This window comes from Ambystoma mexicanum, chromosome 1q (assembly GCF_040938575.1).
Source record: "Ambystoma mexicanum isolate Mex_15411 chromosome 1q, UKY_AmexF1_1, whole genome shotgun sequence".
NCBI lineage: Eukaryota > Metazoa > Chordata > Amphibia > Caudata > Ambystomatidae > Ambystoma > Ambystoma mexicanum.
In genome coordinates, this window is record NC_090922.1 from 300,629,824 (window position 1) to 300,701,912 (window position 72,089).

At 46.4% G+C, this 72,089-nt stretch overlaps 1 long non-coding RNA gene across 1 annotated transcript; it reads right to left on the bottom strand.

The window, feature by feature from the left end:
- Window positions 1–1,812: 1,812 nt before the first annotated feature.
- LOC138527547 (uncharacterized) lies at window positions 1,813–20,461 on the bottom strand. The gene is made up of 2 exons (XR_011283948.1): window positions 20,333–20,461; window positions 1,813–2,425 (listed from the first exon to the last, which is right to left on the bottom strand). It is a non-coding gene; the product is annotated as an uncharacterized lncRNA (long non-coding RNA).
- Window positions 20,462–72,089: the final 51,628 nt, after the last annotated feature.

Consider the following 72,089-nt stretch of genomic DNA (forward strand, 5'->3'; position numbering starts at 1 on the left):
GCCGTAGTGCTGCCGCTGTTCTCAGTGGGAGAGGCTTGCAAAGCTGCAGCACATGCTATGCCATCCATGTGAGATGGGAACGTGCACTTCTGTGTCCCGTGTTGTTTCTGTTTCTGAAGGCCACATGTAATGCCACTCTGGTGTTGTAGACGTTGATGCCTGAGGGAGGCTTAACACTGTTGCCTATTCTCTGCCTTTTTTGGGAGGGGGAAGCTGCAGTGCTCCTAGCCAGGCTGTACTGTCTGGGCATGTGGGGCGGGGATGGCCATGCTGGACTGATGTTCTTTGTTTTCATTCGATTTGTTATGGCAAATGATGTTTCTGCCGGAGAGAGATGTTATGTATGGTTTACTTTTACGATTATATAAAGTGCACCTCTGTGTTTTAAAAAAAAAAAAGCACAAAAAAACACAGGATCTTGCAGACCTTTAATAGGATAAATCATATTATTGTCTGCAAAACCTCCAGGACCACTGTCAGAAGAGGACACAAATATGAGTTAGCCTAATAAAGGCATCATCGCCACAAGATCCTGTGTTGGTTCTTGCGTCTGGTAAAAAGTAAAACGCTTCACGTTAGTCCAGCACTGTGTCAAAAGAAAGTTTTAAACAGTAGGAGCAAAGGGAATGTTGTAGGTCATTCACACTATGCGAGGGCACTGCATTTATCTGAAGGTGCTGAGGGGGGCGGGGGGGGGGGCAGACAAATTACCTTTTGCCTTGAGCAGCAAAGTTCCTTGCACCAGCCCTGCTACTATGCTTTAAAGAATTGAAAACACCCAACACAAGATTGTTTGATGGGGTTATCTGCTCATACAGAGACATGCTGCTTGCTTTAATGGTGTGGGGGACCCTTAACGTTCTACAAAAAGAAGCAAACGGGGCAGTTTACACAATGGGGTTTATATTGTGCTTCAGGTTTCTGGTTGCGTCGACAGACTCGCAGAACTGTGTGGGCGGTTTTAGAGGCAGATACGCCTGGCGTAGTTGAGTACTCACATCAAAAAACTCGCAGCAGACGATGGGCACTCAGATGGCCCATCCCAGACATGTTAGAAAGAATTAAGTAAGGCAGAGCAAAAGAGCTGCCGGAAATTTATTTCGCACAAACCGGCCTACGGCTATATAGGTTGGGCCCAGGCAAGCAGGAGTTTTTCGAGAGTTTTCCCCAATTACTGATGTGCTAGTCTTACACTGTTTTCAATGCATGTACTTATAACAGGCTAGGACTGGGATGCACTGTACAGTTCAAAATCATACATTTGAAAAATACTTTTAGTTACAGATTTCTAGCATATGCCTTTCAAACTTCCACTGAAAAGAAAAACATAAACAGCTGAGACCTTTTAGGCTTTCGTGTACTGAAAAAGGCTGTGAGGACCAGTGTTAACCAACGAGGGAACCTGCAGTGGGAGGCCCTGGGGTTCATCAGGTTTTCCCACTGGGTTGTTTATGGGCTTTGGGGATTCTAGTATTGAAGAGGTGGCCCCTCTCATACGTGACGATGCCATGTTATGTGTGTGACCTTCACTCTGCTGACCAAGCTCATTAGAGTGAACATAGCAATTCTGCCAAGCAACTTCTATCAGCCATGGTCCTTTTCTCGAATAGAGTGGATCAACAGAACACTACTGCTTGGGAAATGCATTGTAAGAATAAACATTTTAACATGAATTTGATCATATTATTCTCCATCGTTTATTACACCAGCAGGTAAAGTAACATTTTGCCTTCCCAAATTATGGGGAGATTGGTAGTATGTAGGAGAGGGGTTATGTTGCCAGATGAGACACAAAATCACACATCAGAGAAATTTGTATTGTTTCTCCATTTATTGTAGATGGTAAGATAGAAAGGAAGAAGATGAACTTGGTCTGGGGAGCCAACCGTTTAGCTGTATCGATTTCCAAATTCATCCTCCCATAGACTTCCGCCGTACTTCTGGAGCTTCACATTGCGATTTTTTGTTATGATGATGGACCGATCACTGGGGATAAAGAAGTTGTGACAGATGAACTCTCCTTTCCCTGCAGTGTCTTCGAAAAATACAGAAATGTAGATTTGACCCTCTCCGGGAATCTTGTTAAAATCATGTGCTGGAAGGGTGAGGTACCGGATCCTTGTATCTCGACGCATGGTCACTTGGACACCTACTCCCATTGAGACGTGAGCCTCTACCTCTTCATTTTTAATGCCTCCTCCACCTTCTATTTTGGCAGTCGTAATTATTTCATCGACAACCAACTTATCCGTGCTGTAAAAAATACGGAGATTCCTTCCAGTTGCATTGGCCACGTGGGTGTTTGAGCGCCCAACCTCGTTGCCCATTCTCTCTTCTCGGCGCGTTCAGTAGAGCTGCTGGTAGACCGTAGCCAAGCAGTATCGAGCTCTGAGCGTTCAGGGTCCCTCCACTTGTTCCACTCCTGCTGTAAAAGTAGATAAAAACATTTAAAATCTGATGATATGTGGCAGCCATTGAAATACAAGTACATGTGGCAACTGTGATACAGAGGCTTGATATATGGATACTGAAGAGAACCCATAAAGAATCATTGAAAAATATTGATAAGCTCTTAAGAAGCGCCATCTTTTCTGAGAAGCATGTGTTCAATCATCCGTTGTTGGACATACATGCATGGGCATTTATAAAGAAGCAACTGGTCTGGATGACTATTAAATATTGTGAACTTGAATGGGTTATTAGTTGCACGGAATTTCATACACATGTGATCTGTTAATTTGAGATATTAGTTGCGCATGCATGATATAATAGGTTATTTATAACGCGCTAAGCGCGGGCCCAGGATTCAAACCTGTGTTGCTCCGTGTCATGTCGTCTTGCTGCCAAGGCTAGCACGTTGCCCCTGAGTTATCCTCCCGAGACTAACAATATATATAACCATTAATAGCGCCCATAGCCAAGTTAGCATCCTATCTATAATGATTTGTTGAATAGTATATATTGTTAGTTTCACCCACTAACCATAGGAGGAACTTTCAGGGCAGCACCCTGCTGGTTAACTATATTGATATATTGTCTACAGATCAGAGGAAACGGTCAAATTTGCAAACGCAATTGCCCTTATTTTTAAAGAGCCCGTTTCCCCTTAATCCTCAGATGCAATCTCTAAGAACATTTAGCAACGTATAATGCAAAATGGCTGGCACATGCCACCAGGTGGTAGGCTTAGCTACTGCTGCGCTGTACGGGCTGGCCACTACAGAAAGCCTAGTAGTGAAAGATGGTGATTTCTGCTGCCAGGTAGTCTCTGATGGCAGCAGTCCATGCCTTTCATCACCAGCAGAAGGCGCTGTGGCCTCTGATGGCTCTGAAAAGTAAGGTGGCTGCTAGAGACTCCTATAATGTTTTGTGCTGGGTTTAACTTGGGCGCTGTTTGTATTTGGCAGCTGGTGGTCTGCTCTGCAAGCCGTGGCTACGAGGTGTCCCTAGGGTGCCATTCTACCTCTGGGCAAGGTGGGCAGAGGGGTACCACGCAAGCCTCCTCTGACCAGCAAAGAGCTTTCTGTTTGGCTGTCTGACAGACAACCAGGAGGAACTAGTCAGAAGTTTAGTAAAAGTGAGTGGTTGGCCCTTTTTTAATTCAAACTCGAATTGAGTGGGGTCCACTCTGCATTACTGTCCATGATTATAGGAAAGCGACCCCATTACCCCCCCCCCCCACACTTTGATCTTCTTCATGTTACGTTGGAACCATTGCAGTTAAACTTCTTACACCTAACCCTCTTACTATTAGCCTTATCTGCCACCCACTTGATACTGGATCTTGGCCTTCTGTTGCAATCTCCACCCTCTAAAGTCCAAATGGCAATCTCCTGAACCTATCCAACTCGTAATGTCTTCAACTTGACTGCATCCTTTGCAACCGCTCCCTGGCTGGCCTCCACAACCTGCTTACTCACACTCTTCGAAACTCTCTTAATCTGTAATTGCCCTCTTCCACCCCCCAAACTTTCTACACACTCATGGATCCCTCCTCCTCTGACCACTCCTTTATTTTCCATCTGCTTCACTATCACATCCTCTGCTCCACTTTCACTCCTTCATAAAACCGCGTCACCGAATACACATTCAAATGGCTCGCTTGCTCCAGATGTTGAGGGTGCCATGGGCTCCCTGCATGGGCTTGTGGAGGTCATCATGGCACTGGGCTCTCTTTTTTAGCGCCACTATGCTGCCTGCTCTCTCACAACCTGGCCACTTTGCGATGGATCATCCCACAGACCTGCCAGCTGAGCAAAACAAAGCATGCGCCCTTAATATGACAGGTACGTATCATATCCAATTGTGTTAGATGGATGGCGATTCGGGCACTGCCAAAAGAGATGTCGGTGAGAGGATTCCAAATAGATACTGTGATAACAAATACAAATAGGGTAATTCCACACATATTTTCAGAATCTGATTAAACATATTTGGGGAATTACCATATTTGTATATGCGCGAGTCACCATCCTTCTAACACAGTTGGACATTTTCACTAAATCAGAGCCCTTTTTGGGTGGGCTTTGTAGAAGGGTGAACGCAGCAGGCCATCACCTTAGTTAGTTTATAGGTGAATATTTAAGCGCACGGGTACATGTGTCGAACCCTCTGCCCTAACTTAGGTACATATCATACCTATAAAGTGCAAGCCTAGCTGGGAAGCAATGAAGTGCAGGATGCACCCAGGAAGGTGCATGTAGAGTAGCGGGGCGTGAGAGGCTGCTGGGAATCGGAGGGCGAGCAGGTGCAGCAGGGGGCTAGAGAGGGCAGATGGGAAGTAGGGTTGAGTGGCGAGCTCTGGGGTTGGAGAGATTCTCTTTTGAAAAGTAGGATCTATAGTTCCTTCCAGTCTCATGTTTATGGTTAACGTGCCCCAGGGATAGGGGTGTGTAGCTGTATGCTGTGTTGCCACGCACTCCCCTTACACTCAGCCTCCCACACGTATTACCGTCTTGCACTCAGAACTTCTCTAGGCTCCGTTAAAAATAACTACTGCACCAGCCTCGGCTAAACTCTTCTCGCTCGCCCTCACAAGCTATCCTCAACCCTTCTGGCCATACTGCCCTCTAACCCCCCACCTCACGCCTTAGCTTCATCTCCTCCTCTCTCGCTGATGACAACTTTGCCCACTACTTCTTTTGTGAGATCATGAAAGTTAGAGTGTCAGAGCGCTCTCTCCTTCTTTCTCCCTGCCACCCCTGTCCTTTCGCTCGGTGCATGTTTTCCACCACCACACCATCTGCACTGGCACCCATACCCAGGTCTGAACACCTATCCGGAGCTTCTTTGAAGGTGTTCTCAGGAACAGACAATTAAAGCTCTGGGCCCCTTCCCACGCGCATTCCTTTCTCCTCACTTCAGCCTACTTCTTGCCTCGCTGCTCTTCCCAGCATACTTCATGCTGGCTACCACCTCACCCATCCAGAAACATAACACCTGCTGACACCAATATCCAAGTAAGCGGTCGCCAGCCCCTTTCCCTTCTCCCCCACTACTCTAAAGTTCGAGGCCAAGTAGAGAGTAACCGTATCACAGCCTCCTTGGAAGACCGCTGACTCTTCAACTCTCTCCAGTCCAGATTGGAGCGCATCCAGTACACTGCAATGGCTTCTACTCATGCCTCCATCTTCCTCGCTATGGCTGACCACTCTCAACGCTCTTCCATTCTCATCCTCCTCGTTCTCTCTACTACCTTCTAGACTGTTGATCCTCCCTCCCACCTCTGTACGCTCTCCCGCCTTGGCTTCCAGGACATATGGGAAACTCCTGTCTGTCAATGCCCGGGGCCATGGAAGACTCATACATCCTCTTAATGGGAGGAATCTGTCCAGCCCTTGTGTCCAGTACCTGGCGAGGTCCGTCACCAAGCTGAGCAATCTTTATTGCTCGTGCATGTCCTTTGGTCACCTAGGACAGTTGTGATTAAGCAACTCGTTCATAAGTAACTCTTGGGAGGTTATGTGGGGTGTCAGAAACACAATAGGACATTTTATCATCCTGAACCGACCCTCTCTGTTACCGAGAATCGAATGCTGTCTTCGTATTTAGCTAAGTTAAATAAATATCTACAAGGGAAGGCAAGTCATTCATATTTAATAAGGAAAACATTATTTGTGGGAACAATTTTAAGATTAAGACAGGCAAGTTAACCCCAGCTGCCAGGAAATATAGGGACTAAAGAAAAGCATAGGAAGCCAGAGACCTCCAATGTGTGCTTATTGTCAAAGACTGGGGGAATCAGATGACAGAGAACCTTTTGTTCGCCCTTCAGTCTTCTAACAGTCGCGTTATTGCTGCAGCGGTCACCAGGTGTTAACAACCGTTGAACTACTTCCTGTTTCAGTCTTTTAAAGGTGGTGCTACTGGTGGTTGCTTTGTAGGGGCAATATTCAATTATGGAGGCGGACACCACCTTCAAAAATACAAAAGGTAAAAAATACCACAAGGACTTAGCTAAATACGTTCACAATTATTTATATGGATGGAGCGGCGTAAGCTACTCTCGCCTGTAAGTGACAGAGAACCCCAATATGGCACGGACCAGGGGGACGCCCACGTGGTGCCCCTCTATCCCTAGCAGTAAAACTGCTCAAATATGACTGCTATATCAATGTATATTCATTCACATATGTGATGCACTCTCATGTGACAATATTCCTAAAGGCGTCCAAAGTCACTTGAGATCTAAAGAATATATATATATATATATATATGTATTGGTAAGGCAGAGAAGAGTGAATAGTTGTTTGTCCTTCTTCAGGGACCACACAAGCACGTGCAACAAGCTGCCATAAATGCATCACGCCAAAAGAAATGGTTAATTGTGTTCTCCTCGGCCTCGCTCGGGCAGATATAACCAGGCACGGCCCAGTCGGCTTGATACAGTGGATGGGGTATCCCACCAGTGAGGGGATCCAGTCTGACATCTGTGCAAGAGAGCAGGGGAGAGTAACGTGTGTTGCGCAAATGGTGCACAGTAGCTATGCACCAATGTATCTCAGAACTATGTGAATAGTGCATTGCTAGCCACCCAATAGGGACTCAAGTCTCCCATAGATTTAATGTAGACTTTATGGTTTGCAGAGAGACTTGAAACGTGTTAGTTACTGATAAACTGGAAACATGTGTTTAGTACGTGAAGTATAAGCGCACCAGGACTAATGCTAATGAGAGTGAAACGATCCAAGAGTGGTATTGTTCTATTCCAAGGCTAAACGCCCTTTCACCAACAGGGGGCCCTCTCGAGGTGGTCAGGCTTAAGATTTCCCACAGGCCACCAGATGAATACAAACACAGGAGCAGCTTCAAAAGCGGGGGAAAACAGACGGTCCGATCAGTAATTGTGCGACAGAAAACAGATGGTCTGATCAGTAATTGTGCGACATGTGGAGACTGGGTGGACTGCAAATTGATGACGCAACTTGACAATAAAAGTTGGTTGTAGTGTTTATCAGCCCTTGAAGGGCAGGGGAAGTACGCTGCTCCCTGATGCTCAATTGCTGCAATACGCAGGTGGTCTTCCTGGGGGCTTGTTTCTGCAGGTCCACCTTTGCTAAAGAAGAGCTCTCTGGCATTGTGCCAGCATAGGTCGCTCTCATTGTGCCAGTATTGTGATCGCACACTTCAGTGAGGGAAGATCTATTTCTTTTTGCAAAGATGTGGTCTGGTCACAGTCGTACCCTCTCTCATTGCCCACATGCTACAAGCTCACCCATGTAAAAGCAGACCTTTTGCTTGCTTTGCTGATGTCGTGGGTGTATGTCTATGACGTGGAAGCCCTTTATCGTACCACAAGGGGGGCGCCAGGGGGAACGCAAAGCGTTTCCCCCCGGGGTTGTTTTGGGCGCTGCACAGTAGAGCGCCGTCAGGGTATTTAAGGGGGGGGGGGCAGGGAGGCTCGAGAGTCTGTAAGGCCAAGGGCCAGGTTAGCATTTATTTGTGAGCTTTGACCTGTCACATTAAAGCGACCTTTTCCACTACAAGCGAGTCTGGGTGTTTGGTGCAGTAAGCCCAAATGGGCTTGAGGCCCATACCTGTGACAGTGGACATAGCTCTCTCTTCGTTTCCAAGGAGGGCTTTGCCTCCTCTGTTGCTATCATATTGGAGTCTCATGTCAATAACAAAGCACATGTCTTTATCTTACAGCCTTATAAGTGCAATAGGATATGACTTGTTACGCATATTATAGTCATGTTTAGCACCCATGACTTTAGGGCTAGGAAAGAACAACGGGTTTGTAGGTGACAAGTGACTATTTAATGGTGAATTGTATTCAGGCAAATCTGCCCAATAGTGTTTTTCCTGCAGTTATGTGGCATGGGGGTTGGGGGATAACTGTGACAGGACTGGAGAAGATTCACTGCAAGCCTGCGAAAGGTAGGCGGCATGTCTGTGCGTGAGTTGCAATTCTTCTGGGTACGGGCTAAGCAAGGCATAAACCGGTGGGAGAGTACATAAGGAAAAACATGTTGAGAGCATGTGCTACAAGAGAAGATGGAAACAGAAGAGAGAGAAAGGGAGACTGGGAGAAGGAGAAGACGGATACCTCCATTAAGGATAAGAGCGGAAGTGTTGTGCTGGGCAATCCACGTGCCAGGCTGGACGAGCCTAGGTAGGAAGGAAAGCTGAGAATGCTGGTCAATGCACAAGAAAGTTCAATATCCAAAGCTGGCATGATACAAATGTATGGGGCGGGCAGTGCCTGCACACCTAGAAATAGGCCCAGAGGATTCAAGTTCAACCCCTCCTTAAGTCCAATTCCTTTTACTCAGGCTTCATGCCAGTATCCATGCAAAGCTTTGGGGATCCCACTGAACCCAACCTGGGGAGTGAGGGTAGTAGGTAGCCTGGTGCAGAGTCTCGGGCAGTCGGCTGGGGTGCAGAGAAACATGGCGGTCTAGTGGGAAGAGGACATGGAGGGTAAGGCACGTCAATCTTGCACAGCCTCTTAGAATGGGACTCTGTAGCATAGCCTGAAGAGCGTCCGGGCTATACATGAGCCTACCAGAATGTAGAGAATATTACTTAATAAGGAACATTGAGCTGCTCTTTCATAATGTGGAATTCAGCCCAGGTTAAGGTTTACTTATGAGTAAAGAGTATTTGTAGCTCTGTTCTTGTGAAGGCATTTGGGTAGTCCCCTTGACAATTATTCAGTCATTTGTGGTGTCGCCAGTCTCATTGCGTTTGGAGGACGAGTCCTCTGTCTGTTGCCATTGATTAGTGGGCTGTGACCCACGGGAAGTTAAGGGGCGGGGTTACCGCCCGACCGTTAGTTCGAGATACGCAGTTGATGAATAAAGACGTGTTGCACCCCCACTCTGTGTCGGCTCATCTTTAGTGATGTGTTGCATGAGTGACATGATGGCATGAGGTGGTCCACATAGCAGAACATCACATCATTGTGTCCAGGCTGTGTCGGAAGCGGCTGTGTGTGAGCGTTACAGCGCAGTTTGACACGTCTGTTATGTGTTGCAAGGTCCTTTCCTCTGATCCTTACTTCGGCCGTTCCAGAGGTCGGAACCCTGCTGGAATGCGGGGGGCGGTGGACGATGTTTGGACATCTGGGCTTTTAACAACCCTATACTTAAGCAATGGCAGAGGTGGTTACGGCATGGAGAGGGGGGCTGTGTGCCCGTTGCGTGCCTGCCATGCACGCAGTACACAGTGGCACTGACGAAGCCGTGAGTTGTAAGTTGTGAGGGATGAGAGGGGCAGGCGTGAGAGCTCTCACTGGAAGTGCTGTGCAGTTGTATGTGCGCTAAGTGCAAATTTTTCCTACTGTACTACTGCTGGAATTAAACTGTTTTTGTTGTCCGTTTTAGTTGTAGCTGGCATTGATAACAGACACCAGCATATGTCCATTTACAGTAGACATTGTTACGGCTTACGTAGCTTAACGCATAACATGGTGAAACGTGCCTGCAGCCCTTCCCACAACCAGCGCAATAAAACCCAACTACCACAAACACAAAAAGAGACGAAGGAAAAAGGTGTCAAGGGGTTCAGGGCACAGCCAGAAATGACTCGTTTTTTTCAATCCCCAGCAAGAACTAAGACAGGCAGAGTCCTCTTGCCTTTGTCTCCGGTGACCGATGGAGCTATATCTTGTAATGGTGGGCATTCCTTGGTAACCACAATAAACTCGCCAAAGTCTCCCTCCATTGATAACAATGGCTCATTATTGGAACTATGCGTGAACCTTGAGCGTAACTCGTTGGGCCCCATCAGTACGGTGGGGAATCCTGACATGGGTACTCACCTCTCTGCCTCCCCGGATCTGGAGAAATACGTGCCAATGACCGACTTACCTCCAGCGAGAGCGACCTAGAGAGGGAGGTACCCAGGTCCAGCTTCAATAGCCCCCCTGGGATCCGGAATCAATCGGACAAGTCTTTGGCCGTAATCCATTCTATAAGAGTCAAAGCAGGAAACTCTGCTGCTTATATGTGCAAAGCTTGCCTCCGGCCAAACTGACCTAGAGATTATTATGGGGAAGGCTGTAGATATTATACTTGAGAAGAGTGTGCACCATGGCATGGCTGTAAACAAAGTTATTGATCTGAACCCGTTTGAGGTGGTTACCCGGGGACTAGAACAGCTAAATGGTAAAGAGCAAACAATAAAAGAAAAGGAAAAAATTCAATGTCGTACAGGGAAACCGGGGAGGATCATGGGTTATCTAACCTACTCCCATTAGATACCGAACCAGAGGTACAAAACACTGTCAGCATTATTGCTGCTACAGAGGAGCAGGCAATTGATGCCATATGCACGGATTTTTCTATGCTTAACAGTCCTCCCTCTTCATGTGCAAAACCCAAACAGAAAAGATGCAGCAGTGCCAGCTCGTCTCGACCAGTTTTAAGCCTTGCAAAGAACAATAAATGCCTGTAGAAAAAGGACAGCGACGATTAATGTTGGTAGTGTGTCGGCATCTACCACCGGCTATTATACCATAACAAACCAGATGGGGGACGGCTTGGACCCATAGATAAATGGTTGGGAGTATGGGGTCCTCCGCCTGTTGAGAACCGGGTGCTAGATGGGACTGCTCCTGTGAGGCCTCAGGTCTCTTCACATAACCCGGTCTGGACAGGTAATTATGCTAATAGACAATGGGGGACTCATTCCAAAGAGCCCTGTGGGCCGAAGTCGGTGGTGCCGCAGGGCCAGAAAGTCTTATGCCCCCCTAATAATCTAACTCAGGAGGCACATAGACGCCCTCTACCTGCGGCCTTGGGGTCAAGTAATGAAAATCAGAGCTGGGCTCTGGAGGAATTGAATAAACTGGAATTCCAACAAACTGGGAAAGGACGAACATCACAGTTGAGAGAAGTAGAAACCTCTGATAATTATTACCAAGATTACTGGATGACTCATGCGGAAGCAGCACAAATGGCAATGATGGATCAGCGTTTACTTCCATCTGACCCTTCCTGGTACATTGATCTGAAATACATAAAGTTCATTGGGAGGAACCCCATTAAAAATAGCCCATTCCTCAACCATACATGGCTCACTCCACATAATCCCTGACCTATGCACCATCACAATGAAAGACATCCAGGGATTGGAATTACCCAAATACTATAGTGTAACAAACTGGGTTTAGCTGCATTTATATCACCAACGGCGGTGGAACTAATATGTAAACACTCCAGGGCTTTGTCAAATTTGTTTTTTGACATCTCAGTATTCTTCCCAACTAGACAACCAGAGTACGTCAATGAATCTAGGCCAAAGAATCAGTCAAAAAATAAAAGGGTAAGGAGTAGCGGGGGCGGCCTTGGAGCTGGGTGGAAAGCTCCTAGGATTGCTGGCTCCTGGTCAACCCCATTACAAATATCATGTTGAAATAAAGGCCTTATTGTTGATTCTTTCCAAGCTATATCTTGGATTACGAGAGGCCATCAATCATTTTTGAACAATAGATCTGTCTTGGCTCAACTGTTGACCATTGACTTGTTCTTTTTCCAAGAGACTTGGCTCACCACCAAATTCGATTTGGGTGGCTACTCACTAACTGTCTCTCTATCCCCTGTACCTAAGTCAGGCCGGCCTGTGGGTGGCCTTTGTATTGGAGACAAAGCGGCATACTGTATGAAAGAAATTACCAACGTTTGGTTGAATGAGTACTTACTGTATGCAGTCCTGACTAAGTCTCCCCTGGAGAAATACGCTATTAATAACGTCATATTACCTGCCAGGAGGTCATTTCACACGCGACCTTAAAAAGACATCGATAATCTTAGAAATTGGCAATCACAATTCCTGAGAGGTGGTATCATGGTGACCAGGGACTTCAAGGTTGACCGTCATGATTATAGTTTGAATCTACCACAGGAATTAGCTAAACTCAAAAAACACTATTCTCAAGGTAAATTGTGGAGAGACACAATGGAGGAGTTTTATCTTCATTTAGTAAATCCTACTAAAGAACCTTTGTACACTTGGTCTCATGGCAAATATAGTAGTTACATCGACTATATGTTAACAGAGCTGTTTCAAAATAACTACCTACCCTTGAAATAACCCTGTTCCCCAGGAGTGACCAGTCCCTTTTAGAATTAGAATTACAAATTAGCCAAACTGTGATCTCGGAAACATTAGTCTATAATCCAATGGTTAATTTGCAGGGGAACAGATTGCAATTGACGAATGGGAATATAATCAAATGAAATGCCAAATTAGTATCAATAGGCAAAGCAGGGGTCTCTGTCCTGAAAGCATGTAACTGGGAACTGGGTAACTTGCTTGAGCTGTACGGTCCACCAAGTTAGAGACACGTACTTAACAGTAAATATTCAGGCAAGCCTGGTGTTGACCTAAGATTCAGAAATAGCATAAAGGAAAAGAGAACTGCAGGCTGCTCTGCGTAAAATTAAAAGGAATCACAGACTGCAAGAACTGGGGAAAAGGGAACTTATAGGCAAAGTTAATACAGCGTACAAGCAATGGCTGAGGAACTAACATCATAACGAAGCCAGTGCTGGCTGTAAGTTCGTCAATCAATTAATAAAAACACGAGATTCCCAAAAATGTTGGCACATGATTCGTGTCCACTGTGCAGGTTTCTTCTACAGTTGAAATCTGTGGCCTTTCTGGATCTGACTGGGTCGTATTCCTTAGGGCCAATTATTGGCATGCACCGGGGAATAGTAGGCTGCTGCACAGGAAATCCATGGTTAATAGTGCAGTTAGGTGGCAAGTGAAGAGGGCGACCTGGTAGAGCTCATAGGTAATTTAAAACCCTCTAGATCAGCTGGGCCTGATGGACTGATTAACATCGTGATCAATAGTGATTCCTGCTACTGGGCCTCAGTACTGCAACATCTATTCTTGCATATCTGTGAGAACGGACTGGATCCTGGAACCTGGCAGCAGTCGGTTTTAATCCCGGCGCATAAGAAGGGCTCTAGGCATACCCCGGGAGACGACCGGTTATTGGCCATGTTAGACAGCAGCTCCAAGATATTTCCCAAACTACTTTTGGAGCTGCTGTGGACATGGGTGGCAAGCAAGCACCTTATGAACCTGAGTCAGACAAGTTTCAGTAAAAACCATGGAACGACCCATTCCATCTGGGTGCTGCTTACGTTAATATCAGATACCTATCAAAACCCTGACTTTGCATTACACATCTGGTATGTGGATTATGGCTCTGCTTTTGATAGTGTGCCCTGCCCCAAGCTTTGGTCCAAACTGGAAAAATGGGGGATTGAAGATTCCCTATTGTACTTTCTTAAGGAGTTGCACAGTAATACACAGGTCAAAATGCGTCTTTCGCAAGAAGGCAACCTCTCTGACTCTATGCCTACCAACAGAGTAGTGTTAGCCCCTCTATTATATAATCTCTATATGTCTGATTTTCTGTTGTATCTCAAGTCTGTGAATAACCATACACCTCGCTTCTGCAACGAGGATATATATTGCCTCACATATGCTAATGATACAGTGATATTCGACGGCACAGCAGTAGGGCTTCAACGTTCCCTCGGCCAGTTATATCTCTATGCTGAGGAAAACAGACTTCAGGTCAACGTGGCCAAAACCAAGATCATGACCATAGGGCAGCAAGCTTATGGGGGCCCGTTTTTTTTTTGTTGGAATATGGATGGTACACAATTTGAACAGGTCAAGGAGTAAAGTACTTGGGAATGTGCATTAAGGCTGCCAATACGCAAACATATCTTGGCGAGGTGGTCTCCTCTAAAGCATGGAAAAAAGTGGCTTACCATCAGGAAGATTGTGGATAGACTGGGGGGGCTCTATTGAGGCCAAGATTAAGGTATACAAGCACGCCATAACACCAGGCCTCCTGTATGCGCTGCAGGTCTTGCCGGAGAGTGCGGTTGCCTGGCTACCTGGTCTGGAGGCTAAAATACTGCGCTCTTTCCTGGGCCTACTCAGCGCAGTCCCATTACAGGCGATAAGACTGGAGCTGGGACTGCAGTCGTCGTTATTCTTATGAAGGGTCTCAGTATGTAGGCTGTCGGCTAAGATTAATTTTGGGACACAGGATAAGCCAATTCTTCTAAACCACACAACAGTGCACGCACAAAGATGTTCTCAGAGTGTCTGGTATGGGAATTTGAAATCTTTCGTTTTTAAACACTTGATGATATTGGACTGAGTTGTATTCCTGAGTCCATTGTCGACTTTCATCTGACAGGGCTTGAGAAGAAATCAAGGTATCTTGATCGCATAGCATCTTTGAATCATCTAGCTATGCGACCGAGATATGCCTTGGATGCCCAACAAAGACTGTTTGAAGAAGTCGCGCGTAGCTATATAATTAAGCTGCGAATGCCTGCTTTAATTTGATTTGTTCAATATCTAAGATAAGATATACTATCCGTCTTGGGGTACACTGGAGCCTGGAAGGGAATTCCCAGGGAAAAGAGACTCTGTAGATACTGTGGGGGATATGTGGAAACCAGACGACATATACTTACACAATGTCCTAGATTACTACCCAAATACGTTAAAGGCTCTGACAAAGTTCGGGATTTTCACCACAACCAATTCTGGAGCATGCTCTTTGGAGCAGAATCTCTAGTCTTGGCATCAGCAGAACATCATATATGGGAAACTGTGAAAAAAAGATTGACTGATACAGTTTCTGCTTAAACTGCAACTATTACCTTTAAATCATGTCATGTTTTTCCTTTTACCATGTCATTTTAAAGTATCTTAAGCTAGGAAGTGTTTTCAATATTGTCGATCTATTGTATTGTTAGTACGATATGATGTCTTTTTGTAACGTTTTTTGTGCGAAATGTTAATACAGAATCCCGGTGAGCAGGTGAAAGAGGGGACTCGGCAAAGGTCTAGACTTTGCACATGCTTGAGGGGTCATGCCGTAGAAGGTTGTCCCCAACTTAAAAGAAGGGGCAGACAGCTTGTTCTTGAAGTAGGAATCGCCTTTCAAGCTATATGTCAGCAGGCTAAGTACCTCAAGTAAGGGAAAAGAAAGACTGAAAAAGATCTAGTTCAATTGCTGCTGTAAAACGCAGGAAATTCGTTTACGGTATTTCGCCATGAACGACATAATTAAATTCTTTAACATCCTTGAGAGAAATTAAACTGCGTAGTTGCAGCCCAGCACTGTTTGGACAGCATTCTGACATGTGGAAGGTGAAATGAATTGTCTTCCATATGACCTTCTGGACGTGGCCTTCCCATGTGTAACCGGTGGCATTGCTCATAGTTATACCAAGCAATTTTGTGGGAACATCAACAACATTAGGACAGGTAAGTGCGTCAATAGGAGCTGTGGCGCGGAAAGTGAGTGTAAACAATACCAGGTGGCACGGTCATCTAACACCCCTGTATCTTTGCCTAAATGGATTGTATATATGTATCATTAGAAGTCGATCAACAAATGTATAGAACCTTAACATAGTCTGTCAACTTTGCATCTTGTATATTTATCGTCTGTGACCATTTGCCTACACCTGTATCAGTGTAAGTATGTAAACTGTACATTGCTGCACCATTGTAAATTGTGTAACATTGTAAATTCCAGATTCTTGTAACATTGTAAGCTTTGCACATTCTTTTCTGCTGCGCCCGGTTACCTCTGGGTCTGGCACGCATTATAAATTAGTAAACAAACAAACAATATTTAACTTAAGGGTTAGACACATCTACAGTGTCACAGGAGATAGGACCTGCTCAGCAGTTTCCTCAGTGCTTTGCGCGCATTATTTAAGCGCTGCCCGTGCGTGTACTTACATTGAGAAGTAGAAATATAGGTGACTATATAGTAGACTGTGTCTTATGACAAAGAAGTTCATGACACACCAAATAAGGCAAGCACACTAATACTGCAATGGGCTTGAATGTAGGCCACAGTAATACGCTGTCCATCTTTCTACCCCTAGCATATTTCTCATTGCCATAACCCTTCTCAGTAACCCCCTTGCTACTCCACCCCCACGGTGGTCTTGTCTCCCTCCCAAGTCTGCCCCTTCTTAGTCCTGGTTTGACAAAGCCAGAAAGTGTCATCACTGTAACCGTGGGCTCCATCTTAGATGCAGAGGACATCCTGATAAGGTGTGACCACCATCTATTTCACTGTTTCCATGTGGCATTTGGTGAAATGGTTAATGGCTTTTGGGCACAGTTTACTAATTTTGGCTGCCTGCATTCGGTAGTTCCTATCCCCTTGCCCCACACCAGCACCCCTTCTTCCACCCAACTGGTAACCAACATCCCACCAAGCCATTATCCCTCATCTTCCCCCTTTACCTCTCCACCCTCCTTCTCCCACTCCCCATGCCACTACTGCGAGCTGCTGAATACTCAACCGGGCCCAACTGGTACATTCCAGGCAGCAGTCGCTTAATTTTCCCACTCCTCCTTCACACACATCTCACGTGGATTCCACAGAATCCTCAATGGACCCCTGGAAAGAATCTGCGGTCCCTTGTTAATTGAAAGTCACCAAGATTTGTGAAACTAGAAGTAACTTTTCCCCGGTGTTGCACAGCAATTCTGACATTAGTTGAATGAAATCCATGATACAAGTTTATCTTCCAAGGAATGTTTTAAAGTGCTCGGTAAAGCAGATGATTTGACGTTACCAGGACCCGTGCCAATCAATCACTAGTACAATCTTAAATCCCATGGTTAATGGAAGGACTATGAGTGATTAACAATCTGTCACCGACAATAGAGGATAAATGTGAAACCATCTTGAGACGTGCTGTGGTACTTCAATGATTTAAGAAGGTTTCTACTGATCCCACGGATCTAAGAAAGTCCTGAGTTGCTTCTTGTCTTGCATGTAGTGTGAGAGTTGCTAACTGATGCAGGACTATGACATGGATGAGTGATTTCATGTTGAAAAGTTAATGAGTGCTCTGAATGCACTAGCTGGTGCTGGAACTTCCTGGTAGATGCAACGGGGGTGTTTCATCTTCTGTGTTAATTATCAGTGATTCATGAAGCTAATAAGAAATAAAGACTTCAGGCTGTCTAATCTTGCACCGCAGCGACTGAAGTGCACTTCTTTGGACATCATGGCTACTTTGCAATGTGCAGTGACATGTAAACAAGAATAGGCATCCCCAACCACGTAGACCCAGGGGAGTAACAGAACCATTAACAAGAGAGAAGAAGGGGTCACGTGAATCCAACCGCTGAAGGATCAAGCGGGATACATAGCTCTCAAAGTAGGAGCGCAATGAGGGGATAGGCCAGGCCAAGGATCATATAAAATCAGTCAATCTGTATTATATATATATATCTAATAACATTAAACATAATGCTGGAATCATGATAAAATAGCATAAAATCGGACAATCAATCTTGGATCTCTCCAGTTAAAGTGTATTTTGATCTAGTAAACATACTATAAGATAAAGTGAACATAAAGTGCATAATACAATTATAAATCACGAACATATTGCACAAAACCAAATTCCAATCTCAAAAGTAATAGAAATTATTATAAATTCCAACAGACTTATACAACCAAGAAAAAGGAAAAAGGAAAACCAAAGGAAAATAAAGAAAAATGGAAAAAAGGATTAAGAAAAAGGTAGGAGACACAACATCACAGGAATAAAGACAGTCAATATTTCCTGTGAAATTAAATTGTTGTCCCCAATTGCAAATTAAATTTACAATGATATAACAAGCTAAAAGTGCATCAATGAAAACCAAATTAAATGCACTATTTGTTTCCAATCCAACCTAAATAGTCGAATGTGTAGTCAGATCTCCAAGCTCTCATTTTCAGGGAAACTTATAGAAGGAGCTGTTGGTAAAATCCAGCAGCCTTCAGGGAAGTCTCCAAAACACATTGACTCAAACCAGACTAGTGTTCACCCTGGTACGAGTACAGAGTCTGTAGTGAGTGCAGTTGTGGATGATATCATGAGGACAGCCCATAAAGAGAAGACTCGCAAGTGGCCCTTCTCCTGCCATGCCTGACCATCTGGATGTAAATCCCAGCAGAGGCTCAAAATGTCCCCACCATCCTCCGGGTTCTGCAAAAAACTAAATACATGGCTCTTTCAACAATACCTGCTGGACGAATGAAAATCGCCCACTCCCTCCATCAACAGTACTGCGCTCCTGTGTAAAAAGCGAAGCCTAATGTTGGCAACCTCCTGTTCTAAAGTGTTCCACCGCTCTTGAGCTATGCACGTTTAAAAAAAAAAATAGATGGCAGATTACGATGATGTTGGTGTACTGATTTTTTAAAATTTAAGGGCGATCTTTAATACCACCAATCATGCCGTTTTCCTGGCATGAATATGGAATAGAGCCAGAATAGGTGATGAGGCTTTGGAGTGGACCAAATCCTTCTTACCTGAGACAATGCTGCTTCCACTATGTACAACAACCATGTGGCGTCCCCCAGGTGTGTATGCTTTTTCATACTATTTATAAACTGGTATCTTGGTCCCCTGGTAGAGTGTGTGTATTTGGATTTCAATAATTTATGTATCTGGGAGATCCCCAGAACCTCCTCAGGCTTGTGAAGGATCCGATAAATGGAATCTATAATTGTGATTGAAATGTTACTCTTCCAAAAACGAGATGCAAGTTTTAATCTCAAATAATCCACATGCGACACATCCATTGACCTGGGGTTCTTGCTCATTATCAATACTCGCCTCTATGTTTTGAAATTTTGGGATACAGATCGATGCAGATCTCTCTTTTCAAATCACAGATTTGTAATATTACCAAAACTGCTTATTGAAAGTCAGAACAATTCACAACACCATGAGTTTTTTCAGGATCGAAAGAGGGTCCCGCATGGGAATGCCTTGGTTTCCTCCAGGATTCCCTAGTGTGGTGGCATTTTCTTAGACCTCCACTTGAGCAAGCCGCGCATCCTCAGAGTATTGAAAAGCCATCTGCTGGCACTGTTTGCCTTGAGATGGAGAGATCATAGTTGGGCTAAATTGCAGTGTCATGCATCATGCATGCGAAGTGGCATAGTGCTTGTATTGATATGATAGGTTATTTATACCACACTTGATACCCAGAGGATTCTAAGCGCGGACCCGGGGATCGAACCTGTCTTGTTCCGTGTCGTCTTGCTTCCAGGGCGAGCACGTTGCCACTGAGCTATCTCCCGAAACATTTATGGCTCTTTTCTTGGCACTTAGATCCATACTTGATACAGTTCCCAGTTTTTATTTAAAATTTTAAGCATTTTTCTATACAAAATATACTTTGCGAAGACTTGCGTCTTTTGATAGTTTTATGCTTGCGCCGCCAAGAAAGTTGCATCCCCTTCTTTTGGCATCTTGCCGCTCAATTGTGTTAGAATTCGGGATGACCATGGGGGTTCGTGCAGGCCTATTCTTCACCCAAAGGCCCTCTGGCTTCATCAAATGCAGGGGGCACAGTACCCAGCTCCAAGGTTACTTGGGGAATGGGGGGGGGGCAAAGAGCGTGCTTTACAAGCATAAAACAGACATGTCCACAGCATGGAACAAGGATAGTGAAATAAATCCTTTGCAATAATGCATAGTGGGATTGCCTCTTCACTTTCATTGTATTGTTGTAGCTGTCTGTGTGTCAAACGTATTTGTGATCAACATATGTAAGTAAAAGATTATATTGTCATGAATCTGCATACATTCTAGATTTTGAGGGTTACCTTCATCACGCCAAAGATTTTCCAATGATAAAAAAACAGACCCAGTGTTTATGGCTTCACACCAAGGATGTCTTGGCTTCGCCCTGCCTTGACATACAGGACGTTCAGGTGACACACCAGAGACACATAAAGAGTAATTGAATTTCTTCAATGAAGACAGACATTAGAATAATTAGGTAAAAGGAAACCGGTGCATACCTTTCTCACTGTCGAGCTTCAGATCACGTGTGGGGCAGACGATAGCAATTCAGACCGGCAACACAGCCTTATATCAGAAATGATCGCCATTAGGCGCGAGGGCGCAGCCAATCAGAGCTGAAGAATATTATCTGATGACCTTGCTTAAAAGAGAAAACAAACATCCTTTTCTTGGTAACCATGTTTTATGGAATTATGTAAAGCTAGCTCAAACGGTGCCCCAAACCTCCCGCCACAAGCGCGCCTCGGGCTGAAGAAACGAGCCAACGCCCTTCCATGGAAAAGTGCACCTCCGCCGTGAGCTGGCAGTGGAATTGCACAAGTTGCTGATGTCTGAGGGAACGAAGCCCCAGGGGAACGCTTCCGGGAAGGAATTGCACGGTACCATTTTCTCACAGCGCCTGGCGTTTTCTGCCCTCTATACCCCTTTCATGGAGCTGTACTCCTAGTCAGCCATTGACACCCTTCTTTCCTGTCAGCCAGTGTTGTTCTCCACTACCAAGATTCACTCCAAACGATTCCCGCCCTTCGACTCGTGCCACCACAGTAGCACGCCTCGGCCCACGCAGACCAACACAACAGACCGAGCCCTCAGGCATGCCAACAGTCAAACCCACTTCATTGTTAGTACAATATCTCCACCACAGCCCCACCACTGTAGGCACACATTCCCTCAAGCTTTCTTGCCCCAGGAATGCTGCTACCACAACCTGAAAACCCATCGACTTCGATGCTTGAAATGGAAATAAACAAGTGCAGGGTAGGTCACCCAGGGGTCAAGCTGAGGGGACACGCGACTGGACGGGTTCCGCCCACTCTTTTCAGAGAGTCGCCGCCGTCACAACTAGGGTGTTTTAGGAATTTTGTAAAAGTGGCCTTCTTCAATTAGTTCGGTGCGCAAACAGTGACGTGCCAGGATGACCCGAAGTCGCCAGGTTTAGGGGCAGCGAGACACCCACAAGAGCAGACAAAGGGTCCAGCTTTTTTGGTCCAAAAAGTTTGGCACCTTTAAACTTTTGCAGCAACATTTCAGGAAACGCTTGTCTTTTGGGTAATTTTTCGGGTGTTCACGACTGATCTGGTGAGAGGCAAATGCGTATTTGCTCTGTGCACTTTCTTCAATTGAGAAAGACCAAGGGAGTGAAATGTGCATATTTCACTTGAACATCTGTTCACTTCCTGTGACATGACAAATGCCAACGAGTCACCCCAACTTTTTTCAATACTGGTGCCATGTAGCCCCCCTCTTCCAGGTTGACATTATGAAAGGTTGGCGCAGTGCACACACCTGCAGTCCGTAGGCCTCAGCGCGACCTTTGCCATTTCCATCGCCTCTCTACCCTTCCTCTCCTTGTCTCTCTCGCTAGGGCTCGCTCTTGCCTTTACGCTCTCGTTCTGGCTGACTGCCTGACACCCCCCACCCACACAGGCTTTTTCATCTTCCCTCGTGTTCCCTTTCTGTCTCTCGCAGTGTGTTTTTCATGCTTTCTCTCTTTTGAAATGGTTCTCTCTGCCAGCCACCCTCTCCCCCACTGTGTCTGAGTTTTTATGTTCTCTTTAGCTGTGGAAACTCGTTCTCAGTGAAGGTCTCGCGGAAGGGCGCTCTCTTTCTTCTTTTCCTCCACTTCTTTCATGCCTTTTCTCTTTTGGTTTTCACGTCTCGATTGTCTTATATTTTTTTCAAGCACAAGCGACCCTTCACCTCTTTCATTTAACGTCTCCTAGACTTTCTTTCGTTCTCTTTGTCTCCAAGTGGCCCAGTCACTCCATGACTCTCTTGGGCTCTTTGTGCCCTCACTCTGCAGGTGCCTCGCCTCTTTCTTTCCCTTCACTCTCGTTTTACGTCTCCTGCTGTCTTTCATTCTGGGTCTCTCCCTCCCGCCTACCTTCTTTCCCCTCCTTTTGAAATCTCTCTTGTCTCCACTTTCAAAGACCCCCCCTCCATCTCTTCTCCGTCAAACACTGTTATCTTTCTGCCTCTCTTTCCACCCCCCCTCTCCCTCAAACTCCCATTCTCCATCCGTGTCTCCAATTTGCCTCCCACTCGAAGTGTGTTGTTGTGCTCCTCTTTTTTCCCCATCTCTCTCTCCCCCTCTGTCTCTCTCAATGTGTCTCACCCTCTGGCTCTCTCTAGTGGTGCCCACCCTTCCCACTCTATCCGGTCCCCACTTGACTCCCTCTATCTCCTCTCTGCTTGTGGCCCTTTCTATTTTCGCTCGATATGTTGCTTTGTCTCTCTTTTCATTTTCATTCTCTTTGCCCTTCTCTGCCCTGTCATTTCCTCTCTCTCTTCCACCCCAATCATCATCTCATCTGTTGTTTATCTCTGCAGTTCCCTCTTGTAGGCGGCGGTGTGCGGCCTATCGCGATACAGGCAGATACTTGACACAGTGGCGAGCAGAGAGAGGTGGGTATACCTTGGATACGAAACTGCTCCTTCTAACCAGTCGCTCTGGAGATTATGGAGCGCACATTCTTCTGGGGAAAGTGCTGGAAAAGCCTCACTCTAGTCCTCTGCTTTCAAAGGAGGCGTGACGTGGGAGGCTGGTCAGCACGAAGGAGCTCTAAGAGGCGCAGGCTCTCCTTGATTCGCAGGGTTGGGTAGAGAAGGAACAAGGATGAGACACAGAGAGGGGAAAAGACAAGCGGCTATATTACCAAACATTTTAAAATATCTGGGGGGGGCGTGGCCTGGAGCGCCAGCGATGTGGACGCTCCTTTAATGGCCTCCGCTTGAGTCCTGCGACATCCAGCGAAATGCAGCCCTTGCAGCGGGCATCCAACAATAATCTGCTATTCCAGGGAAGCATGAGAGTCTGAGGCACCCCTTGGAACCTTCGGTGACGGCTGGCGGACACGGAGCTGCTAAAATAGCTCCTTTAAAGATTCCCCCCTGGGCCCAGGATCTCGCCTCCAAGATGGCCGCCGAGTGCGACAACCCCAGTCCGGGGAAGTAAGTGTCGGGCGGAGCGACTGTGAGGCGGCCTAATCGAGGCATAAACAAATAATCGACCCAGATGAAGTCGGAGCGGAGTTGAGGGATCGACGAAGAGCCCCAAGCAACAGTCAATACAACTGCGGCATCCCAGAGGAGGGTGGCGGTGAGGGTGGGGCGGACCCGCGGATTCCGGGCAATCGGCCTCGGCTCGGCCTGCGCGGGGCCGTCGCACCATCTGCAGAGGGTCCCGGAGCCTTGCGATCCTCCACGAGGTGGGACACGACCTACATCAGTAGCGGAGCTGCCGGAGCCCGAGAGCGCTGGATCGTGCGTAGTGGTGGTCCGGCCTCTACACGTGCCCGGGGAACGTGGCTGAAAGCGAGCAGCGGTACAGCCGCAGTGGGGAAGCGACGAGAAGCTCTGGAATCCAGGTAGGCGCCCCGGCAGCGTTATACAGCCTGCACCTGTTGCGGTCCCCCCGCTCCTGATCTGCGAGTGGCGTGATCCTGGCAGGCCTTGCCCCTAGCCCCGATAAGGCCCCGCAGCCGGAACAAAATAAAAGCACACAAGCAGGATCGATCCGGAGGAGGCCTCGGTCTGTCTCTCCCTGAAGGTGGCGCAGAGCATTCCCCCTAGAGACCTGAGACCAGTGCCACGGCGAGGAAGTGCCTTCCCTACCAGACAAACCCCGAACCCTGTGCGATTCCTGGGGGCGAACTGCGGACAGGCCCGGCCTCTCAGCCGTGGAGGACTGATCCTGAGCTACCCCCCCTCATCGGTGTGCCCAAGCCCACCACACAGAGCCCAATCTTCCCCTCCGACCCAACCTCTTCCTGGGGCGCCCCGGCCCACCATCCCTGCCACTGGCCAGCTTGCTCCTGGGGGCAACCTAGGCAAAGCTTCAGACCCCCACCTGAGCAGAGGACCTACTGATCAACCTATTGCAACATCCTATCTGGACTCCCAAAAGCGTTGAAACCACTGCAATGACGAAGGCCATAAAGGGATCCAAAAACTCTGATATCTCCACAATGTTGTTAACTACAGATAAAGCCAAGAAAACAGACCCTCAGAAACTTACCCCACAAAAGCCCTCAGAAGAACAGGGAAAGTTTGCAACGAAAGGGGATATACAGGCCTTTATGCTGGAGATTAAGGAAGAATTTAGATCATGCATCTCCGAATTCACCACGAAACTACAACGCACGGACCAACGGGTTACAGAAGATGAACAGAGACTAGGTCAAGTCGAGGACCTGACTCAGAGCCACAATGAAGCCATAATAGAGATGCAACGATCGATTCGGACCCTTCAGGATAAAAGCGAGCTCCTGGAATTTAAGCAGGAAGACCTGGAAAACAGGGCCCGAAGAAATAATCTGCGCATTCGCGGAGTGCCCTCATCCATCCTAGATAAAGACCTCTCAGAATACATTGGAAACTTCTTTCAAACCAATCCCACATTTGGACCAGATCAAACTGATCCTTGACCGAACCCACAGGCTATGCCCGAGACGAGGGGTACCCACAGATCCCCCTCCAGACGTGATCACTCGAGTCCATTTCTACTCCACTAAAGAAGCTCTGGCAGCGATTAGTCGCACTAAAGATGAACTATCCTTCATGAGCACCCACCTACAGATCTACCAAGACCTCTCCCTGATGACCCTCCAAAAAAGGAGAGCTCTCAAGCCCCTGACCCAATTTCTACAGAGCCAGAAGATCAGATACCGGTGGCTATTCCCAACAGCCCTCTCATTCACCTACCAAGGGACCCAGCGCTCGATAAGTCACCTGGAGGATGCCGAATCGATCCTACACTCAGCTTCTCCAAGATCTTCACCTCCTCGCAGTCCAACCTCAACTCCCGATGACCTAGACCAGCCTCCTCGAAAGCAGGCCCATCAGCCCTGGTCAAAAACGCAGAGACGCCGAAAATAAGACACTTCTACGAGAACCTCGGCTCAGAGCCTCTTGCCCGCTGAAGTATGTTAGCTGATAAGTTTGCCGCGGCACCTTCGCGGTCCATACCCCCCACTCCAAGGTGTATGCCACCTTCTCACCCTTGGAGGCTGATGGCCCTAGCCCTGTTAGCTTATAGACCACTGAAAGCCCTGTTGGCTGGGGGACTGTCTGGAAACGAAACTCCGGCCTCCCCATAAATGAAAAGTTTATCCTCCCTTTGGAGGGTTCAGTAAACACGATCACTGGAGAGCAACAACGAAATTAAGCCCACGGATGATGCCTGACCCCCACCGTCCCTCCCCTCCAACGATCTCTCAATCACTTGAAGCAAAGCATGAAACCCTACAGCCACACCAGAAAGTCCGATTCGTGACGCTCAACGTCAGAGGTTTGAACTCGCCACAGAAGAGGAAATCTATTCTACAACGTATGCAGGATGAAAAGGCCTCAGTGGTATTTCTCCAAGAAACCCACCTGATCCCAGCAGATTTCACTAGGCTTCGAAACAGACAATTCCCGCTCCAGTTTATAGCATTGAATGGCACCAAGAAAGGGGGAGCAGCAATACTCTTCGCCAAGGATCTCCATCCTCAAATTCTAGACTCCTTACTATGCCCGGAAGGCCGATTTGTAGCGATCAAATGCCAGATATATGGCCAATTATACTCGCTGATCTCGGTCTATGCGCCGAATGAAAAGCAGGAGGAATTTTACTCTACCTTGGAGGAAGCCCTATCACAATTTATAGAGGGCCAGACAATAATAGGCAGGGACTTCAACGGGGTCCCAGACCCAATTAGGGATAAAGCTCACCCGCCGGCTCATAAAGATTATAGCATTGCGACGGCTCTACTCAAGTGCTTCCGAACTCTAGATCTGGTGGATACTTGGAGAGATCTACACCCAGACTCCTGTGACTATTCAGTCTATTCCTATGTCCACAGAACCTACTCCCGCATTGATCTCCTGTTGGCTTCTCCCCAGGCGTTAGCGTTCACAGACGACGTTATCATCGGCCCCAGAATCCTATCGGATCATGCCCCAATTATATTGACGATGAGAGCTCATGACCCAGATCCACGCAAATGGTCGCTCTTCGACCCGATTTTGAACGACATGGCCCTGAGAGATGTGACGGCGAAAGCTATCAAAGACTTCTTCATGGAAAATAAGAACGAGGACACCTCACCGGCCACCACATGGGACGCTATGAAGGCGGTGGTAAGAGGGGTCTTGATCTCCCAAGGAGCGGCCTATCACAAAAAAGAAGCGGGAAATCCGCCAGGCACTGCAGGACGAAGTGGAGAAAGCGGAAGCAATATGCAAAGCAAAGAACTGGACGCCTAGAACCCACCGAGCTCTACAGATAGCCCGAAAGAAACTGGAAGCTCACTATGCGGAAGGCACAGCCCAGATGCTGGCCAAAACCAAGCAAAGTTACTATGCTAAAGGAAACAAAGCCAACAAATTCCTGGTGGAGAAGCTGGCAAAAATCAAGAAGAGAAACGCAATCCTAGGCCTCCGGGACTCGCAAGGGAGAGTCCAATTTGCAGAAAGAGACAAACAGCATATTCCGGTGACCCATCTTACAGACACGATGATGGCATCTCCTAGATTGCTCAAAGACCAACAATCCTACCTCCGAGAGGCAGCGCTTCCCCAGATCTCCCAAACGACCAGAGACGAACTGGAGTCCCCGATCTCGAGCGAAGAAGTAGACGAAGCCATCAAGAGTCTTAAACCAAGAGCCCCAGGCCCCGACGGGTTCTCGACCCGCTTCTATAAAATCTTTCGCCCCCAGTTGGTGCCCCTCCTGACAACTCTTTTCAACTCCTTTGCTGGCGCTGGAACAACTACCCCATCGATGCAAGAGTCGATCACAGTCCTGGCGCTGAAACCAGGGAAGGACCCGAATGACATCGCGGCATACAGGCCAATCTCCCTATTGAATTTGGACGCCAATATATATTCAAAAGTGCTGGCCAACAGATTGACGAAAGTGCTCCCGGACATTATGGACTCGGACCAAACAGGCTTTATAATTAATAGATCGGCCCCAGACAACATATGCAGAGTCCTGAACTTGGTGGAGATCGCACAACGAGACTCACGAAAACTGGCAGTGCTGGCTCTGGATGCGACTAAGGCTTTCGACAAGGTGGACTGGTCCTTCCTCCGACTCACTCTAGAATCTTTTCACTTTGGCCCCACATTTCAGAAATTCATCCTGGCGAATTATCAATCCCCAAAAACCATGCTCCGAATCAACCGCTTTCTATCTGATCCGATCCCCCTATCTTGTGGGACCAGACAAGGATGCCCCCTATCCCCCTTGCTTTTCTTCCTAATTATGGAACCCTTGGCCCAGCGAATCCGTCTTAACCCCAGAATTAAAGGCCTCCAAGTAGGTCCTGCTCAACATAAAATAGCGTTATACGCGGATGATGTGATGTTAACCATAACGGACGCCACCCAATCGCTAAGATCCTCCCTGGCGGAACTGCACTCCTTTGGTTAAGCGTCGGAATTCGCTATAAACTTTATGAAATCTTCCGCCCTAGGGGTGGGACTGAACTCTGAGGATAAAGCGTCGTTTGAAGCCCTCTGCCCGATCCGACTATCGGAAAAGGTGATTCCCTATCTGGGAGTCCAGATCACAGCCCGCACAGAGGACATCTATCGGGCGAATTTCCAACCACTATTTAAATCCCTAGAGGAGGACCTCGATCGTTGGCGCTCACAGGAGATCTCATTGCTGGGCCGGATAGCGGCATGCAAGATGAACCTCCTCCCAAGACTCCTTTATACTTGCTCTGCACTCCCTGTCCTGATCCCCAGGCCACCTCTTCAACGTCTCCAGAGGAAGGTGTTACATTTCATCTGGAAGGGTAAAAAATCAAGAATCCCAATGAAAACGATGTTGACGGGTCCACACCTAGGAGGCCTGGGAGTTCCTGATCTCCAGAAATATCAGATTGCAGCACAATTAGCCCGCACTCAAGCCTGGATCATTAGCTCAAATCGACCAAGATGGACCGAGTTGGAACAATCCCGCTTGCCTCTCCCCCTCCGCTTCCTTTTGCATCTATCTCCCACCTCCAGAAGAACATGGCCCACCATGCTATCCTCCACCAAGCATACCCTGAAAGCCTGGGAATGGACACGCAAATATAGGGGCATCCCAAGGGACCTGAGCCCATCGGCCCCAGTCTTCCATAACACAACATTTTCACCAGGAGCACACCCTGCGAATTTTAATAACTGGATCGCAGGAGGTCTCGACTCCCTGGGCCAGCTCTTTGAAAGGGGCTGCCCGCTCACCTTTGACCAATGTAAGAGCACCTTTAACCTAAGGGAAACAGACAGATTCTCTTACACACAGCTACAACATTGGTGCTCCCATCCATCAATTCGTGTGGCAACTACTCGAGAATTGGACCCCATAGAGCTGACTCTAGCGGACCCCTCACACTAAGGTTGGATCTCGACGATATACAAGCTAATGCAGACAAACTCTCTCACCACCAGAGCGACCTACATGCCTCAATGGGAAGCGGACCTAGATCATCCGATAGAGGACCAGACGTGGATAGACATTTGGGTTCGTGCCCATTCCTCTTCCTATTGCATCACTAATCGAGAATGTGCCCATAAACTACTCTTACGATGGTACTATCCTCCACTCCGACCCCCGCTGTTGGCGCCAATGTGGCCTCCCAGGATCATTCAAACATATGTGGTGGTCATGTCCAGAGGTCGCAAAGTTCTGGTCCCAATGTACGGCGGCGATAGCGGACATAACGAAGATCACGCTGCCCCTGGAGCCGGAATCAATCCTACTAGGAGCCCCGATCCCAGGCATATACCCAAGATCTGGCAGAACAGCAGCCCTCCTAACTCAGCTCCTCTTAGCAGCCAAGATCATGGTAGCGCGAACATGGAAATCTCCGGAGGGCCCCCTAATGATCCTGTGGTGGCTAAAACTATGGGACATTTTCATAGCGGAGAAAATCACAGCTGCAAGTAGAGGTCGACTTCACCGCTTCACAAACATCTGGTCGCCGTTAATAGACTACGACGAGAGCTATCCGGCTCTAACATTTAAGCCACGTGCGGTGGCAAACGCCTTATCGGCGGAGGACACAGGCATGGAACGGCAAGCAGACGACCAAGAATTGGGTGAGGACTGAGGGTTGGCGGGATGAGGGGGGAAGGCTAGCGGAAAGAAAAGGGACTGATTGGGCTTAATAATTTGCAAAACCTTTGTTTGTTATGATGTATGATCGAACAAAAAATAAACACGTTTAAAAAAAAAAATATCTGGAAAGCAGCAGTAGTGTCTTTCTGCACACTGAAGTGCCGGCCCTCAATATTGGCCAAAATGTGAAGTGCCGATACTTGAAGCTGGGTGGAACCAGCCCATTTCCAGCACTGACTGACAGGGATGTAATTTCAAAAAATGCAGATGGTAGCGCAAGTGACATCACACGACCCTTGACACCTGATGCCATCACAGGAAGTGATGTCATTTGACCCCAATCCAGAAGTGATATCGTGGGAAGCAACGGAACACGACCTTTCACCCGTTGACAAAACAGGAAGTGGCATCACATAGCATTGTACACTACGAAAAATATGGGTACGATATCACTATAATGTGATGTACATTTCATACAAGAATGGATCGTCATATGTATCGTTAAGATCAGTGTGTATAGGCCCATAATACCAAATTACTGTTAATGCAAGCAGACGTCCATGACCAAATGATAATGATGTGTTATTATATAGCACTTATGCTTAAGCGCTTTATATAGAAAAAAATATACACCCAATATCACCCAACCTGTGTTGGTACTCAATTATCGACCTCAGAAGGATGAAAGGCTGAGTTGAGGCATTTGAGAACAGACTAAATCAGTAACTCACCCCCTGAAGTGTGCCTGAAATAAACCTTTAATGAGTCTAGCCATTATTGTATAGAATTCCAGAAAGACACACTATTTGGTATTCCTATTCTCTCTTATCTCTCTTATTTAGGGTCAGTGCTGAAAGTGTTAGACTTGTGGCACTCCTGTTTATTTTTCTTCTTTTTTTAAGGGGCCTGAACAAGAAAGCCAGCCACTTCAGAAGTAAAGAGCCACATAGTGCTGGCCACAGCCCAGTAGCTTGCATTAAAAAAAAAAAATAATAATAAATAAATTATATATATATATATTTTTTTTTTTTGAGGTCGCAAGGGAGACCACAGGGGTCGCAAGGGAGACCTCAGAGGTCGCAGTAGGGACCTCTGGCGACCACTAAATGACGTCCCTGCTGACTGACACTTGGAATAGCTATTTTTTGGTTTTGGAGAATTTTTGTGGTGCTTGTCAAAACCATTGTTACAGAAGAGAGAGAGAGAGCTGGGGGTTGGGGGTTCTGAACTGAGAATATCTGGCTGGCATAGCAAGAGGAAATACCATGGCATGAAACAGCCAAATCTCTCAAATCTTTTTTCCAATCTCCTCCACAGAGAGATTGCTACCCAATGAGAAGTTCTCTAACTATATTTGCTCCAAAGAGCAGCTTTGCAACAAGCAAGTCGGGTGTCAGGATTTCCATTTCCCAGCTGGCAGTGATTTCATATTGGGCTATTTTTGCATACAATTTGGCTGTTTTTGGGCTACATTCACAGCTTTGTCAGATTTGTGTTTGTCCTCCTGATGCTACCTTTCTACAAAAACCCAATCACCCAACACCCACTCTCTCTACCCCCTCCCCCACTCTCTCTACCTCACACACTCCCACCCTCTCTACCCCGTCCATCCACCCCACCCCCGTTATATGGGCTGTTTGTGTTTTTTTGGGGATATTTTGGACAACTTTTGACAAGTCCTCCCTAGGTTGCTTTGTTCTTGATGTTTTTTGCCCCCAGCCAACTACCATCACCCACCCCACCCCCATTTTCTCGAACCCCACCCCTACCCAGCTCCACCCACTCACCCTAGCCCCTCCCCTGTAAACCACCATCCAGCCAATCCTCTCTACTCTCTCTCACCCAATCCCCACTCTCTCTATACTCACCCTAACCCCACCATGTCTACCACTACCCACCCAACCCAACTTTCTCAACCCCCACCCACCCTAACCTCTCTACCTCCACCCACCCTACCCCACTCTGCCTACCTCTACCCAACCACACTACCCCCACACTCTCTACCCTCACCCACTCTACCCTCACTCTCTCTTTCCCCAATCAGCCACCCTACCCCCACTCGCTCTATCTCCACCCTCCACCTGACCCCCTCTCTCTATCTCCACCCATCCTACCTCCACCCTCTCTACCTTCATAAACCCACCCTACCACCACTCTCATTACCCCCACCCACACTACCCCCAATCTCTCTACCCCACCCACCCTACCCCTACTCTCTCTATCTCCACCCACCCACCCCAATCGCCTCCACTCCCTCTACCCCCACCAACCACATCCCCACTCTCTCTACCCCACCCATCCTACCTCCACTCTCAACCCCGACCCATACTACCCCCACTCTCTCTACCCCCACTGACCCACCCTACCCCCACCCACCTACTCTGCTCCCACCCACCATACCCCCACTACCTGTACCCCCACCCACCAACCCTACCCCCACCTACCCAACCTACCCCCACTCTTTCGACCCCCACCCACGCACCCTACCCCCACTCTCTCTAACCCCACCACCCTATCCCAACTCTCTACTCCCATCTACCTATGGTACCCCCACTCTCTCTATTCTCACCCACCCTACAACCACTCTCTCTACACCCACTCTACCACCTTTCCCTACCCAACCTCCTCCACTCTATCTAACCCACCCTTCCCCCAGCCTCTCTACCCTCACCCTCCTCTCTCTACAAACACTCACCTCTCTCTCTACCCCCACCCACCTTACCCCCTCTCTCTCTACCCCTACCCACCCTATCCCCACTCTCTGCCCTCGCTCATCCTTCCTCTCACAATCTCACTTTATTTCTTACCCTCTCACTCTCAACCTTTCTCACTCATATTTCCTCTTGCTCATCATCGTTGGCACACTCTCTTGTTTCCTCCCTTGCTCTATTCCCCGTCCTTCTCATTCTCTTGCACACCCGCTCCCCTTATCGCATCCTCCTTTGGAACTCTGCACTCTCCTCCTTGCACCTTGGTGCCTATAAATGCAAAATGCAAAGAACAGCGATAAATGCCCAAACTATTGGCTTTGGCAATGCTTGTTTTTGTATGTACTGCTGCCTTTGGCCGGCAGATCCAAGGCCAGGGCAAGCTCTACGCTTGGCAAGCACTTGTCGAGAGTGGCTCTGTTAAGGAGTTGTCTGAGAGCCCTGATGAAGCCAGATTGTAAGTGTTTACTTATTTCAGACTATAAACACAACTTTTCCCCTTGGAGTGTGTTGTTTTGGCCTCACAGAGCATCGACAATGACCTGGCACTCATGCGAAATAGTCCCTGTAAGTGTGTCCTGAAAGTGTCATCTTCTATTACCTGTGTGTGACTGAGCCATACAGACTTCTCTTCAGACTGGGTGTCTGATGTCAGGAAATTTGTTGCGATGACCTGGGAACTGGGTGGGACCCCGGAAGTATTGGCTCGGTAGCAGCAATGTGCCACATGTTCGTGCAGGGCCTGGCTACATGCCCCCTTTAGTAATGTGTATTGCTGTTTCACTGCCCACTCTGCACTTTGGTGTGCCATCACCTACCCATGCAGCATAATCCTCCAGGAGCATTGGGAAGGAGATTGACTCGGCGTCTGGCCAATGTTGTGTGCTGGGGCAAGATCTGCAAAGGTGCACACTGGAAGCAGGGAAAAAAGGAGGCTGACCCTTTTGTCTCAATAATTTAAAAAATGAAAATTAATTAAACACAATGGAACACTTTGTGCTGTGTCCAGAGTGGTGAGTTCTAACAGGGACCCAAATCTCTTTATTCACCCTGTTCCTAGAAGCTCAAGTTAATAAAATCATTAAAAAAAGGTTGTCATGTGCTCTACCAACATGCACTGCTTCAAAAGTAGGGTGCCCCTTTAGTGACGGGAGATCCCCTAATTCACTTGGCCTAACGCTCACATCCTAACGCTCACATTCAAAGAGGGATTTTGGTACCATCAGAGTCTCCATGCAACACAGCGGTGTACCCCGTGCGCAAGGTGACGGGGGGTCATTGCATTTTATTCAAGATTTCCACCCTCTTAACCACATTGTAGAAGCAGAATACTCCGTAGCAGCAAACCCTGCAACGATCTTGTGTGGAATTCTAGCAGAAGCTCCATACATCACTGTTATCAATCTCAAAAATGCTTTTTTCTCAATAACATTGCATCCAGACTTGCAAGATTTGACCAGCTTTATGTATCATAACAAGAAATGGAAACACACTAGGTTGCCACAAGGATACTGCGAGTCACCATCCATCTTTAACAGAGTAATACAAATGGATTTAGGGAATGTTCAAACAGACAGCACAGTGATGCAGTATGTAGATGACATAGTCATCTGTAGCGAGACAGAGAGGGAGTGCAGGAAAGACTCAATACACATGCTCACAGTGTTAGCAGACAAAGGGTAGAAAGTAGACAAGGCTAAACTCCAGTACTGCCAACCGGAAGTATTATACATTGGATAGATAATATCAAAAGATGGGTTTAATCCAATAGTGGCTTGTTTAACGCATTTTCTCCCAATCAGGAGTACTGTCACATGTCTGTGTGACTTGTTATGCTGGAGCCGTGCAGTGATCTCTTTGCGAAACGGAGACGGACGTGGACTCTCTCTGGACACACAGAAACTAAGTGCTTTGCAGAACAGATGCGTCTGAATGCCATTTCTGTCTTGAAAATGTCATTTTCAGAATAATTCAGCATTTTGATTAAATAAAATGCACAACAGAATTTGCTTAATACATTCTACTCATATATAAAACAAGAAATAATTCATAACTTAGACCGCCAAATGTGCTTCTACTTACAAACATGTTCTTCTTTCCTATTTGTTTAGGTTTTCTCCAAAACATCCCTATTTCTATTGCCCTAATGTGCTAGTGGCCCATTCTGCCGCACTCAAAGATGGCCGTTCCTTATCCTTCCTCCGTCTCCCCACTCCTCATTTCACCCGATGTCTATGAAGAAGCATGTGCGCACTATGAACCGCACAACAAGGGCAAAGCGCAGGAGCTGTTCCAGGGAAACGGTTCAACACTCAGTGGTGCCGGGTTGGCATTGATCGGCATCGGAAAGCCCCGTACTACAGCGCCATGGAGAAGTACCAGGAACCCCTACACAGCAGTAAAAAGTGGGAGTCACTGACCGCCTACCTCTCACCCTTTTCTCTTCCACTCGTGACTATCTCATCCCTGTGATTACCAACATTTTCAGCCATCGCAGTAACCCCAACCAAAGTCTGTGTCCATGACACCGGCAGCCCCAAATATGCTGTAGGGCCAATGCACTCTCAAATACTTTTACCCCTGTAAGCCCAAAGCCTTTGACCTCCTGAAACAAATCTCTGCGACCTATGGAAAACATAGATATTAGTTCACTGTAACCCCAAATCTATATCACTGTAACTCAACTCTTTTTGACCCCTGCCGTCGTGTAACCTCAAATCTCTGTGACCCTAAGTGTAACACCATTCTCTATGAAAATCCTTTGACCATTCTGGTATATATTGTGTGATGGATCCATACATCTGCATATACACTGTCTACCAGTGTTCCAAAAATTAACTTTGATACTCAACAATAAACACAGGGCCTGAGTTCTGAGCTCTACTGTAGGGCAGATGGCCTTATCTATACATGGTTACTGTCCCCCTGTTAGTATTGCTCCACCACTTCACCACCTTGCTGCGCGGGCCAGGGTCTGCACATCTCTTTGCATTGTCTTCCTATTATGATATGATATTTTATCTATAGCGCGCCTATGCACAAGTGTTTCAAGGCGCAACGAGGCATGGGAAGGGAAATAGGGGGAACAAGACAACGATCTTACTTGGCCCAGTGACATTGAGATCGCGCACGTGCAGGGAGAAGAAAGGGGGAGAAGTGCAGGTCACAGGATCGTCAATAGCACAAAACACAAACAAGAACAAGGATGTGCGGCCGGCACGCGGCAAGGGTTAAGTGCAGGTGATTGGGAGCAGGAGATTGGGAAGTGCAGGTAAGGGGACTCTAGGGTTACATACACAGCCCCAAGTGCAGGGTTTCCATCCTTCAGATGCCTCCCCCACCCGGAACTGACTGTTCCTTCACATTGATGGGCTCGCCCTCTCCTCACATCTCTGCTGATATTCTGCATCAGTCCTTTGTATCTGACCTGTCTCTCCCGTCTGATGTGCATTGCCAGGAAACTGTGCCATGGTGGCACAGATATCCTTCTCCTCCCCCTGGCACTTGGGACCGGCTGCTCAGCTCTTAATCTTGGGGAGTGCCGTTTTGCTCAGCATTGCAACCCTCTCATTGGGTCAACTAGTGCCCACACATCTACTTTCTCGCAGCCCCCTCCGCACAATTTCAGTGGAATCAATGGGTTTAATATTGATATGCGGTATTTTTGTGGGTATACATTGGTACTAGGAATTCGCGTGGCTGTGGGTTTACAGTGGTTAGTCCTGAACTTGGCCTCTGGATCCCCAAGCTTTGACACCTGAGGGGTATGCGGTAATCGGGCATGCGGGACGTAAGGAATGCACGCCCGCCGGCAGTGGTGTGACACGCTGTCTCGGGAGGATAGCTCAGGGGCAACGTGCTCGCCTTGGAAGCAAGACAATATGGAGCACCACAGGTTCGATCCCCGGGTCCACGCTTAGAAACCTCTTGGTATTAAGCACGTTATAAATAATCTATCATCTCATATCATGTGTTCTGACAGCCCCTCTGTTTACAGGCTGCGTCCGTATTTAACAAGCAAGGAGACAGCATCCTGCACCGCTGAGCTGCTCCTGCAAGGTGAGTGCATCCCTGTCGCATAACCTCTCTGGTGTAGAGGATGTCTGATAGGGTCCTGACCAACCCCCTGAGCATGGTGGTACCACAGCACGCACAGCGTCATAGGGGGGTGTGGTACCCAGCGCGTACACGTATGGCAGTGTGATCTAACCGGGTATTTCAGTATTCTGTGCCAATGTCCTTGTGAAAGAGTACTTAAATATGGGCCCCTATGTAAAGAACTGTAACTATTTGCATCCTCCTACAAGTTAACGTAGATTCTCGCCCTGCAGCCAAGAGGTCTGGTTGGTAGAGCTGTATTTCCTTTCGGCAGACAGGGTGGTTTTGGGTGCAAAATAACGGTCTAGTGGCGTGAGCGCTTAATGCTGCCATATAATGTAGAGTGCATGCGGAGTGCCGGATGCAGGCACTCTCTCTTATGTGACCGCTCCCAGTGTATGAACTACCTGCAGTGGCTACCAGGGCGGAGAAGCGCAGGCAGCACGAGCGTCCATTGGTTATTCATGAACCCTGCGACTCCATGCAGTCCACTCCGCTGGATGGGTAACAGGTTTTTGAAGCTATTATTAAATGAAGCAGTGCTTTCTGGGATCATATCCTCCTTCCTTCTCATTCTTTTGCACACCCACGCCCCTTATCACATCCTCCTTTAAAACGTTGCACCCTCCTCCTTGCACCCTGGTAACCTCAGTAAGCGTCAAAACTATTGGCATTGCCAATGCTTGTTTTTGTATTCTCCCCATGTTCCTGCCCCGTTGTCTGCGCCCATTCATTCACCGCTAAAGGATTTCACAATAAGTCTACTTCGGACATACCCTTTCCAACTGGTAAAGGATCACACTGTACACTCCTCATCTCAGCGCCCTCTCCCTGAATATTGCCCTTCAGCCCCATCTACACTGGACCCTAGTAGTTTGCCGGACGACTACTCAGACTCTTCGCTCACACCTTTGGCCACTTGACATGATGTCCACTTGGCTACTTGGGAGGTGTTTTCCCTCCAAATGATTCATTCCTAAGAAAGAGAAAGGGGCGGGAGAATAGCTCAGGGGCAAATCGTTTGTTTTGGAAGCAAGACGCAGAAACAGGCTGGAATCCCGACCCGCTTAGCAACTTGACTCAAATTATTAATTAATTGAAGTGAAAACACGACTCCTTTTCAGAAAGTATCCAGGTTCAAAATCAAAAAACCAAACCAGTGGCATTGAACATCGCCGAAATCAAAATCCATAATCCAAGGAATAAGTCACATGATTGGGGGCTATAATGGGGGCTATGATGGGGGGCTGGATAGTATTCCATAGTAAGAAGGGCAGATTACCAAAAAGCCCATACAGTTTATAGAGTTGCAATATACAAAACAATCTCTCGGTTTGATATCAAGATGAATTTGAACCAAAACTTGTGATGGTGGAAGGTTTTCAATTAATCAATAACCACTGCCATTCGCACTAGAAAGCCATTAACACCATTGGTTTTTAGCCCTGCGAGCCATTGCAGAAGGGGTGGGGGGGTCACCCATATGTTATGCTAATAAGCATTTCTACTGGGCCCATCACCACTGTAGTGGTCTTATGGCATTGAGGCGGGTCTGCATCGAGGGCTCTTGTCCCCCCACCTAGGCTATAGCAGACTGTGGCCTTTGGGGGGAAGGAGAAAGGGAAAACGTGAGAGGATATCAGAAGCAGGATTACAATAGACAAACAACTGGAAATGTACAGCGGGATCGAAGGGGGGGAGTGTGACAATATGGGTGCATGTGTAATATCGATCAAACACATGATTGGTCATAAAACAAGGGAATAAAACCTGCGTGTGACGCCAAGCAATGTCAGTATATTGATTGTGGTGCCAAAATTAACAAGTCAATGCATGGTTCTGTGAAGGATTTGAGATGTGCTTAAATGCAAATCATTCTTAGAACTGCCACCAATGGGGGAAGTCTATCCCAAAATGGTAGTCCACATCCCATCTGCATGGAAACACAAGCAACCCCAGACATGTTTCCACCGCGTGAGAGACACCAGCTGCACCCTCCATCACTCTTCAGTTTCAGGAGAATTTTCTCCCCAGGTTTCTCTGTCTGGTCCGAATGTAATCTCTCGAGAGTTTACCATAAACATTTAAGTAGATCCCGCAGTACATTTATAAATTCATTTGGCAGGCCGTGAAGCAGAGCATGACCAACATCGACCTGGCGTGTTCGGTTAAAGACCTGGCATTTAGAGTACTCAACAAGGAGAAACATATATTTTTTCGCTCAACTCAAAGCCATTCTTGAATGGTCTTCACTGATGCACACAAAAGACTAGCGAGGCTTCGAGCAATCAAACATGAGGATTCCTCTTGGTAAGCTGGATTGGTTGCCAGGAAGAGAGTTAAGTCCTCACTGCCAACACCTAGCCTCAACCGAAACAATCCTATAGTGCTGGTGGTAAGCAGTCAGAAAATACAAGCCATCTTCTTCCCGGTCACACCTGAGCCTAGAAGTTGACTATCCCCCCACTCCTCCAGTCGTCCTCGAGGGCAATAACTGTAGAATCCAGAGTGAGGGCAGAATTCCTTTTTCAATCAAATTTTTAAAGAATACCCCCCATTAAATGTTGGAGCATGCAAGACCAGGTTTTGGATAGACTCAACTTCAAGATTGGTACATACAATCTGCAGTTCAGGAAGTGGGTGCCAGTCCCCTTACTCCTTCTGAACACCTGTTCTTGCAAAGGAGTTCTAGACACCAGGGGCAATATTACAGAAACTTGGCATCAGTCCAAGTGCAAATAGCACTCGTGCAAAATGATGCTAGTGCAAAAGACATTTTTAAATGCTGTTTTACACCCAGGCAAATGACTAGGATTAGGGCAGGCACTGTCCTGGTTCAAATATCCATTGAAAGAAATGTATTTTGAACTAGGGCTATATTTGAGCTACTGCTAATTGCACTTGGACTGCTGTGAACCTTCTAGAATGCTTTCCCAGGGTTATGGAGTGTCTCTCCCGCGCTAGTGACAGGGCCAACCATATATATAAATATGACTATATATATATGACTAGCCGGGCCCTATAACTTAATCAAGAAATATGGGAAGGAGTCTGGGCTGTTTTCCGGAGGAGAGCAGCCCCCTCATGCACATGCCTACAGCTACAGGAGAAGCCAGAACACCATTGTATAGGTGCTTAATGAGCCTGATAGGCTAGGTGCTGTTTTCATTGGATGTTCTTGCAGTGGTTGGAGAGAACGTGATGGGCTAGGTCACTTGCTCTACATTTGAAGGGCTTGCCCCAAGGCAAGCATTTCTGGGAGAACATCCTAAGACTAATCAGGTTTATAGTGTTGGTGCTGCTTCTTTTGCAATAAACAGTCCTCTTGCCTGGCGATACACGTGGTGGTGAGGCTGATCCACCGTGGATTGAAACTCCATCACTGGATTTGTGGTGGAGAAAAATGTGAAGCACTGCTATCATGGAAACAAAATTCCAGCTACAAATCGTGATTTTCTGCCTACATTTAATAATGTTTGTCTATGCGTGCCTCAACCAGCAGGAAGTTCATATGTCTCGTAAGTTACATCACATCCTCAATGTATGCTCAAGTGATGATCCTCTGCCTCAATCCTGGCAGATAACAGGTCATATTTTATTCATGCATAGATTTTTATTACCTTGAATGTTCTGTGGCATTATTGATGCCTCCCTGCACTTGCATTTGACTCTTTCCAAATGGTTTCTACTGAATCAATTTTTTGACATATGGGTTGTTGCACATGACTATCCCTCGGGCACCATGCTGGGTCTACAGGCTATGGCAAGCCACGTTAGCCCGGTTAGCCACCTGAAGTTGCCATTGTGGTCCATAGGCTACTATTAGTCAAAGGACCCCGTCTGCAGGATATTCTGTTTCCCCGACCTTTGTTTTATACACATAGAACCTGCAATTAAAGAGAGGAGAACATTTATTTGTGTTGCAGCCAAAGTGGTCCCTGAATTGTAAGAACAGTATTTTGTCCTGATGAATGCAATAAATAATATTTTGATTGCAGAAACTTGTCGACCATTATCTTGGAGAACATCCCCTAGTTAGTGTAATGTCCCAATGAAAATAAACTGTACTTTATTGGAACTATTTCAGTGTGTGGTGAACCTCCATCTGAACGCTTATTTGTTTTTAGGGCATGCTGGAATTGTCTACTATGAACATTTGTTATGTTTGTTATGTTTAATTGTGAGGTGTATTGATTGTGAATACAGGTTTGTCTGTCTTCTTAATCAACTGGTATTGTCTTGTTGATCTATCCCTATTAGATATGCATAGCACCACCATCCTGTAGGCTTAGGGCTTGTAAACAGGGAAAGGCTATTTCATCCTAACTGTTGTATATGGATATTGTAAGGAAGTTGTAAGTAAAATGAGCCCCCTTAATTGTGATAAACATGTAATATGCAGCACTGTGCCATCCATGTCATACCATTATCACAAGAATGTATATGCGGCATCAGGAAAGATAGCCTAGGCACATTACGTAAGGTATTTTACTTTTGTTTAACCATGTTCGTATGCAATATACCCATATCACAACAACTGCTCTTAATTCCCATGCTTTAAAAAACAAATAATAAGCCTTTAACTACGACCATCCACCCTAAACCCACTGACCCTTAGGCCGCAGAGACAAGACTATCCTAGCTCTTTCGTGATGTCCAGTGGGTGCTCACTTCTATGGTCACACTTCAATCCCCTGTAGTGTTTCCGCTGGGCCTAGAAGACTGTACTGGTTCTGCTGCCTGCAGTGGTACTAGTAGACAGTGAGAACACCAGCGCAACGTCCCATATGTAGAGTACCCCGGATGAGTCAATAGTACTGAGACGCTCTGTGATTGGCCTACAGTTAGCAGGCAAAGAGAAAACCTACACCAATTGGCCACTGTTATAATGGTTCTTAATGGATGTCCATAATGAACCATTAAAGCCAGAGAAAATCCACGAAATAGAGGAGCTTTGCGCTTCGAGCTATTGTTGGGCCAAGATAAGTGATTTGAGAAGTATTCCCACAGGCAAAGGACGTTTCGGATTCCGCGGTGGTAGCTAGGCATGCAAAATACTGCACAAAACACTCCGATGTTGCTATGTGCTGCAGGCATGTGAAATTGTGGTTTCCTGTAAAGTGAAACTTCGCCTATATCACTTGATGGAAATTTCGTTGAGCCCTGTTTGTAACTAATGAATTCAGCAATTACAATCCATATTTTACAAACTTGTGCTTTACAAATATTCATCATCACCTGCATTAAAAAAGAAAGTCACAAATAACACAAATGTGGTGTATATGTTCTGCTTTCATACAATACAAATTAGAATTACAACAATTGAAACAGAATTACACATGAGTGATCACCAACATTTTAAACAGTGGAGTAATTCCCAAAATAAAAATTTGGAAAGCAATAAAGAAAGCTCTGGCTACACATGTTCCCTACTAGCACTTCTCTTACAGTAACAGAGTAACGCCCTAAGAAGGACACTTCTCATTAGTCCTCATATATCTATATATATATATATATATATATATATATATATATATATATATATATATATATATATATATATTCACTGAAAAAACTTTGTTAAAGGGACGTTATGGTTAAGTTGGACTAATATAAACCTATGAAATTCAAAGAAAAAACTTTGTTAAACGGACGTTATGGTTCCAAGTAAAACTGAAAAACCCCTGAAATTCGCCAGTTATGGTAAGCTAAGCAACCATAAATCACGCTACCACCGTGCAGTGCTAAGACTAACACCCAGGACATGAAAGATGACATCACAAATGTCATTGATGACATCACTGATGACATCACATATCTGGGCCACTTGTTTTGTTCCTTGACATATATAGGCCAGGTGGTTTTGTTCACTGGCAGTCAGAATAATACAATTTAAAAAGCTGCTATATATCTAGATGTTAACATTGTCATATGTTCTTTATGTACTTTCCTTAGGGTTTGGTCTCAGCTCATGGTGCACATACATGGGGAAATGAGCATGCCTCAAACACACAATTCATTTGTATACATGAAGATAAACTTTAATGTCATTAACATTTTCTGATGATGCAGTTTCTTTCTTCCTTACTTTAGTTTCCCTGTATGTGCCTCTGATTTGTATGCATTGTGGTGCTTCATATGTATTGTTTATACCAGCACAAGTGCTTTAAGTCTTGAATTGTTAGCTAGTTATTACATGTTTAACATGACTCAAAACTCTGATATGGGAGCATTCATTATTGTACTACCCAAAATTACAATATTATAAATAGTGTACTTCTATGGTGCATGCTGCAGTCATTGCCTATCTTTATATATGATTAGGTTTCTGTATTAAAAACAACACTCCAATAAAATGATATTAGATGAGTACATTCTTTAATAGATTAAGTAGTTCATGATAGGTCTCCCGATCACTCCTGACATCTTGTTATCAACAATATAAACACAACTCCTTGTAGAGACTTTTCATCAAAATATATTTCACGTGTGATGTCATCAGTGATGTCATCAATGACATTTTTGATGTCATTTTTGATGTCCTGGGTGTTAGTCTTAGCAGTGCACGGTGGTGGCGCAAGTTATGGTTTCTTAGCTTACCATAACTGGCGAATTTCAGGGGTTTTTCGGTTTTACTTGGAACCATAACGTCTGTTTAATAAAGTTTTTTCTTTGAATTTCACAGGTTTTTATTAGTCCAACTTAACCATAACGTCCCTTTAACAAAGTTTTTTCAGTGAATTTCAAAGGTTTTTATTAGTGCAACTTAACCATAACGTCCCTTTAACAAAGTTTTTTCATTGAATTTCAAAGGTTTTTATTAGTGCAACTTAACCATAACATCAATTTAACAAAGTTTTTTCATTGAATTTCATAGGTTTTTACCAGTGCATGCTATTTTCTTACAACTTACTAATATCATACTTACCCAATATAGCAATATTTGTGTCCAATTTCCAAATGTTCACCTTAAAACTCTGCCATTTCACACCATCTGGACTAATTTTTAACACGTCTATACACTTCTTGCAACTATTTCAACTAGTTTTGCATCCGTAGACGTCTACGAACATCTGACTTCATAGCGGACCTTCTGGACAGTGCCACATGACCATACGCTAATGCGCGGCATAATGACTTGTCTGACAACCCGCCCGCACAACACGATAAGATCTCTGCTTGGCGGAAAGTTCGGAACTGAATTTTCTACTAATCTAGGAATTTCCAACTTCAAAATTTCCCTTGCACGGCTCCAACACCTATTCCTACTCATTATCCATTAACAATCTAGTACACAGTACATACTTTTAGCAAAACTGCTATTTATCTTAAAATGGCATCAGCTAATGCCATCTCTCCTCCCCAAGAGCCACCACCAGTCCTGTAATCAAGGAGCATGAGAAACAGTTCCCCCTAACTTAGAAATAACACACGCGCAACATTTTCCCTTGTCACCTACCCCTCCATATTAGTGTTTGGTTGCTCTTCCCTCATTTTCCTCCCCACCTTTCGTTCTCAGCTCTCCTGCCAAATAAAATACATCCAAAAACAACCAACAACAAATTCCTTTAGGAACCACCTTTCACAGTTAAAAAATTGAACTAAAAAAAATGTATAGACTCCATCTACTTTATATTTCTCAGTAAAGTACATAGACTAAATAACATTTTCCAACATTTCCATTTGCATTTTGTGTTATGCTAATGGGAATATTGTGGCGTTCATCCTCTGTTCCAGGGACTGGAACGCTGGATACCGGCCCATCAGCCCAAGTTATCAGCCCAAGTGAAGCGAGGGTGGATAACAAGGTCTCTGGACCATTATCCCCCCATTCCAGCCCCTGAAATGGGGGATGAAGGCCATTAGCACCCTAGGTTCGCAAAGCGGGAACCCGGGATGCTAAAAAATAGGATTTTTCTTCCAACACTAGGACGCCTGCGACGTCCCGGTGTAGGAAGGAAAATCCTTTTCCAGGATGGCCACCATGGAAAGGGAAGGTGAGGGTTCCATACAGGGCCCCTCTTCGCTTTCCATAGCAGCCTGCAGAAGGCAAAAAGAGAACCCTCTGACCATATTACCACAAGCACATTTTTCTTCCCTTCCAAATCTATCCTAATTTCGAAAATAACTTTCCCACAAAGCCAGACCCAGGTGGACATGGCCACTTTAATCATATGTGTTGTCCCTTGTGATCATGGCCAGTAGCCAGATTGTCCGGATCATGACCTTATTCTTTACCCGGACAATCTGGCCACTGCCCATGGCCACAAGCTACCCCTCAGTCACTTAAGGTATAGCGCTATTTTTTGTAGCTACATTATGACACTTGTCAAATAATAAAACACTGGCACATTTGCAAAACCATGCTTTACCGTCTTTGCCAATGCTCCTTACGCAAGTTTGCTGGAAATCCAGCCATGTTTTATTTTTTCAAAAGTGTCAAATGTATGCACATATAATCGTCATATAACCTAGACCCCACTTGACAAAATCCATTCAGACTTTACGAAAACATCTAAATCTAGATCTATAATCTTTTTGCAAACCTTTGTGAAGATTTGTCAAATGGCACCACATGTATAAGCCTTTACAATATTTTGGGACCCCCACTCTAATTTTGCTCGCTCTTGACAGAATCCCACCAAACTTTGGAAAAACATGTATATCTTGATCTATTACCAGTTTGCCAAATTAAGTGTATATTTGTCAAATGGCACCTCATTTATAAGCCTTTACATTATTTTGGGACCCCCCCTCTAATTTTGCCCCCTCTTCACAAACTCCTACCAAACTTCGGAAAAAACATTCATATCAAAATGCATTATCAGTTTCCCAAATTAAGTGAGGATTCGTCAAATGGCACCTCATTTATAAGCCTTTACATTATTTTGGGACCCCCCTCTAATTTTGCCCCGTCATGACAGAATCTCACCAGCCTTTGCATACCCACTCAGAATCAGCCCAGGAATATACATGCAAAATCATGCAGTTCTATTAAATGGCGCCAAAGTTATAAGCCATCCAAGAACCGCATTTCACCAACCCTGCAATGCTAAGGTGTTCGCGAACTTTCACAGGACTGTTCGTGAACATCACGACTGTTTGTGGACTTTCGCGGCAAAAAACACCCATTTTTTTTGCGTCTTGCAGCCATATCCCATCCCATCCTCATCTCCCCTCAACTCCCCAGAGATTATTTGTTCAGTTTGACAAGTGGAATGCTGTGTTTTTCATATGTTTTTAGCGCGATGTCCGCGGACATCGGCCGCTGTCTGCAAATCCAAGATGGTGGGCCTTTCCAGAAATCTGATGCACTTCACGCTCCTCACCATCCAATCAGCGAACACGTCGCATGTCCGCGGACATGACGCAAGCCGATTAGCCAATCAGGACACTGTCCGCGGACCGAAAAGGGAAGTGTGTCCGCGGACCGGACATAGATATCACTAATTTTTTGTGACCTACTTTTTGGCCATTTTTTTAAAAACTACTGGATGTATTTTCCAAAATTTACAAAAGCACGCTTTCGGGACCAAGCCGCTGCTCCTGCCACAAATTTGGTGAAAATCCGTCCAGCGGTTTGGGCTGTAGGCGTGAGCAAAGTTTTTTCCCCATTCAGTCTTTGGGAAAAAAAGACATTTTGGGACCCCCCCCTATAACTTTGCCCCCCTGGACCAAACCTCACCAAACTTTGCAAAATTCAGAGTGGGCCATATACTTTTTTTGCAAAGTTTGGTGAGTATTCGTCCATGGAGAGCGAAGTTATAAGCCGCCCAAAAAGTGCTCTTCCTATGGAAACAGCAACTTAACCATAACTACACGGCCACTACCGTGGCCGTGTAATAAAAGTGAACATTTGTCTGTGGGTTTTTGGTGGGATTTGTGGGTTTGTGGCTTGTTGAAGCATTGTTTCATATACAATTCTGCACCGTTTCACCAATCTGCACCAAGTTTTGCATAGATATCTGCTAGGATCCTGCGAACAATGCTGGTTTTATGACATTTGGACTCCCCACCTTGTTCCCCGGATTTCAGTACAAGTCAAAATGTATTGGTAGGTTTGTGGCTTGGCGAAGCGTTGTTCCTTATTCAATTCCACACTGTTTCACCAATCTGACCACATTTTGCATACTTAACTGTTAGGACTCTGCGTACATTACTGGCTACATGACATTTGGACACCCCACCCCTTTCTGTGAATTTCACCAAAGGTAAAAATGTGTTTTTGTATAGTTACCTGTTAGGACCCTTCTGACATTACTAGCTACATGACATATGGACACCCCTTCCCTTTCCCTGGATTTCAGCAAAAGTTAAAATTTGTTTGTGGGTTTGTGGCCTGCCGACGAAGCCATAAACCATGTTCACCGTGGAGGGAAACAAAAAAGGTATGAGAGACGAATGGACCGGAGAGGCGAAGGTGAAGGCAGGTACCATTGCAGAAGTTTCCAAATGTTTTTGACGCATCAGGTGAAATTACTTTTACAGAAGATTTTTGCGAGATGGTGCCTGCCAACAAACCCATAAACCATGTTCACCGGGAAGGGAAACAACATTTTTTGTTTTAAAACAAGCTTTGTAATGCCGTAAATCATGCTCACTGGGAAGAGAACCAGACATTTTTGCTGCATCAGGTGAAATTACTTTTCGAGAGGATTTTTGTGAGATGGTGCCTGCCGATAAAGCCCTAAACCATGTTCACTGGGAAGGGAATTAAAAAATGTTTTTTCTCAATTGGTCCCGACACGAGGAACAAAAGTCAAGGTCAAGGATGGACTGTTTCCAAGATATTTGCACTGCAACAAACTGCACCAGGCCAGGGTGAGGTGGAACAGCGACCTACAGGATCATTCATTTTCAACAATCAATGAGAGTGTTATCATGTCTGTCTACAGAGCCCGTTCAGAGAATGGGTACTTCTGCTGGTATGTGATAAAGGACGCACATACTGACTGACATGCACATACAAATGGACAAGCATACATTACAACGGACGGATGAACAAATGTACTAACCGACACAAACTAAACACATACAACTGTGTACATGGATGTGAACATGGCCATGGATGTTGTTCACATAATCAGACATTCACACATTGGAAAGGCCACAGGTTCCTATGAACACTTAAAAATGAACTCAAATGTAAGAGCTAGACAGGGGCGTCATTTGGGGGTCGCCAAAGAGTTGCAGGCGCGACCCACGTGTCCTCCCTTGCCACCCCTGCAATCTCCCTTGCTACCCCTGTAAAAAAAAAAAAAATATATATATATATATATTTTTTTGTTTTTCAACTACATGTTTAAAGTGAAACTCCTGGAGTGCGGAGGCCCGGCCACACTACCTCTGGGGGTGCCCTCAGTGTAGTCTTCACCAATCAGAGTGAAGGCTGGACCGTGACTTGCAGCACGAGAAGTAAGCGCTCATTAGGGGTAAGAGCTGACTTTGACATGTGGCACGTGTCACCTGCCACGTTCAGCTCCAACTTTCTCCCAGCTCATACGCAGGAACCAGGAAGCTCTACCAGCTTCCTGGTTCCTGTTTGTGAGCAGCACGTATGTGCGGGGGTGGCCTGGAGTGGTGGATCAAAGCTGGAAAAACAGGTAAGAAGGCTTTTTAAAAAATGGATGTTTATTTTGCATGTGTGAAGTGTGTGTCAGATGTATGTATGTGCTATGGGTCAGTGAGTGGGGGTGAATGAGATGAAATGCGATAGTGTGTGTGTTTGAATGTTCTAGGTGGGTGGGTGTGTACCTGTGTGATAATGCAGTGAGAGAAGATGTAAGAGAAGGTGCATGAGTGAGTGGACACGAGAGAAGGTCTATGGGTCAGTGAGTGGTGGGTGAATGAGTAGGAATGTGATAGTGTGTGTTTGAATGTTCTAGGTGGGTGGGTGAGTGCATTCCTGTGTGGAGAACGCAGTGCAAGTGGACGTGAGAGGTTTATGGTTGAGTGAATGGTGGGTGAATGAGTAGGAATGTGTGTGTGTGTAAATGTTTTGGATGGTGGGTGCCAGTGTTAAGTGTATGTGAGAGAAGGTATATGGGTGAGTGACTGGTGGGTGATGGGTATGAATGTGATTGTGTGTGTGAATGTTCTGGGTGGGTTGGTGCATGCCTGTGTCGTGAATGCAGTGTGAATGAATGTGAGAGGAGATGTATGGGTGGGTGAAAGGGGATGCCTGCGTGAGTGTGTAAGGCCCTGGGAGACTCACTAAAGCATTTTTGACACATCCTTTAATGACTTTGCATATTTTACTTGTATTTTCGGGCAAACCCAAGTTCATGTGTGTCTGTCCTTACCTGGCTAGATTGGCATTTTGGTACAAGCACTCTAGACATTGCTTACTGTGGCATGACATTTATTACGCGTCATCGTTGATAAAGCAAGCATGAAAAGTAGTAATACATCGCTACACTGACGTTTTGGTGTAGCGGCCTGTATATTTCTCACTGTAGCCTGACCTTTTATTAATTGAGCGTCTATGATGAAGCAAGGATGATAAGTGTTTCGATAGGTCTAGAATGGCTTTTCTTATTGTGACATGTCAGTTTTAATGGCCAAACCAACAGGAATATTTTCGTACATTGGAATACTGGCATATATGGGAAGAGCCAGCTTTGTGCATAGTGCCAGTAATGATACTATAAAAAAAAATCTCAAAGCGAACATGATTAAGATCTTATATGGAAATACTAGCACTTGTTGGTGGAGCTAGCAGGGAAATGTGTGGCACAGCCAGCATGAAAGTGTTTTTTTATACTGGCATATATTGAAGGGACCAGCATGACAAAATATTTATTTATTTATTGTTTGCTTGTTAGGTGCTTATACAGAAAATACATTCTGTTTCAAAGAGCCCACAGGGCAGCAGGGAGAGAACATGGGATAGCAGTGCAATTAAATACAAAATAAATACAGAGTGGGAATGGATGGCCGAACGTACTATGCCTTGTAAGTATTCAGAACGTGCAAGTGCAGGAAGTAAGAGGGCAGTGGGAAGGTGCTATGGTGTCCGTCTTTGAGGGTGAACCACAGATGAAGTGCAAGGTATGGTAAGTGCTATGCGGCTAGGAGCCACGTTGGGTGCAAAGGGCGAATCTCCAGTGCGGAGGGTGGTCCGAGGCAAGTGCTGAAGGAAGATAGGGATTTGAATGGTCAGAGGCCCGGAGGATGCATAAAGGTGCAAGACCGAATTTCAGAAGGTCCTGTTCAAGATGCAGCAGGAGGGGGAGGCTGTTCCAAAGGAGGGATCCAGCTGAGGAAAGTGAGCGGCCTCCTGCTCTCTGTTCAGCAAAAACGCTTTACACACAGAGAGTTGGTGCCAGAGGAGTGTAGAGATCTAGAAGGAGAGTATTTGGTAAGAGAAAGTTGCAGATAGTGTGGTTCCCTGGCACCTGACAGCCTTGTGTATGATGCAGAGTGATTTGGATTTGATCCGTGCAGAAACCGGGAGCCTGTGGCAGCTTTTTAGGGCAGGAGAAATGCAGTCCCTCGGCTTAAGACCAAGGATAGGTCTCACTGCTCCATCCTGGATTAGATGAAGGGGTAGCAGAGTGGAAGAAGGTAGGTTGAGGAGGAGGCTGTTGTAATAGTCAAGCCTAGAGAGAGCCAGGGCTCAGGAAACATTGAGCTTCTTGGGGAAAGTGAGAAATTGGAGAATTCCTTTGAGAAGAAAGAGTTGGAAGTGGAACTTCTTGCAATGTCCTGCGTGTGAGGCAGAATGATTAAGAGGAGTCAAAGATAACTCCAAGGTTTCTGGCTTCAGAAGGAGCAGGGGGAGATCCCAGGGTGGAGGCCAGAGAGAAGGGAAGAAGGAGGGAGCAGGGGTCCCAGTCGGAAGGATCTCTGTTTTGCTGGCATTGAGGCAGAGCTTGTTGAAAGAGCACCAAGCCTGGATGGCAGAAGGCCATTCAGGGATGAAGGAAGGTGCGAGTGAGTCAGCAGGAAGTCTGCATAACACTGGAAGTTGAGGGAGAAGGAGGAGATGTGGCATGCCAGCTGTGCAAGGTAGATGCTAAAGAGCCTGGCGGAGATGATATATCCCTGGGGGACACCACAGGTGAAGAAGGAAGTAGGCAAGGAGAAGGTGCACAGGATGGCATGGGAAGAGCGGTCAGTTAGTAAACAAGTCAGCCATTCCAGTGCCATTCCGAGATGCCAAGGCTATCGTGGAGCTTTTGTATGAGGATGAATGGTTGACAGTGTCAAAGGCAGAAGAGAGATCAAGTAGAAGGCATTGAGAAATGAGCTTGTGCACTTTTGTTGACTTCCATCTATTGTACTTTTTCCATGAGTTACTCTACACCCTAAAAAACCGATTGCAAACTGTCTGGCCTTCTACCCACATTTTTACAGAAGGTGTGCTGTGTAGTGCACTATTTTAACACATTATTCAAAACATTTTCTCCTTGGAGGGGAAGAATCCCCCTGACCCACTCCAAACCCGTTTTCATTAGTTCCGGCCCTCTCGCTATGCTTGTTAGCAATCTCATATTTGTGGCAAATATTTACACCCTCCATTAAAACAACTCACCAGCCACCACTGGTGACTGGTATATTTTGGGACCAGGCACTGCCCCCTTCTTTCTACGCTAGGTGAAACATTTAAGCTTTGATTAAAAAACATATTTACTTCTTTCACTTGGAGTAACGCATGCCCCTGCAGTGACCTAATCATCATGGACATTGTGTACACGTGCTGGTCCGGCTCTTCACAGGATGTGGCTTGCCCTGTGCTTTGTTAAGGAGCTTGGGGGTTTGGGGGCTCAGCATGGTTTGTGGGGGAGCCCGCATCTTGTGCTATGCCACTGATTGGGCTCTGCTCAACTTGAATGCATTCAAGTGTGATGTGAATGGTTGAGAGGGGCCGCAAACTCAACCTGGACCCTCCTCTGGTGGAACATTGTCTAATAAAATAAGAGTTGGACACAGAGTCTCAGAAGTGAGAGATCCATGGAGTAACGCACCCCCTCCCCCACTCAAACTTCTTCTTCGAAAGGGCTTTGTGGAAGCTTCGTTCACGGGCCAGTCCTGGGGAGGCGGGGGTAGGGGGGTGGGGGGATCATTGAATGACGCACCTCACACATAGAGCTCTGAAAATTGTAGATGCATTGAGCCCAACTCTTAGGGGAAGTGCACCCCTCTCACCCTATTAAAAAAGATTGAAGAAGAGTCATGTATCAAAGTATAGGACATATAGGACATTAAGGTGTTATGTTGAGTTCTGGGTTGTGTGGGGCAACATGTACTTGCTTGTCACATAACTTAAAGATAAATGCCCACCGAGACAGATGGCCGCAGCTTACACCCGCGCAATAGCTTTCTTCTATCGTAGTGGTAGCTGACACGTAGATACATTTAAAACTAGGGAATTATGTTGGCTCTCGTAGCATGGTGCTCCTGGGTAAACAGACAGCGCACTCCTGCCCAGGTCAGTGCTATTTTGGCGTGCTTACACATCCATGCCAACGTTAACGATTACGTCTGTGTCCATTGATCTATAGATGTTTCATACACGGCTGTAGCCTGTGTTAGAGATTTTGGTTGCCCTGTTACAAGTGCTGCATTACGTCTGTTTTACGTATAGGATTACATTCCCCATATATGTGATTGTGGACAAATCTCGTCTCCCTCGGTGCTCGGTTCTTATAGCTGGCTGAAATGAGAGCGCCCAGAAACACGTGTGTTAGACGGATCGCAAGGCCGTGTGCCATCGTCACTCAGGGGCGGGGTCAAATGACATGACTTCCTGTAATGTCATCGGAGGTCAAGGGCCGTGTGATGTCATTGCTGCTAGCCCTGGCATTTTGATGAAATGACATCACTGAGGCTAGATTGGAAATGCTAACGTTAAGTTTATTACAAACGATTTCTAAACTAAGTGCCTCATGCTACAAATTAAACCCTAATTTGCGCTGCGTTACTTTGTCAGAAGTCTCACGTTATCTTTGCTACTGATATAAGCTAGCTAATGTTTAAAGCAACAGTTCTGAAGTAGTGGTGTATAGTTAATAAGGTTTAATTTAATAGCAAATGGAAAAAAGCAAGTCTAGATTGTGTCATGGCTGTGACTCGGCCGTAAATTGAGGTGCCGAGATATGTCTAACAACACCCCATGCCATATGAAAGCCAAGGCAGGGGTGGCTAAATACACTGGGAGAAGGGGCTACGCAGACTGCCCCGCACGCAGGGTGCTACTGTCTGACGTGTTATCAAGAGAAAGGTCCCGTGGCAGCGCTGTAGTGTTATCTAGTTCCTCGTGCCTGGTTCCAATCACGTTTGCTTCCTTTAATACAAGTGGAATTCCACTTTAATAAACAGAACTTATTGATCTCGCAAATATTAAGTGCGAAGTCTGCCCAGCCAAAGCTTGAAGCTGGATCAGCCTGGTGAATGGAGACCCCTAACGTTTGCACTAACTCTCTGAGCTATCTTCGTAGCATTAAGCCACTGGGCATCTCTGTATGTTTTACTTTACAACAGAGCAGGAATAGCAGGCAGCCAGTGTCATATGTAAATGCTGCGGTGACTTTTGTTTTTGTACTCATTAGCCGCACATGCATAAAGCATGAGCGCCACCCTAGGCAAATAACATGAAGTGCACTTAGTTTTCATGTATTCTGTGAGCGCACGCACAGTAAATATTGGCCTGCGCGCCAAAACATTCATTTGAATAAGCGTGTGAGCGTTTATGAAGGACCGCGGTGTGTCTCATATTTGAGCATTTTAATGTCCGCTGACTGATGGCAACCCTTTCACACGAGATGGCGTCATTTCAGCGACTGTGGCAACCAGTTATTATTGAGTAACATGTGTGCCCCAGGGGAAACCCGGCTTTTCAGGGGAAGCCATGCACTAGCATGGTCAAGACAGTGCTCCGCGCGTCACATAGGTCTGCAAAGTAGTATTCTCCGTGACACAACACGTCGGACGAGTCTCTGTTAGAAACATACGAACATTAAACGTACATTGCAGTTTGACCACAATTAGGCCAATGGCCACGTTTCCTAAAAGTATTGGCCAGTTGACCCAACTTGCAGTCTTTCTAATGGGCTCCACCTCATAAAGTCTTGATACGCAGGGCTCTCAGACTCGCGCAGTCATTGTTCTTTCATAGGTGTGTTTATCTTGGCGTCATCTGTGTATACCTATGTGTGGGTCCCAGCGAGTGAACAAGCGACTCTATACTAGTAACAATACAACCACTGCACAAGGACTTTTGAGAATTTCCCGACAAGCCTCCGCCTCTAAAAGGCCCAGTAGTTCTGGGGCACCGCCACTCAAATGTCAGCTGTGTGAACCCCCCCCCCTCCCCACCCCCCTCTGGAACATCCCAGCTCCCATGCGCAGCAATCCACACTTGCCCCCATGTGCTCAGCGTGTCTCAGGCAGCTCTGGACTCCAGACACACCAGAAGGATATTCTTAATATCTTGAGGTCTTATGAAGAGTTGACTTTAGACCTTGATAGTGATCAGTATTAACATGAACCAGAGAGAGGTGCGCAACAAGACTCGGGAGTAGAGCCAACCACCACATTTTGGGGGGCTTAGAGGACAACTTAAAATGGAGTTCCAAGGAATCAGATCATGCCCGTTAGGAGTAGCTAAAAAAATCAGCTTAATATGTTCATTGTGTGCTCTCATTTACTAATGTTCTACCTTACCATTTACCCCAATTTATCAAGGACACCGTAGCCTTGCCCACGTCTTGCCGCACAAGAGTCATCTTCATGTGGCATGGCATGACATAATTGCTGAGTATTCAAATTCAGAAGCCCACAAAAGCCGGTGTAGATGACAAGCCACCACCCACCTTCTGGAGAGAAGCAGATGCTGAGGAAACAGAGCACAGAAGATCTTACAGGTCTGCTTCTTCAGTCCCAGCTGCTTGCAGCGCATGGCAAGAATAGTTCATAGCGTGCGGGGAACGCTGCAGGAGCGGACGTGGAACACCATCAACATGTTGGAGCAAGCTCGAGCCTAGTTCTGCCCCCGACGATGCTCCAACAGTAAGACCTCGATTTCCTAGACACATTGAAGAATGATGCATGTCTTGCAGTTTCAGTAGCAACTCTGAGAGGCAACATTAAAACATTAAATAAATGATGCTGCTTTTCATGCACAAAGTGGACTCTCCTAGCTGGTCAAGCATAGTGTATGCTTAATTGGTTGATTGAATCGTGGATTTACTTTCTGATTGGCCGATTGCACCATTGCTTTCTGACTGGGGCAGCTGCCATGCTCCAGGATCCAGTGGCGTGTTGTACATTATGGGTTGCAGGAGTCCAACCGAATCTCCCTGACCTTGCCACTGACAGCTTATAATTTGGGTCCTTATTATCGTTATTAGGCTATTTATTGAGCATGGACCTATATTGAGGAGGTATTACCCAAATTGTTCGAACACAATTGTTCGAATGACCCAATTGATCGAAAGTCAAGGGTCCGAATTGACCTTTGCACAATTGACTGCACATATATATATATATATATATATATATATATATATATATATTGCTTTGGTTATATATATATATATATAATATATATATATATATACATATATATATATATATAGATAATGGGAGTTGCGGGGGGTTTCCCCCCGCAGATATGTAATAACAATTGACCTTCACAATTCGGTCAATTGTGCAAAGGTCAATTGTGATTCGAACAATTGTAGTTCGAACAATTCGTATACATCCATTGAGGAAGCAACAAAGGGCTTCACAAATCATACGGGGAAGTACACAGCACATATCCTTGATTCTAGTGGATTATATGTCTCCAGAGAAGCTGAGCTTCTTATCTAGGTAGCTTGGGGACTTCAGGGTGACATCCCTGTAGCTGCTGTTGCAGGATTTTAAGGTGATACATGCTTGCAGCGGGAGCCAGTGCAGTTCGATGCGTGTCAGGCCGGTGAGGTTGAATTTGCAGAGTCATGCTGCAGAATGTGCCAGTGTGGTCATCACAGTGACTCACAGGAGGGCATTGCCACCGTCCAGGTGGGAGAGAACCACAGCTTGGACAGAAGATCTGAAGTTGTTTGCTGGGATGAAGGGATTTGGGTTTGGCGGTAACGGAAAAGTGCACAGCTGAAAAGACCGTAGCTAATTTGACCGTTACGGTCAAACAACCCAAAGTAAATGCCTCCCCAAGCATACCCTACAAATACACACTCTCCCTCCCCTTCCCTACCTTTTGGTGGCGCACCTCGTTGCATCCCACCAACTCCCTGCGACACCGGGAACCGGTTCTGAAGGGTCCTTTCCTTTTTAATTTTTTTTTATTCTAACTTTATTCCCCTATGTGAGGGACCCCCCCCTGCCGCCCGCCCCCTGCAACACCTGTTCCCATTATAGCAAGCAAGCGAAGCGGGAGACACCCCTGCAACTCCCATTCCCTTTTTCGCTATAATGGTCATGTATGGCATATTGAATCGAATTTCTGTTTGTACAGGATTTTCGTACAGCCAAAATTCGGTCAAATGTATCATACATTTTTTTTCTCAATCTTTTCTGGTATTTCCGGGATGAAGGGCTTGATGAGCAATGTCTATTGATGTAGAAATCCAGGGACCTTCTGCAGGTGGCCAGCTGGGGTGTGAAGCCCTCAAGGTTCATAGTGGAATACCAGGACAGGATGTCACTGTGCTCAATGTTGTTGGTCAGCAGTAGGAATTCAGTCTTTGAGGGCTTCAGTTTCAAGTAAGCATGTAAGAATGTGAAGCAGGCCTTGAGCCTGTGGATGCCTTTGATGAAGGATTTCTTGAGGTAGAGCAGTCATCTGCATATTGGTAGAGTTTGGAATTGTGTGGAGCAAGGGGGTTCTGATCAGATCCCTTCAAAGGTTGAAGATCAAGGGGAAGAGGAAGGATCATTGCCAGACTCCACAAGTGATGGGTAGAGTTGGTGATTCCGAGGAATTCAATTGGATGAATTGGTGGTGCCTAGAGAGGTAGGATTAGAATCAGTTGAGAACAGTCTCACTGATCCCCATGCAGTGATGTATTATATTGGTGAATGTCTGATGTTCCACTGTGTTGAACATGGATGAGAGAACAAGGAGAACCAGGAGGCAAGTGTGGCCATCATTGCAGATGATTGTTACGCTCACCTGGTATCCACAGGGAGGCCACCCAGCCCTGGTTGGATGATTTGCACTCTCGAACCCTCTCCCGGTCCCTTGGTAAGGCCTCTGGTTAAAGATGGGTCTGCAATATAGGAGAGCTGGATTCAATACTAGATTGTCTTTATGTTTTTCCACCTCCCTTGGCCTCAACTCCTTCCTCCCCCTTGGGCCTTCTCCTCACCTTAATATTGTAAAAGGTGGATTCTCCGTCTTGCTCCTCGTGGCAGGGGTGCATAGATGTGGGGGCGAGCAGCGACCAAGTTACTTCACTGGTGCAAGCCCACCTGTGGGAATCCAGGCCTGCTGTGACTCCATAGGTTTGCTGCTTTACAGTCTTTATATGCAGTTCTTATGTTCCTCTTAGTTCGAATAATAATGTCTTGCTTCTTTCCTTTTAGGTATGGAAAGGTATTTTGGTGTTGTCATACAGTTTGAAGATGAGCATGGGCCAGTAGGCGAAGGCACGGTGTGCGCGATGCTGTCCGGTGAGTAATGCACAATGCCGTATTGTTCCAGCAATGATACTGACCAGGAGATGACTACCCAGGTTAGAATTGTGTGCCTCTCTTCATTCGGGAGGAAACGTGAGTAAACGCTTACTAATGCTGTCTTTCTTTCTCCTCTTTCCAGGTTATGGTATTCCAGGATGCATGCAGTGCCGGATGATGGAGTTCGTACCTTCAGGTGAGTGGAACTGAAGTTGGCGATGGATTGAAGACAGGAAACTGTTCCAGGTAATTTTTGTAGTGTTCTTTCTCTCTCTGCAGGTCCTTGGTTTCAGGTAAGCTGGCATCAAAGAAATGGACACGGTGAGCGTTACGCTGCCCACAGCAGAATAACGCAAAGCATGTTCTGCTGTTTGGGTGTGATTTAAATAGTCTCAGGTAAAGTAGTCCAGGTAAAATAGTCCCAGGCCTGCCACACCCAAAGTAGTCCAGGTAAAGTAGTCCCAGGCCTGCCACACCCAAAAGACTAGACCGCATAGCTCAGTTCCTTATAACTGAGCTATGTGTGTGCCTCCATGTTGGCTGAAGAACCCCCCCAAGTTAAATAGTCCCAAGTTAATAGTCCCATTCTAATGTTGGTCTTCATGATGGTTATGAGCCTGGCGCCAAAGGACTGACTCCAAGAGAGTCTTGAATGAGGTTTTAAGGCCTTTGACCCGGCCCTAACTGGAAGGCTGACTTGCCAGTGAGGGCCAGGGGCAAGGGTCATGACAATGATAAGTGCATCGTTGATCACCTTGATGGCAGCCATTTCCGTGCTGCATCTGGGTCTGAAGCTAGATTGGTACAACTGAAGGAAGTTGTTGATGTGCTGGAGGAGTTGCGTGGCTACTTCTTTCCCAATGATCTTACCTAGGAATGGAAGATGGGTCATGGGGTGAAAGCTGAGTTCTTCAAGTTCCAGTTTTGGTTTCTTGAGAAGAAGTCCTTTTTTTTCCAGTCGACGTTTGAGAGGAAGGTGCCTTAAATGAGGGAGCTGTTTACGATTGCCACATAATAGAGGAGTGTGTTAGTCTTAATGGTCTTGAATGCAGAGGCAGGGAGTACGTTGTGGCCTTGAGGGATGATAGGGTGACACTCAGGTCTTCCATGGTGAGTGTTTTGAAAGTTATTTAAGTAGTGGTGGTTTTGCGAGATAGGAGGTGTGTTGTGCTGTAAATTATGGGGTTGGTGTCTATGTGCTCACAGACCCTTCTGATCTTGTTGATGAAGGAAGAGTTGATGACTGTGGATTTTAATGGGTAAATGCAATGCTTGATGGCTTTGAAGAGGGCTCTGCTCTTGTTCTTGTTGTTTACCTGGCTATGGTTTTCTAGTAGTAGTTGGGCTTAGCAGTAGTGATCATTAGTGTACGTGGAGAGCTCAGTTCCGTGAGCATGGACATGTTCGATGCACTGGGTGCAAAGGTTCAGGCTTGTGGGTGCATTGTTTTACCAGGGCATGGAGGTTGATGTTGGTTGCAAGGGTGGTGTTGAGTTCTTGGAAAAGATAGTGGGGATTCTGTTTCATCTGAAGTAGATTGGACCATGTGAAGTTGAGGTTGAGAAAGTGTCCCATGGGAGCTTCCACTGGGAAGTTCTTGAATGATCTGAAGGCTTGTTTGCTGGTTTTCTGATGGACGTACTTGACTGGGTGGTGTGACTAATCAAAGGGGATTGTCAGATGGTCCGAGCAGTTGAGCAGGATTCGAGAGCTGTAATAGAGGGTGAGCAGTACAGTGATGATGAGGCCAAGTATGTAACCTTTCCTGTGCTTTGGGTATTTTGTGTACTGTCTGATGTTCAGAGTGTCTAGAAGGCAGAGGAGATCATCCATCATGAGCTTGGTTGCTGGATTGCACGGATATCGAAATCGCAGAGGAAGATGTTGTTGGTGTGCATGGGAGACACAGTTGGGACCAAGTCTGTGAAGTCTCCTATGAAGAAGGTGTTGGGCTTGGGCAGACTGTAGATGTTGTTATAGGTGACTGTGTCCATTTGGGATAGCATAAATGTTAGATTAGCAATGGACTCTGCACATGTACAGAAGGGCACAGTTTGTGTCACTGGTACACATGCAGAGTGGACTGTATCAGCTGGACTAGGGGGATTATCGGCCACTGAGGTCACAGAATCCGACTGCCTCCATTCTCTGAGCAAACACATCAGCAAACGTAGTCCAATAAAGGAGGGTAATAGTTCTTACTAAGGGTTGGTGAACTTACCCTAGCTTTGCTTGTGACTCAAACTGAATATGCACCTTGGCATTCAGAGGGCCTGCAGGATGTCGCAGAACTCATTGGTAGCCAATAATCGTCCCTGAACTTGTCCCGCTGGTTTGGTCAGATGTGGATCTGTTTAGGGGGCCCAGCAAGATTTGGATTGCTCCCGGAGGATCAGAAGCCCTATTGAAGGACTTAATCACATTCTCTTTCTGTGTGTTGCCCTTGTTAAAGTGTAGGAGCAGTAGGTGACATGTCATGCACAAAGCCTGTGTTTTAGAGTACTTTCGATTTGGGTGCTTTCTGGTACCTATTTGTCCTCTTTTGTCTGTCTGTCTGTTAAGTAGGTCCCATTTATTGTCTCCTTTTTACCATTACTTAGCCTCACAAACACCCCCAAAGGGGGTTTCCTACCCATTCCCCTGTTCAACTTAAATATAGAAAAAGCACAAAAAACACTTTCCCTTTTGCATTCTTTTTCCCATTTGGCTGTGTGTTCTCCTATTTTACAATTTAATCAAATAACTTTTGCATAAACAGACTCAGTTTGTATAGCCATATTTTTGTTGAGTAGGCAGATGTATTTTTTTCCTTTTCCTGATAGATGGCTTCATAGCCAGACTTAGTCTGCACATCCAGTTTCATTATAGAGTTTACCCATATTAATTGTTGAATAGCCAGATTTATTTTGATTCATGATATGATATATGATGTGATAAGTCATTTATAAGGCGCCTGTAAACAAGTGTTTCTAGGCGCGACAAGACAAGAGAGGGAAGACAGGAGGACAAAACAATGATCTTACTTGGTCTTGTGTCATTTAGATCGCAGAAGTGCAGGAGGGGGAGGAGGGAGCGTAATGTTAAGCGTAAGGGATGCCAGGGAGGTGGCTCATAAGTGCAGGAAGTGAGGGTACTGTAGGGTTGCAGATACAGTCGCTAAGTGGTGGAGAGGCCGGAGGCAGTGCAAGGGCAACTGGTCGTGCAGGAGCCTGGCCCCGTAAATTCAGTGGGTGGCCAGGTAACCGGTTTGCGCAGCAGACAGGGAAATCAGCAAGGGAGAGAGAAAGTGTAAGCGGAAAGGGGGGTCTTGAGTTGCAGTTTGCAGAGCCAGATTCATTCTATTGCTCAATCAGATTAAATATCTGATACACTGCCTCTCTGTGACCACCTAATTTATCACTAGAAGGTAAGCAAAATAACCAACTCAGTAAATCTGCCTTGCCCACCGGCACATCCCAAAGAGGAAGACTGCATTATGCCAAGATGAAAAGAAATCAGGATCAGAATCCAAGAGAGAAGTAGAAAAACACATGTTTCTGCTCTCACAATGATGGCACACCAATGAAAAGGAAATATCAGAGGCAACCCTCAAAAGACCCTGGATGGCCTTCATCTACAGATACCTCCTCAAAGAACATCACTTGAATCCTACCAGTGACTCAGCAAACAGAAAGCTAACAGGTAACAACAGAACCCACACCAACATACAAACAACCTCCCGGTCAAGTGCCAGAATTATGCCTTTACCACACCAATCACCAGAAGCATATAACTGAAAGAGTCACCATTGGCCACACTGTACATTAGGAAACACCAAACCAACAGCCATCCTTTACTGGTGCCAGAATGCTCAACCCAACCCAATGAAGAACCTACTCAGCTTGCTTCAAGGGTACAACCAAGGGACCAGGGCTAACCCCGCAACACAAACAATGAATATGGCTACCAACTTCCCTCTACTGTAAGGATCCACAAAGGAATGGCCGCTCCGAGATGCCATCTCATCAATGCCTGCGCTGTCTGCAAATGTTCCTTTGTTATTTATGATCTTCTTTACGAAAAAAAAGGAAGACCTACTTTTCATCATAGAAACCTAGCTTACGGAAGATCACTCGGCAGTTATACACAAAACTATTCCCACTGACTACAAAATCAACTTTGCCAACAAAACAGCTGGAAGCGGTGAAGGAATTGCACTTGTTTACCGAGTTCTTACATCAAAGTTGCAACTCCAGTCTTCAATATCATCGAGGACTGCAAAATGCTCATCTCAAACATGTCCACACCAACCTTCCTTCACATATAAAGACCCCCATCCTACAATCGTTCTATCACAGACAACCTAGCTGCTGCAGTCACTAATCTGTCTCTAGACTGTCAACACCTCACCACACTAGCAGACTTCAACATCTGGCTCGAGAGGTGGTTAAAGTGGCTGCAAAGTCACTCTCTGCAGCCCTTGGGGCTTTACACCTCAAATAACTGGTTAAAGGACCCACTCACAAGGGCAGACAGAGTTGTATGCAGTGAGAACATCACCACTTTTTCCTCCCCAGTCCACTTACCCTAAGGAGACCACCTTTGCATCCCTTTCACCATCTTCACTGAACCATCCAAAGAACCCCAGAAATGTACCAGATAATTTAAAAGAGATCGAACTGGGAGCCCTTCTGGAAAACCATACCCCATATTATAGCCAAAACACAGACCACAACACCAGATGACCAACTCAAAAACATCCACATCTATATAAATATTACTATGAGCAGGATAGCACCAAAAAAGCCTCTCAAAAGAAACAAGCTGGCAAATGGTTTACTCCCAAGGTAAATTGCATCAAAAGGGAAAATCAGGAACTCAAAACAATCTAAAGAGGCAACCTTCCAACATAAAAACAGGCTTAATATTGACAACTACGGTACTACATGACAGAAAACGTCAAAGTAAAAAAAGAACACTACTCATATCGTATTGAATAAGTGCAACACCCCTAGGAGGAAATCATGAAAATCATCAAAGAATACAAGGACTATACAAGGACTATAGGCCTCATTCCGAGTATGGCGGTAAGGGATAGCGGCCACCGGTAACGAGACCTTACCGCCATACTCCGAGTTCCCTCTGCGCCCTCGCCCTTAACGCCTGAGCAGGTGTTAAAGTCGAGGGCGCAAAGGGGCCTCCAAGCCAATAACGGTGACCGTAATGAACGGTCACCGTTATTTGCATCTTCCCCATTCCCATTGAGCTCTATGGGGGCTCATTCGGGAATGGGGAAGAGCCTTGGTGAATGGGGAATTACCGCCCCGCCAACCTTGGAATGGGGCGGTGATTCCGCCATCCACCAAGGCGCTGCCGGTCCCGGTACGGCGTCAACCAAGGCGTTAATAGCGCCATTGGTTAGCGCCGTACTCGGAATGTATGTATGTAGCCTGTACAATGGCCCCATCACCTACTCGGGAACTCTGTGAATTCATTGTGGCACACTTCACCAACAAATTCAACAAATTCAACACTACATGGATTTGGTAGGTTCCACTGTGCCTTATCCTAAAAAGGAAATGATATCAATAAAATCTCCCACTGAATCATCATTATCGGCCTTCTATCCATTCACCTCCCAAGACTCTCTCTATGTAGTCAATTCTAGCAACCGAGCATGCTCTCTGGTTGACCCGTGCCCCCCAAGATCAACAGAATGAAAACTAGCTAACTGGGTTTAACACCTGCCTTCCTATCCCTTATCAAGACCTTTCTTGAATAGCAGACTGTTCCACCCTCCCTTAAAAACACCCTCTGTTGAACCTTTACATAAAGAAAGTGCAGGGCAGATCTAAACAGCCCAGATAATTACCGGCCAATCTCCATCACAGCTTTCATCAGAAACATTCTTGAAAAATGTATCTAACAGCAGCAATGTGAGTACATTGAGATCAGCAACCTCCCCCCATGAGTCGCCAAAACAGCTTTAGTACAATAATATGGGATATGTGTAAGGGCAACACAGACAGTGACTGACCAAGATAATGTATACTTCTGGGCTTTCCAGCCTCGTTTTGATACCATCAAGTATGCAAACTTACTACACAGACATGAGGGAATTGGTTAAAGGGAAGCACTCTAGCCTGGATCTCTTTCTTCATTCTCAAGAAAATGGAGCAAAACACTCATAGCCCTTTCTGATCATGGACTTGTAATGTGACATGCAAAGGAGTACAAGGCTCTACACTCTATCCTCTTCACTTCAACATCTACACAACCCCCCTCCTGCATCTCATCAGCAACACAAGGCCCACATGCTTCAATTACGCAGAGGACAAAGTAATCTACAAATTTGCTAATGATCCAGCAACGGACATGTTAGACCTCAACACATGCCTTGCGCACATGGACCTTACCCCAACCCAAACAAAACACAACTCCTGATCACTGGTTCAGACCCACAACCACCCCCTGGTCAGGTGCAATGGGCCCTTGACCACTGCTCTCTTCTATTGTGAGGAACCTTGGAATCACAATGGACAGCAACCATTCCATGTATACGCTCTAACCACAGACTTAAGTCTTTGTAAGGAGCTGCTTCCTACAGCTTCACGTTTTATGACGCATTATCCTCTACCAGGTATCTTATTAGTACTTTCAAGACTTGGCTACGCCAGAAATGTTTTACCACGGTCTATGACAGTATCTACTCAGAAAACAAAACTGCAAAGAGTCCAAAACACAGAAGCCTGATTGCTCCTAAAGTTAAAATGATTTGAACACATCATCAAGCATCCCTTGTTACATTTCAGGCAGTACAGGGGTCACCCCAACCACTGCTTATGACAATGCCCAGCTTATCTTGGGCCTTGGAGCATTTTAACTTGCCTTAGGGAAAGACAACAGAGACGAGGCAGGAATGCACTGTGCTATGGAACCTATGGAACATACTAGTGTAGCATGGTACACCAAAGAAGTGTTGTTACTTGGGGACCAGCACAATGCACTGCAAATGGAATGGAAGGATGTTCTGACTAGTCCTAATGCAAACACATTAGCTTCTATTGACATCTCCTCTACAGTACCCTCTAGAGGAAGGCAATGAGGTTGTAGCCAGTTCCAGGTACACATGCACAAGCAGACCCCAGTTCCCCTGCTCTCTCTCAACCTGCCAAGCACATCAGCTCCCCCTGCATACTGTGCCAATGGCACCATCCACCAGCAGAGCCTTGTTCCTAGCTCCAGTACCACCACCACATCACAGTTTGCTGTTGTTATGGTTAGCCCTCGGTATGTGCTTCTTTTTGGGCAAGCTGAGAGAAACCGAATGATTTGTCATGCTGACACTCACTACCTCTAGTGCCAGATTACCATCATTTGGCAGTAGCTAAACCACACAGCAGTGGTGGATGCCATAGTGGGGCACTCGATTTAGCACCACCCTACCTTCTTGTAGGTGAGTGGCTGGGCATTGGCTATGGAAAGGGCAGGAGGAACGACATCTCTTGGAGCAGGAGTGAGAGATCCAAAATATTGTAAGAATGGATGTGCATGTGTGGGAGAGAGTCACAATGGGTTACAGAGGCCACTTATCTGCATCACTGTGTGTGTAGAGTTGAAAAGGGGGTGAGAAAAAGCTCAAAACGTCAAGGAGTTAATTGAAGTAAAGCAAATCACCCAAATGGGAATCAAATTAACGGATGACATGTTAAGTCACATGGTTGAAATTTGCAAACCTAATCCAATTGTCAGATGGTAGAAATCCAATGAATCTTGTTCAACTTGTTGTTGCAAAAGGGTGCCTTCCAGGAATGCGTCCCTTTCAGTATTCAATCTTCTGTCATGAATGGAAGAAAGGGCTGTGTATTTAGCATAGTGGAGATTAGGGAAAGCACACTAGTCTACCATGAATTCGTTGTTAATAATATTACGTGGGCTAAATAAAGTAGAAGCCCAAAAAGAAAGATTTTAAAGAATGTCAATTATATTATCAGGGCTGAATAACAAAGAAGTAAAAATCTCAGTCTTTGAGGAGGACATGAGCCTAGTTAGACAGGCAAAAAAGACTGTCTGACTATCATACTTGTATACTTCTGTGAATTCCCCATCTTGTCATTGATGTATTGGGAAGCAGGGGTGATCGCTCCATGCTTTCAAGAGGTTGAGGTTGAGGCAGAGACCTCAAAATGCGTGGCAGAGTCCTGGGGAGGATATGGGCCGTGGGGGATGGGGGGCACAGAAACTGCATTATGGATAGGTTAGCGGATGCTTGGGTATAGATTGCATTAGGAATGACAAACCATTTTAGAATACAGTAGCCATATTGAAATAGAGGCCTAACGCTGCGCTGTAACCAGGACAGTAGACCTGAGCCGTGAATGTGCCAACACACGTGTGTGTGCAGGAGTGGGTTGCAACATGGGCAAAAGTGAGACCGACCAGGACCACAGAGACTCATAAACCTTTCATTGTCACACATGGCCGGCATTCGTATCCCCGGAAGAATGTGCCCTGCAAGGTCATGTGGGGGCTGAGAGCTTGCTGCGAAGAGTTATCCCCCGAGAAGGATGGCACAAGCCTCTGACCTTCCCCAATCCCAATTCTAAGTTATAGTGCCTAGATGCCCCCATCACAAGACCCTAGCATTCCAAGGTACCAGCCAGCCCCAGACCGCCAACCATAAAGCTGTTGGATCACCAATTGATCAGAAAAGATCAGTGACCAGGGGCAGGCTGCCCCCACCATCAGGGCATGTGATTTGTTCTGCAAGGTGCTGGGAGCGGAAAACGCAACACACCTAAAACAGGGTAGGACGATTTGGAATGGTACTGACACGTCTGGAATCGAGCTGGGCTTTATAAGATATTGTGACCTCAAGAATGTCCACTGCACCCATGTCTGCAGTACCAGGTGCAGGTTAGGTTACAGATAGAGAATGTTATGTTTTTGTATTTCTAATTGCCAATGAGGCAGCGTGACGCCCAGTGGCATGTGAAGAAGATGCCTGCGTGGTAGAAGATGGGCAGGAGAAGCTAGGACCAATGACCTTGCATCCCTTGTGGAGCAGGCTGTATATGTCTAGGGTCGCACCAACCAGCTATTTGGATTTGCAACCCATGCAAAGGACATCACTGATGACTCTGTGTGTTCTTATAACCTGTAGCTTATGCTGATTTGGGCAGAGCGCCCCATGGCAGCAGAATTCCTTGCTGGCACGTTTTTTTCTTTTTATGGAAATAAACCTTGTTCTCCTTGAAAGAGGAGTGCTGCCCCTTTTTCCTGGGTTGTATTGTATTGAGGGGTTTCTCTACAGATGTCCTGAAGCTGATGGGGTGTTTAATAAAAGTTTGGAAAAGCACAAGAAAGCAGTTAATGGCATTTGTAGAATATGAAAATGCACCAGAATAAATTATTGCCGTTGGAGCTCGCTTCATTTGTGTCCATTTGTTTTGCTGAACTGAAGTAGGAAAAGAATACACATTTCTACAGCTCTTGTTTCACATTGAGAACTGTAAAAAAAATAACTCTCACCTTTTGGAAGGTGACCCTCAGTGCATTACTATGATAAAAAATGGCAGGAGCAGGACTTAAGAACATAACAGCTGTAGCACAAACACTAATGGCATGTTTGACTAGTCAATCAACCTCAATACAATGAATCTGTAGAGATATGACACAGCAGCAGCAACATTTCTCAGGGTGACACTAGGGACTGGGGTGGCATAGGGTCTAGCTACCTGTGGTGAGAGGGATACAGCAGAGCTCTTGTGAGTTGATCCCAGTCATGTGCATGGTGTCACATTATATGGCACTGCAACGAGATGGTACCCAACTTGGCCCCAGAAATGCCTGACGCATAGTTTTATTGCAAAGTTTGTAGGTGGCAAGATGCTGTCCTTTTCCCCCTCTGTAGTTTGAAAAACGTTGATGCTTTTGGATTTCTTGCTAGGACAAGACAACATGCCTTCCTGGGCTCTTTTGTCCACAAAACAGCTGATGCTGGAGTTGATGCTGTGGCTGCCAGTCTGTCTTTGTAAGACCCAGTACAAAAGTTGAGGAGTATCTTTTACGTCTGTAACTGTGGCATGTTTCCTCTCTTTCTCCTACTCTGTATTACTGGTTTCCAAAATCAAGCGCTCCAGGGGCCTGGCCAGCACCTCACCCTCGGTCCTCATCACCACCATCAGCATCATCAGCTTCATAATCTTCCTTTTCCTCCTCATCAACAGTATTATCCTCAGACGCATGCATCATCCGTGAATGTGGGTGTTGGAGAAGGCCAGAAACATGCCTGCACCTCTGCACTTCTTTGTATCATTGTTTCAGTAGCCCCCCTGCATGCCTCCCTGCGGCCTGAGACTTTTAGTTGCTAAGGGCACGTAGGCACTTAAAATGACCACTTCTTCGCAGCCTCAGAGGAGGGCATGTTGCAAACCCAGTTACCGGGTCTGTGGATGTGCTCTCTCGCCCCAAGAGAAGTGTATGATTGGAAGCTATATGTGAAATGAATGTTGGCAAACAAGGGTTCTCTATTATATAATGGGAGGAGAGCTATGTTACCACTTCTCTATGGATGTTTAAGGCAATGAATGATACATTTTTTAAACAAATGTCATAGTCCCCAAGATAGGATGAGGGAGCGAGTTGGTTGCTAAAACCTTTACAAAATTCTGCTGAAAAATGGGATTGGGCCACTCATTTTGAGAAAATAGAGAAGCTGAAATCGTTATTGATGTTTGTGCAACTGAATTTCACTTATAAGAGCCCACAGTTTCATATAAGGCTGACTGCTCGTAAAATGAGGAGTACATTTATGTTACCTCGCCTTAATAGGCTGGAAGTTATAGAAGTGAAAGGTGCCTGGTTAGGTATCGTTAGGGCCAATCACGGTTGCCGTACTTGTTCTGAGACCAATGAAACTAAAATGACTAGGCATGTCTTGACCTCATGTAAAAGCATGATTGAGACATATAGACAGTACTATGGCAAACATGTTGCATACGATACAATCCACACAATTTTGGCTACGTTGTCTGTCAAGATATAGCAAATGTTTGATACCTCATTCCATAATTCTGTAACAGAATTATGGAATGAGGTAGCAGCAAAAATTGAGCCTTGAGCATTGGAAGTAGATGTACGCATTTGTAGATGTGATATCTGGTGGCAATGGAATATATCCTATGTATGTGACAAACTGTCCTTTCTTTTTCTCTCTTTTTTCTTTTCTTATTCACTGATAAAGCTATGTTGGGATTATATGATTGCGATTTATGACTATGAAATTTTAAATAGATGAAATTGATTTAGATGTTCTATGAATTGTGTGTTTTTATGTATGTTTGAGGTAAATTAATATTTATGCATGGATGGCATATGTGTAAGTAAGGGTCTTGCATGTATAGATAAGTATTTCAAGGGTGGAAGTATGTGACTTTCTTTTTCTTCATTCTATTTTGTCTTTGTGTGTTATGATGACATTTGCCTTCTTTTAAATTGTGTTAAAGCTTTATAACTAATTACACAATAAAAACAATACATTATCTTGTGTTGGGTTTCTGCTTTAATGATCAGGGGAACTGGTTTTATGAAGCTATGCTCGCAAAGGGAATCTGCCCTTGTTACCCATTGTATGGTAGCCTTCATTCCCTGGAATTGTCCTCTTGTAGTGCATAGTGCAAGATCTGTTAAGCAATGTGATCTGCGTTTGTTTACTTCTGTTTCTATGAACACTTGTGAGGCACTCATGGTGTAGGGAATGAGGGAACAACCAAAACAACCCTCATCACAGTTCTCCCTTCCCACCTTCTGCATGTGCTGATACTACACATTGTTTGTGACATGGAGGGAATTTTCAAAATACTGCATCATGTGTTCATGCCATCTTGCACACTTCTTTTTTCTCTCTTAACGTGTGTGATTCTCTCAGAGGGAATGTCTGTTTCCATTTGAACTGCCGTTATCCCACGAGTCATAATTGTGTTACCCTCAATAGATATTGACTCACCATAACATTGGTGTAAAACCGCTGCAGTGTAATACAATAAATAAAATACATAAAACAAAATACAAAAAAGAATTCTAAAATCATTATAGCCAAATAATCTACCTTTTGTAGGTATCTAGGTCTATAAGCTATTTTGGGCAACAAAAGGAAATATTTGATATTATTTAAAAAAAAAAGTAATGTCTCCATTGTTGTTGTTGTTTTTCCTGTTATTAAAAAATAAATAAATACGTATTCATGCAAACAATCTAACATTGAGAGAAAATTCCATTCTAAAACAGTATGGGCCCGATTCATAGAATTTGGCGCAGAAAAGGTGCAAGGGCCACGCGCCGAGAAGGAGTCTGCGCCAGCCGTGGCAGAGAGAAATCTTTGCGCGGTACTCGTATTCATGGAGTTCCCAAGGCATCAGTAGCTGTGGTGCAAGTAACAGCAAGCTGCGCAAGTAACGCGCCCAACATGCCCCCACGCACAGTAAAAAGCAAGTGAAATTCCTAACACGCCACAATCTTCCGCACCATCCCTGGGCTAGCATACAGCCCCCATTGCAAAATTGCTTGAAAACACCCTGTGATCCCCGTCCGCACCCCAGCGTAATTGCGCGAAAAACACCTTGCATGCCCCGGCCGCACCCCATTCCAATCGCATGAAAACACCACGCAATACCTGGCCACACTCCAGCCCAATCACGTGAAAAAACACTGAGAAGGAGTCTGCGCCAGCCGTGGCAGAGAGAAATCTTTGCGTGGTACTCGTATTCATGGACTTCCCGAGGCATCAGTAGCTGTGGTGCAAGTAACAGCAAGCTGCGCAGGTAACGCCCCCAACACGCCCCCACGGACAGTAAAAAGGGAGTGAAATTCCTAACACGCCACAATCTTCCGCACCATCCCTGGGCCAGCATACAGCCCCCCATTGCAAAATTACTTGAAAACACCCTGTGATCCCCGTCCGCACCCCAGCGTAATTGCGCGAAAAACACCTCGCAAGCCCCGGCCACACCCCATTCAATCACATGAAAACACCTTGCAATACCTGCCCACACTCCAGCCCAATCACGTGAAAAAACACCCCGCAATCCCCGTCCGAACCCCAGCGTAATCACGCAAAAACACCTCGCAATCCCCAGCTGCAACCCAGCCCAATCGTGTGAAAACACCCCATGTACCCTGTCCGCACCTCGACGTAATTGCACCAAAACACCTCACAATACCCATCCGCACCCCAGCGTAATCACGTGAAAACACCTTGCCATTCCCAGCCGTACCCCAGCATAATCGTGTGAAAACACCACGCAATCCCCGTCCGCACCCCAGCGTAATCATGCAAAAACACCCCGCGATGCCTGTCCGCAACCTAGCGTAATCACGCAAAAAACCTTCACAATCCCCACCCGTACCCCAGCGTAATTGTGTGAAAACACCCCACAAACCCCATACGCACCCCCTAGAAAACGTGTGCACTCCCACGCAAGACTTGCCATACCACCAGCCAAATGGCGCCCCAACACTCTCGCAATCCACAGCATGCAGCCTCCTCCAGATGGGACACCCCTACCCCAGCCCCCATAACCCATGACCCCACCCTGCAGCCAGCCCCTTCCACATGGGACACCCGCACCCCCGCCCCCATCACCCGCAATGCCAACCTGCAAGCAGCCCGCTCCACATGGGATACCCCAGCCCCCATCACCCGTGACACCACCCTGCAGGCAGCCTCTTCCACATGGGACACGACAGCCCCCATCACCTGTGACGCCACCCTGCAGGCAGACCCCTCCACATAGGACACCCCAGCCCTGATCACCCATGACCCCACTATGCAGGCAGCCCCCTCCACATGGGATACCCCCATCCCAGCCCCCATCACCCATGACGCCACCCTGCAGGCAGCCCCCTCCACATGGGACACCCCAACCCCATTACCTGTGCCCCATCCTGCAGGCAGCCCCCTGCACATGGGATACCCTCACCCCATCACCCGTGATGCCACCCTGCAGGCAGCCCTCTCCACATGGGACACCCCAGCCTCATCACCCGTGACCCCACCCTGCAGGCAGCCCCCTCCACATTGGATATCCCCACCCCAGCCCCCATCACCCGTGATGCCACCCTGCAGCACCCCCACCACATGGGAAACTCCAGCCCCCATCACCCGTGATGACACCCTGCAGGCAGCCCCCTCCACATGGGACACCCCAACCCCCATCTTCTGTGACCCCACCCTGCAGGCAGACTCCTCCACATGGGATACCCTGACCCCAACCCCCATCACCCATGACCCCACCCTGCAGGTAGCCCCCTCCACATGAGACACCCCAGCCCCCATGACCGTGAGGAAACCCTGCTGGTAGCCCGCTCCACATGGGACACCCCACCCCCCATCACCCCTGATGCCACCCTGCAGGCAGCTCCCTCCACATGGTACACCTCAGCCCCCATCACCCATGACCCCCACCTTGCAGGCAGCCCCCTCCACATGGGATACCCCCACCCCAGCCCCCATCACTCGTGAAGCCACCCTGCAGGCAGCCCCCTCCACATGGGAAACTCTAGCCCCCATCACCTGTGATGCCACTCTGCAGGCCGCCCCCTCCACATGGGACACCCCAGCCCCCATCATCTGTGACCCCACGCTGCAGGCAGCCCCCTCCACATGGGATACCCACATCCCAGCCCCCATCACCCATGACCCCGCCCTGCATGTAGCCCCCTCCACATGAGACAACTCAGCCCCCATCACCCGTGAGGCCACCCTGCAGGTAGCCCTCTCCACATGGGACACCCCAGCCCCCATCACCCATGATGCCACCCTGCAGGCAGCCCCCTCCACATGGGACACCTCAGCCCCCATTACCCGTGACCCCACCCTGCCCCCTCCACATGGGACATCCCAGACCCAATCTCCCGTGACCCCACCCTGCAGGCAGCCCCCTCCACATGGGATACCCCCACCCCAGACCCCATCACCCGTGACACCACCCTGCAGGCAGCCCGCTCCACATGGGACACCCCAGCCCCCATCACCCATGACCCCACCCTGCAGGCAGCCCCCTCCACATGGGATACCTCAGCTCCCATCACCCGTGACGCCAACCTGCAGGCAGCCCCCTCACATGGGACACCGCAGCCCCATCACCTGCGAACCCACCCTGCAGGCAGCCCCCTCCACATGGGACACCTCAGCCCCCATCACCCGTGAAACCACCCTGCAGGCAGCCCCCTCACATGGGACACCCCAGC